Genomic DNA, 72089 nt, shown 5'->3' on the forward strand with positions numbered 1-72089 from the left:
GGGCAGCTAGGAAGTGGAGCATCTGATGAGTGTTGCTGTCCTGCCTCCTGGACATTTTTACGAGTAGTGTGAGCAGCTCAGCCCAGGAGCATCCCGGAATCAGATGGGATGACTGAGAGCTGCGATATCAATAAATATAGAAGGAAGGCCGTAGCTATTTCCCACAACTAATACAACTGGTCTTGGAGATAATTTGGTCTGTATCTTGCTGATTATTTAGAAAGAAAAATCAAAACTGACAAAAAATGTGGTTTTCTACATTTTGTCAAAGTGATTCACCTCCAATTTACTTTTAAATGATCCTTTGTCCTGTCCAAAATCTTAAAATGCTATGGGAGGAGGGGAACAGAAAATATGAATGTGGAACTTTATGTAGAATATAATAAAAAGCTTTCAAGATGAAAAATAATTAATTTATTTAGTAATGCACTTGTGATGAATTATGAAAAGAACTAAAGAGAAAATTTGCCATGGGGGAAAAATACACAACCTAATTAGAAGCATCCTTTTCACTCCCTCGGCCTTCTTTATGCCTTTCACACTTTAGAGTCCGCGTCTGGGTGTGGACAACAGAAATGTTTTAGATAACACAGCGCTCACAGCATCGCTCCTCTGAGCCCCATGCTCTCCTGTGTGGAGTGCAGGAGGAGCAGGTTGCGCCAGCAGCACACGCGGGTACAATTCTGGTACTAGAACGTCTCATACGCTCAGAGAGTATCCCCTGAGTGAATTCATGACAGAATATTTAAAGTGAGTAAATCATATCAGAGGCATTTTCTGAAAAGCAATTAATTACATTTAAGAATGGAATAAGATCATTTCTAAACTTATGAAGAAAGGAACGTGACAAGTTATATATTGATATTTATTGTATATAAATAATACAAAAGCCATCTATATGGTAAAAAAATTACTGCCATGCCCCTGTCCCCTAGACAGGGTGACTGATTGAATGGCTCTTGGTTATTCACTTCAGAGTCAGAACATATTCTTCCCAACTTAGGAAAACTCCAGGAACATAGAGAAAGTAAGAAAGATCCAGAGAATCTTTGCTTTAAATCCTGCATGAATGATGACTATGTTGAAATAATGCCCCTTCTATCTAGGATAGTCTAAAAAACTATTTATTTTGCAGATGAAAGAGTTTCTTTATCAGTTTTCTTTTATTGGCCTTACTAGATGATAAGAGGCTTGAGGGAATAACTGGTGTGTTTGTTTGTTGGTTGCCTCCTCTCATCTGTCTCCCAGCCCCTTTCTTAACTTGACTCTGAATTTGCTAGCGTGTGGTTGAGTCCAGATCGTGAGGTTCAGGAGTAGGCACATAGCACAAGCCAGGCCGGGAGACTCAATACTGTGATTTGGGATTGAGGTATCTGGGAAGTAGACATTCACATTTTCCACTGGAAATGATCAAGGAGATATTTAACATTAAGAGCTTCTAGACAATATTTTGTTCAAAAGCGATACCCAGCCTGAGAATGGAGCCACCACCAAGAAATGCAAGCCTATAAATGGGGAGAGAGAAACCAGATTTGTGATGTCATTGAGCTAACTGATCAAACCAAAGCTTGTACTTGTTTCCATAAGATAGGCCAGAGAATTCACTTTATTTTTAAAGACATTTTGACATGGCTGGAGTGTTAATTGCAACAGAAAGGATGGAAATTGATATATGGATATATTTTTTATTAGACAGTGCCTTACACACAGTAAGTTAAATAATGGAAAGTTCCTGAAGCATATTCTCTCAAACTTTAATATCGAATATTTTGAAAGTATGCCTTTCTTGTTTTATCATTGCTATTTTGGGATATCTGAGGTATTATTTTATCTAAGATCAATGAAAGTACTGAAAACCCTTCCAAACTGTTTGTTGAATAGATTTACACTTAACCTACGAACTACTTATTTCCTTGGAGATCTAGAAAGCAGATTATTTTCTTAAATGTTTCATTTGCAATCTGCGAGGTTTCCTCTGTCAGACTAACCTTTGCATTTACTCAACAAGTGAAATGAATTCCCTTTTACATATGTCTTGAACTGTTGTTTGTTTTGAGAAGAACTTCAACTACCATCATAGTCATTTCTCAGAATATTTTTAAAACTAGATGTATTCATTTAGGCATATTCATGCTACTATCTTCATGCCAATTTTTAAATCCTGCCAGGAAGTCCCAGACTTCCTCCTCCTCCTGCTGTGTCACAGGCTGGGCATGCGACAGAGTGCCCAGCCTGCAGCACAATGGCAGTGTCATTCCGACCAAAGTGTACCCCCAGCTGCTTAGGGACCTTTGGATTGACTACCAACTAATGAATCAATTAAATCATGCTATTATTTACGACTCTAGAGAGAAGTTATACTCCCCCCCAAAAGCTAATATTTTTTAACTTTAGCCCACCCTAAAACTTTGTGTTAAATAATTCTTTTTACTTTGAGTTGGCAAAAGGACTGAAGGAATACTGACAATTGTTGAATGCTTGCTCAGTGTCAGACGCTATCATGTACACTGTTACATTTCAGTCTTACAAAAACCATGTGAATTACAGATCATCTTTATTTTACAGATTAGGAGATAGACTTAGCTTAAGTAATATGTCATAGCTAATAAAGATAGGAATAATACTAAACTGATGATGATGATAATAATAATATAAGGACTGGATTATAATAATAATATAAGGACTGGATTCCTTTGCCACCGACTAGCCCCAGCTCACAGTTTAGTTTACCACTTTGCCTCTCTGGGCAATGGTTGTTTCTCATAATTTTATAAGGCTGATTCTAAGTGGGTTTTTTAGCTGTAACAGATTGTTTGTAAAAGTAAAACCTAAAAGCCCATGTATATCAGATAGTACTCCTTTAAATCATAAGTAATTTGCCATGTGTCAATGTTGTAAAAAAAAAAATTCATTGATACATAAATCTTTAAAACTATGAGAAGCATTGGGAATTGCTTGATCTAGCCTCTCATTTTCTCAGATGAAGCAGCAGAACATCTAGACCCACAGTCACAGAATCACATATCTGAAACCACTGGGACTGGGAGCATGTTGTCCTGGCTTGATATTTCATACTCGTATTTGACTCCAAAAATAAATTAATGTTACAATAAAATGAATTACAAGGGATTAGAGAAGGAAGAAGGGACTTATTGGGAGAAAGCCATAATAGTTAAATCTAAGTAAAAATTAAGTTACTCAGCTGATAATTTAATATGTTCATGGCTTAAGAAGAAATAAATTTTTTATTAATAAGGAGAAAAAATAGATTCAACATAGTGTTTGGTATTTATCATTTGCTACTCCTACATTCATTATTAAGAACTGCAATATGATATAGGCACTTCCTTCTGTTTTTAAAAAAATTTGGGAGAAAAGTAAAAAAAAAATAATAATAAAATAAAACTCTAGGGGCAAAGTGGAGATAGAGTGCCAGCAGAAAAAAAGAAGAGACAAAATGGATTATTAAAAATGGTAAATGAAGTAAAAGAATAAACTCAAAAGTAAATTATGATTGCTTCTATATATTATAACATTTTCTTAAACATTTGGTTGGCATTTTTTATGGACTAAACAAGAGGACATAGCCGGAAATCACTCCACATGTGAACATGACCCTCAGCTTCATCAGCAGTGCCATGGCCTGTAGCCACGCCCGGTGCACATCATGCAGCCCAGAAGCCATGGCTCACACACACAGCATGGGAACGGCAAGCCACAGAGCGGGTCATGCGTGACCTATCAGCTGTGCCTGGCTTCCCTGTCCAATGAAGCTACTGGCTAGCTGATCAGTATCACCAATGTTGTGTCCTATAGCAGTGAATGCGTACTTTCTTATTTTCCAAGATGTGATTTTGAGATACATTGTACTTTTCTTACAAAAATGTAAAAAAGATAGCCCTGGGAAAGGAATTTCCCTAAAGGTCCAAGCAAGAGTCCCACATGTCCTGAAGCTTGTTACCTGCTATGTTGACATACACAAAGTTCCAGATCTAGACAAATGGCGAGTAAGATTTATTCTGAGAGTACTGCGTCACATTAAACAAAGGGCACAAAATACTTTCTTGAAAGGTCACCCATTAAATATCTGACTGTCACACTGTGAGCCCTCACTCACTGGCGACCGGCACAGCCACTACACCTAAGTCAATAGAGAGGGAGGAGACCACCTGAAACGCTTGAGAGAAAGGGAGAGACTTGCAGTTCTGGCCTCAGCGCTGACCCCGGCGTGGCGTGTGGTCCTGAGAAAGCCATCTGACCTCTGGATGTCTCAGATTCCCTCAGAGAGTCAGATTTCAGGGGGTAAAGTGAGGATAGGGTTTTGGGATTATCTCTCTTAAGACCCAGGAATGCTATAAGAATGAATGAATATTTTCTAAATGCAGAATAAAATTAAGTTTTCGATGGGAAAGTATTTTGCCTAAGAGCTCTGTGTGGGTGGTGGGTAAGGGAGTAGAGGTGATTTTTAGATTTTGATGTCAAATTACTTTTAGCTTTTTCTTTCACAGAGGACAATGTAATATGTTTGTGGGTTAAGAAGAAACCCAATTTTTTTTAGTAAGGAGAAAAAGATGGATTCAACACAGTTTTCAGTATACAAACATTTGTACTTTCATACCCATTATGTGAACTGCAACAGGACACGGGTACATTGCTCTCTTATGTGGCAGATAGAAATGCACCAGCAAACAGAGTATGTCTCTACATGCAAAAAAGTCAGTTGGTATAAGACGAGTGAGACACATTTCTGGTATCTAAACAGCTTGAAGGTATTTTCAGCACTTCTGGGCCCAATTGTTAAAAATGATTCTGTATCTCTAATTATTACATAGAAATACAGATATTCTAACATATACAAACACCCTTGGACACTTTCATCTTTAGAGTCCTGTGCTGTGTCCTAGGAATAGTTTCAAAATATAGCTAACATTAAAAATAATTACTATTTATTGAGTAGCTAATATATATTCAGTCATTTAATATTTGAACTAATTCATTTAATTGCTTTACAAGAGGGAGAGGAAGAGAATGCACACCACAAGGCTAGTTGAGAAGCTACTTTATAAGCCCAGGCCAGAGACTGTGAGATAGAGGTCGTTGCAGTATCAGTTTTAGAAGTGAAGAGCCTGAGGCACAGATGGGTCAGGTCACTCGACAGACGCGAGTGCAGGCGAGGACGGCCTCAGGGCAGGCCTGTGGACTACACGCGAGACGGTCCCTCGTGGCTCCACCGTACGAGCAAAGGGCAGTGTTGAATCTCAGCAGACAAAACAAAGTTGGAGAGTCAGGGCTTTAAGAAATACATGACACAAAACGAATTTAGAACCCACTCTTGGAGCTAATCACCGGGCAGTCCACGTCAGGACACACCCATGGCGCCGTAGCATTCGCTCCAGCTGTGGCAATGCTGGGGAAGGAGAACTAGAGAGCCAGGCCCCGCCGCGTGGCTAGGCTGCGGCTGCGAGTGTCTGCCTCTCCCGGTTCGTGAGGTCTGCCCGACTGCAGGACTTACATTCAAATGAAACATTCATTGAAGGCCTTTTGTCTGCCGAGAACTGTGCTGTGTCCTGGGACACTAGCACGGCTGATACACAGCTCGGGTCTTCAGGGAGTGCCCAGCCTGGAAACGTAGCCTGTGCGCACAAAGGCTCGGACGCGGGGAGGCGCTCTAGGGGAGGCGCGCACAGAGGGCGCAGGCGCAGGTAGGCGGCCTGCGAGAGTCAGAAGACGCGCCAGTGCTGGTGAGGGGGGATAGGGGGGCGCAGGCGCAGGTAGGCGGCCTGCGAGAGTCAGAAGACGCGCCAGTGCTGGTGAGGGGGGATAGGGGGGCGCAGGCGCAGGTAGGCGGCCTGCGAGAGTCAGAAGACGCGCCAGTGCTGGTGAGGGGGGATAGGGGGGCGCAGGCGCAGGTAGGCGGCCTGCGAGAGTCAGAAGACGCACCAGTGCTGGTGAGGGGGGATGCGGCCAGAAGGAAGAGCCCAGGATGAGTGTGGATGTGATGAATTGTGTGGTCGATCCTGGATGTGGTGAGTGGCCAGGTATGATGATAAATCTAGAAGCAAAGGGGAGAATCATAGATGAAGTTAGGTGGGGGCTAGAATATGAAGAATCTTGAATGTCACACAAAGACCTCATATCTCTATACTGTAGATAATATAGAGCCATTAAAAGTTTTGTTTTTAACAAAAGATTAAATGGCATAATCGGATATAAATTTTACCAGATTAATTTTAGAACAGGATGGGAGATAGTGAAAGCAGGGCATCCAAGTAGGATGCAAATAAGAAAAACTGGAGAAAACAAGAGCAGAGGAATATATTGGAGGTGGAATTTACAGGATTCTACCTGTAACAATTATATGTTTGGCAGGAAGGACTAGTCATTATATGTGCGGCAAGAAGGACTGAGAGCAAGGGGAGTCCAAGTTGCTGACTAGCTTCTTGCTTGTGCAGGTGGGTTGATCCCTACGATAAGTGAGAGCAAGTATACAAATGGAGAAGCCCATTGGAGTACAGGACACAGTGCACAGACTGGGCATGTTGATTTGAGGACTCTGTGAAATATATGAGCAGAGGTGAGATGTTCAGTAGACAGCAGCAAACCTGGGGAAGGTTAGGAGGGGACGATTCGGCCTTTGATATAGAGTTGGGAGGGGTCGTTCATGTACAAGTAATAAATGAAGCACGGGAATAGGTGAATTCTCTTAATAAAAAACATGTAAAATAGAAGCAAAGTAGGTAAAAAGAATAGAACATGTCCATTGAAAGCTGTGGTTCTCAAAGTGTGGGCCTCAGACTAGCAGTGTCAGAATTAGCATGTGTTAGAATTGCAAATTCTCAGGCCCTATCCCAGACTTAATGAATCATAGACTTTGGGTTAAAATCCAGAAATCTATGTTCCAGGTACTTCTGATGCACTCTGAAGTAACTTACTATATTGGAAGAAAAATAGGAGCCATCAGACAGTCAGAGAAACACAAGTGAGTCCAAGAGAGTGTCATGTTGCAGAAGTTTCCATAAAGATAATCTTAGGCATGGTCAGGGCAGACACTGCAGAAATTTCAAGTATGAAGGGGGCTGAGTAGAGGTCACTGAATATACACATTAGAAGCTTTGCAAGAGTAATTTTATACTAAAAACTCAGAAGTAGATTATAGCCAGTGATGGTATAGATTTAAAGTCAAGATAACAGAATAGGAATGTAGGCTACTTACTCAAGAAGTTTGTGAAAGAAGTAAGATGTTGATGTATTACGAACACGTTAAGAATATGGCTCACAAAAAAAGATTTTTTAAAGTGAACACTTTTAGTATGATTTTTTGTTAAGGAAAAGTAAGACATTAGTAAGATACCAGAGCAAAGTTCTGAAGGAATACTTGGATGGAATGGGATAGGATGAAGATCACATTCTGAGATGTTAGAAAAATGGTAGAGGCAGTCCTGCCATGGAAAAAAGGAGGTAAGACCTAGAAAACATTAAGTTAATTTTGTAGTAGGAAAAGAGGGAACTTGAGAGAGCTCATGCCAGCAAAACTGTTCCCAGTGAAGCAGTCAGCAAGTGTACTTTTTTGAGTGAGAGCTGGCAAGACCAGGAAAACTTGAGAGTGGTCATGGTTTGGAAAAGCTCTGTGGGAATGGGGAGACTGCAGGAAGCCCAGTGCCCCGTCAACCCAAAAGAGCCTCAGTTTCCCCTTCTGGCTTAGTTCTTAGGTTTTTGTACATTTTTCAAGATGCAATGTCAGCACGTTCTTAATGCCCCACCTTGTGGTCTGGCAGAGAGTAAGATCTTCCTTTTCCTTGAGAGACTCATCCAACCCTGGAACAGTTTTGGTATCAAACTCAGGTCAGCTGAATAGAAAACAGAGGTGCTCTTTACTCATTTGGGTCAATTCACCCTAGACAACCCAGTTGAAAAGAAACTGAAGAGAATTGCTTATGGGCTTAAAAATAGAAGCTTAATTTTGAGGCTCCAAACATCCATGAGTGATGATAATGATGCACGAGTGTTAGGATCTGTATTTAACCTGCAGACCTCAGTTTGCTGGTGTTTGCATGGGGCCTGATGTGAATTAGGTAAATGCATTTTCCAGATCTTCCCATTACTCTCAAGCATATAATAGAATTTCAATTCATATAGTCTAGACTTGTTATCTCATACTGCTATTAAGCCATCCAACCCACAGAATTTCCCAAGCCACCGATTTCCCTTTTGGCCATTTTCACTTACCAGTTCTGTCCCAACAAAGCACACATTACTCATAGATTTGAGACGTAAGAGTTGAGAGTGAAGTTAATATTGTTGGATGACTATGCAAATATGAAAAAGAATCCTATTCTACTTATTCATTTCTTATAAGCAATCCAGGCTACCATTTGTTGATGCTCCAAATAGCTGAAGTCTTTGACTAGAGATAGCCTAAAGTTTGGAAACTTGCTCTTTCAGATCTATTTCAGACATAGAACTCTGCATGACCAAATCATTCCATTAGAAAATGAAACTTCTCAGAAAGGATAAGCTGCATCGTAACTCCTTACTTCCAGTCATCAACATGTCACCCCCAGCTTTGGAATTCATGAATAGAATCCAGGAAGAAGAAATATCAGATGGTTAAATTTGCCTATAGGTTAACCTCCTAAAGCCTAATCAAAACCTAAGATGGTCATGGGCATGAGTAAAAATTGGAAACCCACGGGAGTAGACAGGATATGTGGTTTGACTTTGTATCATTGAATTAAGGACTTTGCAAGAATGAATCATTGTCCCAGTTGACATACCTTTTTAAAGGCAATGTAAAATGAGGCATTCACTATCTGCATATGAGCTTCTAGTAAGAGTAAAAACAAGTCAAAGATTCTGCATTTAAGTTATTATTTTCAATTTTATGTTATAAGCTTTTTTCTTAATTCTGAATAATTTTCTATTTCAATTTTTAAATTTATTCTTGTTTCTACACTTTTGTGTAGAAATGGGGAATGGTGAAAATCTCTTTTCACTGGAGAATTACTATCTTCAAATTGTAAAACCTCTCAAACTATTACCAGTATTATAAAAATTCTCAAATGCCAACATTTACTTTATTCTCAGTCTTCTGCATGTAAATCCAATATATTTGACTGTATACAGAATGTTTCCCTCAAAATATTTTTATAATAATTTCTTTGGAATGGAAAGGTAGCTATAAAGTTCAACTCAAGTAATAACATTTTCAAAATGAAAAGTACCACCCAGTCTATCATTTTATAAAAATTTTATAAAAAAACACATAATATGTAATAGTCTTCTTACATCAAATTCAAACTACACAACAATACAGAAAGTTAATAGTGAAAGTTTTCCTTCACCTTTCCTCAAGCATACTTCCTGTCCAGAAATAATTATTGCATCAATGTATTTCCTTCTAGAACTTTCTTTATGCATTAGGTTTCTTTTGGTTTGACAGTACTATTCTACAGAGTTGTATTTACCTCTCTCTGTGACCAGAATATAGACACATATAAGGAAATGGATTTTTTCAGTGAAAAATTTGAAGATCAGAATGAGTTTCTGAACCACAATAAATAATTTGAAGCCACACATTTTATTACATAGCCTTATCGGTACCACTTTGACGCTACAGATATTTTGTACATTTGTGTCACTTATCACAAATGCCATATAAATGAGCAAACATATCCAATGTGTTCTTGGGATTTACATTCTATATGAACACTTAATATATAGTGTCTCCAAAATTCTAAGTTGAACAGTTGTTGAATGTTAATAACATTAAATGTTTAACGATAATTTTCTAAGGCTTTTAAAAACTATAGTCAGGAAATTGACAATTCAAAATTTCCAGGTGATGATAGAATTAAAATTTGTGAAACACTGCCCTCTAATGGATAAATAAGTATTTGGTATGTTCTAAGAAAAGGAAAAAATGGTGCTTGAAAGACACAAAAATCAAATTGCTTTCCTAATGCTACTGTCAAACACAGTGGCATTTATGTTAGCATCGGCTTTCAGTGAGGCAGAGTGATGTTTCTGAAGCCTCTATCATAACCTAAACTTTCAGATTTAAGATGCTGCAGGGTCGATTTGTGCACAGCAAAAACCTCTCAAGGATGAATCTTATATGTGGTTTCATGGGAATCATATTGTAAAACTTAGTAAAGATATCAGGCAACCTATATAATTATAGACAGCCATGCAGAGATGGCGTCATTTCAAACACTTCTGACTCTTTCTCACAGCTGACAGTAAAAATGGAAATAACCCGATTACTGACTGACATATAACAAACATTTCTGCTAAAGAAATACTTCATTAGAGTTCTCTGCACCTAAAATACACTTAGTGATCATCCTAATTGAGTCTTTTTTCATATTGACACAATTCCACTTTGTTCGTATTTTCCTTGCTCTTCGTTGCTCTGAGGAATATTGCTGCTGCTTGTTGTGCCCACCATACATACATAGCGTTTCACACAAATACTGCCAGTAGAAGGAAGAAAAGAATGTACATACAAATAAAGGTAAAGAATTGGAATGGCAGAGTGAGGCAACCATTTGGACATCAACATTTCACACATTATGTGATACCCAACCCCTCAAATGGCCCCTAGCTAAAGAAGAGACTTTCTATTCCTATCCTTATCCTTAACTTGCAGCTGAACCCATTTGTTCCTTGGCAAATGAAGTGAGAAAAATTCAATACGCCTTTGTGATGTTCTATTTAGAAAGTCACTGCACCTTCCTTCTTTTATCCTTTACCTTTACAAGTGGCACAATGATATTCACCCTCAGCTGTCCCCTCAAATAGGGTGGCAATGTCAGGTCCAGCCTCTTGGCGGACTGTTGTCCTGGTTTTTTGGCTCCTTGCTTGGAAAATTCACACGCAGGGCTGGTGTGACGGAGTGACCACAGACCGGAAGGAGTTCCACACAAACAGCTTTTATTGCAGAAAAGAGGGGAGCTATACAAAGCCAGAGTATGTTCTAGGGAAGAACGGTCTGCCTCCACGAGTGGAGAAGGACTTCGAGTATTCCGAGGTGGTTTCCTTTTGTTGGCCTGGTCCAGGGGAGGGTGTTACCAGATGATTGATACACGTGATCGACAGGTGTTCTTTTAACACAGGTGCAGCTCCACAGGTGTGTGTGCCTCTAACCTCAAGTTCCTGCTCTTTGAGGCTGTCAGCTGCATTTTCCTGCAGAACGCCCCACTCCACGCCTAGGAACCCCCGCCCTCCTGGTCTGTACCTGCCACCTGAAGATTTGGTCCCTGCCTAACAGCAAAAAGAAAGGTTCTACTGCTTTGACCACTAAACTATGGTCATGATCTCCTTGCGGGCAGGGACAGAGCGTCCCATCACTCTACCCCTGTCTTAGTTCAGTGTTTAGTGTGTGAGAAGCAATGTAAATGTTGAGTGAGTGAATGGAAATCTGCCGTGACATCTGTATCTGCTGGCTAGGGCTGCCTTAATAAACTACAGAAAACCAGGTGACTTCAACGACAGCACTTACTGTCTCACAGTTCTGGAGGCTAGAAGTCCGAAGACGTCAGTGGGCTTGGTTCCTCGTGGGTCTGTGACGAAGGATCTGTTCCAGGTTTCTCTTGTTGACTTGTAATGGCCATCTTCTCCTTATTACTCACATCACCTCCCTGCTGTACGTGTCTGTTTCTGTGTCTAAACGTCCCCTTTTATAAGGACGCCAGTCATAATGGACTAGAAGCCCATCCTACCCCAGTGTGACCTCATTTTAACTTAACCAATTACATCTTCAATGACCCTACTTCCAAATACGATCACATTCTGAGGTACGGGAGTCGGGGTGGGGGTTACGACATAAACATGTACATTTTTAGGGGACATAATTATAATAACTCATAACAGTGTCCTTTTTAAGGATAAACTAATTATCAGCAAGAAACCTAGGCTCTGAATAGGATCTGGTCTGAAATATAATGCTGTATATTTTTTGTAAGGTCTGAACTCCCCAAAGAAAGACATTTGACCCTATAAATATATGTTCATGTGTGCTTTCCCTTTCCTTCTCTCTCATTCTTATCACTATTTCTTTCTCTCTACTCTGTTCCCTTTTAATAGACTACGCCAGCAAATACAGGGATGTATGTATACAGGCCAGAACAACACTCTGGTTTTCACAGCATTGTTTTCGTCTGGCCCAATAAAATTTATTTTTTCTGCTCTGGTGTGGGCCACATACAAGGTCCTACAACAATACCAAACAGAAGCTAGGTAGAGGAACATATACATGTTTTTTTTTAATAAAAACTACACCAAATGAATAAATCATTTGAAAGTTCTCATCTGCCTCACCCCCAATCAATCAAACTCTAAGGAGATAGTCTCTAAAAGCTGAAGTAAAAGAAAAGAATGCAACATTTCTTTTGCTTTGAATCACATCTACCTCTTTGTTCAGGATGTAGACTGTGACCTTGAGCCATCTATTAAGTGTTTTTTGTTCCTGACTTTGATTATACATTTCAGATGTGAAATTGTTCACAGATGGCTCAGTGATGGTCTTTTGTTACCTACCTTGGAAAAAGTTATTTTGCATCTGTGCATGAATATCTAATAAGGAAAGAATACCTTTATATCAGGAAAGAACAATCATTAGTGCCCCATAAATCTACTGAGGTTGTACGTATAGCAAGCCTGGTGGTCCAAAATATTTGCTCCATGAGACCATAATATTTTGATTTCTTTTGCAGCCTGTTTTATACAACATCAAAGTCAAGATTATGAACATTTTCAAACTTTTTACAAGATAGATTAATAAATCAACAATCAGCTTCTTAAGTATGGAGGTCAATAGAGATGTGCATGGGTTCCTATTAATCAGAATACCAAATATATAAACTATGCAATCAAACACTTGAGGTAAAATTATCAAGTCTTCCGTCTGAACCTTTAATTTTTTGTGCATATGCATGTCCAAATTAGGAAATATTTCCTCTTTCTCTTTAGGTGTTCAGCATTCTTCTCTATTCATCAAATCTTACACTTAAAATGATCTAAACACTCATTTATATACATTTTTTGATAATAGTTTAAAGTGTTACACTTTCCAAGGAGAATTATAATTATTATTATTAATAGATATTGAATCTTCAACATAAGGCAACTAAAACTCCACAGTGGGATTTCAGGCATCTATAATACATTTGAGGGAACAATTTAAGGAGAGCAGAGATCATTTTCTGCGTCATCGAAGATATCCCATGTAAGCAAAACCCGTCTCTACCACCTAAGGCAGGCTTTTCAACTGAAAATTTGTGAACTACTAGGTTTTCATGAAACCGATTTAGTGGGCTGCAGCCACTATCTTTTAAATGAACTACATACAACAAAGCAGAGTTGAAGAGAATAGACCAGGAAGCTTCAGATCCTGTGTATATATATGTACATATCACTGAATCAAAAGCCCAACTTAAAATGCTCTTATTAAGTATTGAGTCTGTATATAAAGTGTAAATTTTACCAGATGTCATGGTGAAAACATCTGAAAGGCATTGATGTAGGTGGAGACGCAGCTCTGTTCAGAGAGCAGCGCTGCAGACATGCATAAGAACTGCCTGAGGACTCCAGCTAAGGGCTGCAAACTTGTATGTTTAGAAGGTTAACTCTCCTGTCAATTTCAAAAGAAAATTTTTCATATTTCTAATTTCATTCAATAAATATTTACTGGATGCTCACTTGGCCCATTCAGTGTTCCACATAAAAGATACAATTCAAGTATGACAGGGACTCTGTTCTTAAGAAATTCACATTTTTCAGGGGAGACAGACCACGGGAACACACGTACAACACAGTGTGCCGATCACAGAGGTCTCTAGGTGGCAGTGGAAGAGCTTCTAACCCAGACCAGGGAGGCTTCTCGTAGGAAGTGACCCAGACTTCAGTCTTTATGGAAAAGTAAAGTTAACTAACTCTATCAGTTAGGGTCCAGTCAGGGAAATTGAACCCAATTTCTGTGTAATTCAAGGTGAGGAATTTAAGACAGAAGTAGCTGCAAAAGTGCTGGAAGAGTTGATAGAACAAAGAGCAAAAGGTGAAGGAATTCAGAGATTCATGCCTCCAGGAAACTGCTCAGGCTTCCCTAGGGTTGGAGAGATTAAAAAAAAAAAAGAGTTGGTTTGTACCTGGAAGGAGAGGCAGTTGGTGCTGCGAGGTGGGGCAGCCACCAGAGAGAACAGCACATGCACCACCGCCAGGGAGGCAGCCTGCAGCAGAGGTGGGGAGTTCTCTGATCTCGGCCTTCCTCCTGCATGCCAGTTCTCACCCCGCCTCCCACTGCCCAGCCAGGGAGTCAGCTCCCTGTGACCCTGAACAGAGTTGGGCAAAGGCGGGAAATGAATGGAAGAGATAATGGGCAAATAACAGGCAGAAGACCATGCAGGGATATTGAGGGGCAAGAGAAATAGACAAGTCTGAAGGAGCCGTAAACTGGATCACAGGCAGACAATTGAAACTGGTGAAAGAGATTAGGCTCTTGTATAGAGCCTAGCTTTGGCCTAGATCAGAGATGGACCTGTGAGTACTGTAAGAAGTTTGAATTTTTTTTTGTCTGTCAAGATGATATGAGTCATTGAAGATTCTGGTGTGACCGTGTGCCTGTCTGTATTTATGCAGATGTTTTTGTTAAAATCAAAGTAAAACAGGTAAATCGTATTAAAAACAAGTCTAAAAGGCTGAAAATCGATGAAAACCAGCCTTCTGCCCACCACTCTTTCTCACTCCGTTTCTGCTTCTCAAAAGAATCACTTTTAGCCACTTCTATTTTAGTTCTTCTGGTAGTTTCATTAGCAAATTGAAATGTGATGCTATTCCATTTTCTTGATCTCACAAATTTAGACATGATGACTCCTCTGCTGTAGAAGGCAAGAACTTAGTTCACTCGTGTTAAACTCCCATTTCTCTATTTTGTTTCAATTTTTTTTATAAAGAAAAGGAATTTATATTTTTTTCTTATTTTGGCATATTATGGGGGTACAGATTTTAAGGTTTGAATAAATGCCCATTTCCCCCCCTCCCCCCAAAAGTCTGAATCTCCATCATGACCATCCCCCAGATGGTGCACATCTCACTCATTATGTATATATATACCCACCCCCCTTCCCCCTCCCCCCTGCCCAATACCCTATTACTGTAGTACCTATGTGTCCACTTAGGTGCTGCTCAGTTAATACCAGTTTGCTGGAGAATATATCTGGTGCTTGTTTTTCCATTCTTGGGATACTTCACTTAGTAGTATGGGTTCCAGCTCTAACCAGGAAAATATAAGATGTGCTATATCACCATTGTTTCTTAGAGCTGAATAGTACTCCATGGTATACATATACCACATTTTATTAATCCATTCTTGCATTGATGGGCATTTGGGCTGTTTCCACAGACTTGCAATTATGAATTGTGCTGCTATAAACATTCGAGTGCAGGTGTCTTTTTTGTAGAGTGTCATTGGATCATTTGGGTAGATGCCCAGCAATGAGATTGCTGCATCAAATGGTAGATTCACTTGTATCGCTTTAAGGTATCTCCATATTGCTTTCCACAGAGGTTGAACTAGTTTGCAGTCCCACCAGCAGTGTAGGAGTGTTCCTCTCTCTCCGCATCCACACCAGCATTTATTGTTTGGAGATTTTTTGATAAAGGCCATTCTCACTGGGGTTAAGTGATATCTCACTGTGGTTTTGATTTGATTTCCCTGATGATTAGAGATGTTGAGCATTTTTTCATATGTTTGTTGGCCATTCTTCTGTCTTCTTTAGAGAAGTTTTTGTTCAAGTCCTTTGCCAACTTTTTAATGGGGTTATTTGATTTTTTCTTCCTGATTTTCGTGAGTTCTAAGTATATTCTAGTTATCAGTCCCTTATCAGATGCATAGGATGCAAAAATTTTCTCCCATTGCGTAGGTTGTCTGTTTACTTTCATTACTATTTCTTTGGCTGTGCAGAAGCTTTGTAGTTTGATCATGTCCCATTTATTTATTTTTGTTGCTGCTTTGATTGCCTTTGGGGACTTCTTCATAAACTCTTTGCCCAGGCCAATGTCTAGGAGAGTGTTTCCAAATTTTTCCTCTAGAGTTCTAATAGTTTCATACCTTAGGTTTAAGTCTGTTATCCAGCGTGAGTTGGTTTTTGTGAGAGGTGAAAGGTGTGGGTCCTCTTTTAGCCTTCTACAGGTGGCTATCCAGTTTTCCCAGCACCATTTATTGAAAAGAGATTCTTTTCCCCAGCGTATTTTTTTTAAGTTTTAATTATTTTTTTTATTTTGGCATATTATGGGGGTACAGATTTTAAGGTTTCAATAAATGCCCATTTCCCCCCCTCCCCCCAAAAGTCTGAGTCTCCATCATGACCATCCCCCAGATGGTGCACATCTCACTCACTATGTATGTATATACCCGCCCCCCTCCCCCCTCCCACCTGCCCAATACCCTATTACTGTAGTACCTATGTGTCCACTTAGGTGCTACTCAGTTAATACCAGTTTGCTGGAGAATATATCTGGTGCTTGTTTTTCCATTCTTGGGACACTTCACTCAGTAGTATGGGTTCCAGCTCTAACCAGGATAATATAAGATGTGCTATATCACCATTGTTTCTTAGAGCTGAATAGTACTCCATGGTGTACATATACCACATTTTATTAATCCATTCTTGGATTGATGGGCACTTGGGCTGTTTCCACAGCCTTGCAATTATGAATTGTGCTGCTATAAACATTCGAGTGCAGGTGTCTTTTTTGCAGAGTGTCACTGGATCATTTGGGTAGATGCCCAGCAATGGGATTGCTGGATCAAATGGTAGATTCACTTGTATCGCTTTAAGGTATCTCCATATTGCTTTCCACAGAGGTTGAACTAGTTTGCAGTCCCACCAGCAGTGTAGGAGTGTTCCTCTCTCTCCGCAACCACGCCAGCATTTATTGTTTGGAGATTTTTTGATAAAGGCCATTCTCACTGGAGTTAAGTGATATCTCATTGAGGTTTTGATTTGCATTTCCCTGATGATTAGAGATGTTGAGCATTTCTTCATATGTTTGTTGGCCATTCTTCTGTCTTCTTTAGAAAAATTTCTGTTCAAGTCCTTTGCCCACTTTTTAATGGGGTTATTTGATTTTTTCTTCCTAATTTTCGTGAGTTCTAAGTATATTCTAGTTATCAGTCCCTTATCGGATGCATAGGATGCAAAAATTTTCTCCCATTCTGTAGGATATCTGTTTACTTTCATGACTATTTCTTTGGCTGTGCAGAAGCTTTGTAGTTTGATCATGTCCCATTTATTTATTTTTGTTGCTGCTGTGATTGCCTTTGGGGACTTCTTCATAAACTCTTTGCCCAGGCCAATGTCTAGGAGAGTGTTTCCAACTTTTTCCTCTAGAGTTCTAATAGTTTCATATCTTAGGTTTAAGTCTGTTATCCAGCGTGAGTTGGTTTTTGTGAGAGGTGAAAGGTGTTGGTCCTGTTTTAGCCTTCTACAGGTGGCTATCCAGTTTTCCCAGCACCATTTATTGAAGAGGGATTCTTTTCCCCAGCGTATGTTTTTGTCTGCTTTGTCAAAGATGAGATGGCTATATGAGGATGGTTTTATATCAGGATTCTCACATCTGTTCCACTGGTCAATATTCCTGTTTTTGTGCCAATACCATATTGATTTAATTACTACAGCTTTGTAGTATAGTTTGATATCTGGCATATTAATGCCTCCCATTTTGTTTTTGTTGCCTAGAATTGCTCTTGATATTCGGGGTCTTCTTTGGTTCCATACGAAGCGTAAAATTATTTTTTCTATATCTGTGAAGAATGCTGATGGGATTTTAATAGGTATTGCATTGAATCTGTAGATCAGTTTGGGTAGTATAGACATTTTGATGATATTGAGTCTGCCGATCCACGAGCATGGTATGGATTTCCATCTGTTTACATCCTCTGCCATTTCCTTCCTCAGTGTTTCATAGTTCTCCCTGTAGAGGTCTTTTACCTCTTTGGTTAAATATATTCCTAGGTACTTTAATTTCTTTGTTGCTATTGTGAAGGGAATTGAGTCTTTGATTTGTTTCTCAATTAGATTGTTGTTGGCGTATATGAATGCCTCTGATTTCTGTGTATTAATTTTATATCCTGAGACTTTACTAAATTCATTGATCAGTTCCAGGAGTTTCTTGGTTGAATCCTTGGGGTTTTCTAGATACAATATCATATCATCAGCAAACAGTGAAAGTTTGATCTCTTCTGCCCCTATTTGGATACCTTTGATTCCATTTTCCTGTCTGATTGCTGTAGCCAAGACTTCCAGCACTATGTTGAACAGAAGTGGAGATAGTGGGCAGCCTAGTCTGGTTCCAGTTCTAAGTGGGAATGATTTCAATCTTTCCCCATTCAGTATGATGTTGGCTATGGGTCTGTCATATATGGCTTGTATCATTTTTAGGTATGTCCCTTCTATGCCTATTTTCTTAAGTGTTCGTATCATGAAAGGGTGTTGAATTTTGTCAAAAGCTTTTTCTGCATCTATTGAAAGAATCATGTGGTCTTTGTTTTTGCTTCTGTTTATGTGGTGAATTGCATTTATAGATTTACGTATGTTGAACCATCCCTGCATCCTGGGATGAAGCTCACTTGGTCATGATGGATTATTTTTTTGATAAGTATCTGGATTTGGTTAGCTAAGATTTTGTTGAAAATTTTTGCATCTATATTCATTAGGGATATTGGTCTGTAGTTTTCTTTTTTTGTTGCATCCTTTCCTGTTTTTGGTATCAGAGTAGTATTCGCTTCATAAAAGGTGTCGGGGAGGTTTCCGTTCTTCTCAATGTTGTGGAATAGTTTCTGCAAGAGAGGTACTAGTTCTTCTTTGTAAGTATGGTAAAATTCAGGTGTGAAGCCATCTGGACCAGGACTTTTCTTTTTTGGGAGATTTTTAATTGCTGTTTCTATTTCAGCTGTTGAGATTGGTCTGTTCAGGGAATCTATTTCTTCCTGGTTGAGCCTAGGGAGGCTGTGTGTTTCTAGAAATTTGTCCATTTCCTCCACATTTTCTAGTTTGTGTGCATAAAGATTTTTGTAGTATTCATAAATTGTATCTTGTATCTCTTTGGGATCAGTTGTGATAGCTCCTTTTTTATTCCTGATGGAGCTTATTAGAGATTTCTCTTTTCTGCTTTTCGTTAGCTTAGCCAATGGTGTGTCAATTTTGTTTATTTTTTCAAAGAACCAACCTTTTGTTTTATTAATCTCCTGAGTAGCTTCCCTGTTTTCAATTTCATTTAGTTCTGATTTGATCTTGTTGATTTCACTTCTTCTGCTGGGTTTGGGGTTGGTCTGTTCTTTTTCTAGCTCTTTGAGTCATTTCATTAGATTGTCTATTTGTGATCATTTTATCTTTTGGTTATAGGTATTTATGGAGATAAACTTTCCTCTCAGAACTGCTTTAGCTGTGTCTCAGAGGAGTTGATAACTTGTCTCTCCATTGTCATTTTCTTCATAGAATTTTTTTTATTTCTGTCTTGATTTCTTCATTTATGAAGTAATCATTTAGTAGGAGGTTATTTAATTTCCATGTTTTTGTGTAGAAATGTGAGTTTCTGTTAGGGTTGATTTCTAGTTTTATTCCACTGTGATCTGAGAACGTACATGGTATGATTTCTATTTTTTTAAATTTCTTGAGGTTTACTTTGTGTCCTAGGATATGGTCAATCTTAGAGAATGTCCCGTGAGCTGATGAGAAGAACGTATATTCAGTGGATTTTGGGTAGAATGTTCTGTAAATGTCAGTCAGACCCAATTGTTCTAGAGTTTTGTTTAAGTCCATTATTTCTTTATTAATTTTCTGTTTGGAGGATCTGTCTTGTGCCGTCAGTGGGGTGTTGAAATCTCCGGCGATTATGGAGTTGCTATTAATCCATTTGCTTAGCTCCAGTAAGGTTTGCTTTATGAATCTGGGTGCACCTAAGTTGGGTGCATATATATTTAAAATTGTTATCTCTTCTTGTTGGACTGTGCCCTTCACCATTATATAATGACCCTCTTTGTCTTTTACTACTTTTGTTGCTTTAAAAACTAAATTGTCTGAAATTAGAACTGCCACACCAGCCTTCTTTTGGCTTCTATTTGCTTGGAATATTGATCTCCACCCTTTTATTTTTAGTCTATATGCATCCTTGCAGGTTAGATGTGTTTCCTGAAGAGAGCATATACTTGGCCTGTATTTTCTTATCCATTCAGCCAGCCTATGTCTCTTGAGTGGAGAATTTAAGCCATTCACATTTATTTAGAGAACTGATAGGTAAGGTAGATTACTGATCATTCTGTTGGGTTGGATGTTGTTGCTATGATTTCTGTCTTGAGCCATTGTAATATCTGGCCTTTAATATCTTTGGGTTTTGGTTGTTTTTATATTTGTGGGTTATTATTATTATGATGATGTTCCGTGCGTAACGCTTTTTTAAATACTTCTTGTAGGGCTGGTCTTGTCTTGGTGAATTCTCTGAGCCTTTGCTTGTCTGATAATGTTTTTATTTCTCCTTCATATACGAACCTTAGTTTTGCAGGGAATAATATTCTAGGCTGGGCATTGTTTTGTTTCAAAAGAGTGAGAATGGGGCCCTAGTCTCTCCTTGCTTGTAAAGTCTCATTAGAGAAGTCTGATGTTATTCGAATTGGCTTTCCCTTATATGTCACTTGCTTCTTTTGTCTTACAGCTCTTAGAAGGGCCTCTTTAGTTGATACTTTGGTCAGTCTGATGACTGCATGTCATGACATCTTCCTGTTTGCATTGAATCTCTCAGGGGTCCTCTGAGCTTCTTGAACTTGTATATCAAGATTTTGAGCAAGGCCTGGGAAATTTTCCTCTATTATATCTTCAAACAGCTTGTCCAACCCTTGAGTGTTGTCTTCTTCCCCTTCTGGTAACCCTATGACTCTCACATTAGGTTTCTTCACATAATCCCACAGCTCTTGTAGGCTTTGCTCTTTTCTCTTGTTTCTCTGCTCTATTTCTGTGATTGATTTATTTAATTGGAGGGTGTTATCTTCAAGCTCAGAGATTCTTTCTTCTGTTTGATCTACCCTGTTCTTGAGACTTTCCACTGTATTTTGTAGTTCCTTGAATTGATTCTTCATTTCCAGGAGTTCGGTTACACTTTTCTTCATTGTGTCTTTCTTTTTCCATATCCTGGAGGCTTTTTGTGGTTTCTTTGTTTTGGTTATTGAGTTGTTGTTTCAGCTCGGTGAGTGTTCTTATGATCCACATACGAAATTCCTCTTCTGTCATATTGGTGGCCTGATTTTGGTTGGTGTCCGTTTCTAGGGGGCTGGTGCTCCTCTTTGGGGGTGTGTTTTCCGTTTTGTTCTTCATATTTCCTGAGTTCTTGATTTCTTCCCATGTCGATCAGTTGTTGTTTCTTTCCTTAAGTTATTGTTTGGGTATTCACACACCTTGTTTAGTTTTTGAGGCGTTAGGTGGTGTCTGTGTGTGAAATTGGACCACTCCCTGTATATTGAGTCATTGGGTGCCGTGGAAAGGCTGTGCAAGATGCCGTCCCTGTCAGTAGGTGGTGTTTGCTTGGAGGAACAGGCTATGCTGTTGATTTTGTGTCCTGTTATCAACTCTTGTTCTGGGCGGAGCTGGGTTGGGTAAGCCTGCCCTCAGGCTGTTAGCAGGGGTCAAAGTTCTGTTCTCTGCTTCCAGGGAAAGCTGTCAGGGCGGGGCTGGAATGGTGCCGCTCAGCCAGAAAGTCTGGGTGTGGGGGTGGGGCTGTCTGAGACCCGTAGTCTGGAGTGGGCCTCACTTCTTTCCACCCTCCCAACTCCGCAGCTACTCCTGGCCCTCTGCCAGCAGGCCACACTACAAGCCACCAGGCCTCCTGGGACTGTGATGTTGGCAGGGAGGTTCCCTACACAGGAACGCCACTTGGGTTGGGCGCAGGGCCTCCTCCTGGGAGGAGGGTTGCCCTCTAGGACGCTGATCCGTCCCTGGAGGCACACACACCTCAGTAGGCTGTTCACGTATAACCCTTCTGTGCCCCGGGCAATGTGAGCCCCCAGTGCAGGGGATCTGGTCTGCAGGTCCGACCTCTTGGTCCCAGAGTATCCCCACCAGGGAGAGGATTTCCAGTCCCAATTCTCCCACAGGGAGCCCAAGCTGGGTCTATGTCTCTCAGCCTCTGAGTCGGCACCTTTCTCCTGGGAACACCGTGCCAGCAGCACCTTGGAGGGCGGGCGGGTAGGGAGCTCACAGTCTGAGTTTCCCTGAGTCAGGTGTAGGGTCCCAAACAGGAAGGTCTCGTTCCCTGGAGATGCCTCTGGCTGGTGGCTGTATTGTCTCTCTGGGCAGCCGCGGGTAGGGTCGGCGGAGGGGAGGAGGAGGCAATATGGCGCCTGTCACGCGGCTCGGGTCTGTGCACATGGAGGTGCCCGGAGGAAGTTGGGAACCTGGTGCCACGTCTGCTACAGGCTCACCGCTGGCTGGCGGCGGCGGTCTCTGGGCTGGTGTCCGCAGGTCTCTCCACCTGCTGGGGAGCCCACCAGCTGTCCCAAATGCAGGGGAGCGGAAACAGCAAATCCACCTACCCTTGCCGCTGGTCTCCGGGCTGCTCCGGTGGTCTCAGCCTCCAGTTCTCCTCCGTAGCCTCCTCCCGTGGAGTCTCTGGGAGTCTCAGGTACCCCTCCTTCCGGCCCTTGTCCGCTGTATGCTCGTCTTCTGCTACTTTCCTCTAATTTCTGCTAGAATCTGTCTTTTCTGCAGAGACACTCTGTCTGGCGGTGTTATTCGTCCGCCACCCCCCTGTTTCGTGTTGCTCCACCCCCCTGTTTCAATTTTTGATAAATATAATATTGTTTTAGCTATTCTATTTTTCTTTTACCGTTTGGAGCTTTAAATGATAATTCTTTTTGTTCTAACAATATTTAACAATATCTCTTGATAACCGCCCCCCATTGTGAAGTGAGAATATGAATGTTCCCATATTCCCCATACTCATTACCTGCTCCCATCTCCTGACTTTTGCCAGGTTTAAATTCACTTATTAGTCTGGCAAATAATTACATATAAATAAACTGACTTCTGAATGTGGCATATACATGCACACTGTGAAGTTAAGGCCTTCAAGTCTTTCTGACACTGGAGTCCACTCTCTACCCCACTCTTTTCCATCCATGATGGGGTGTAAATTATTCTTTTAGATGCAGTCCTATGTTGGAAACGTGATGTGATTACAAACCATATGCTCACTCATATCTGTATTATTAATATTATTTTCTAGAATTAAGTGTTAATTTAGGCAAAATTATTTTGACTAGCACTGCAATAATAGAAATTATTTTCTTACTCTAAAGAGTCAACTGAAGTGGGAAATTAACTGAAATCTAAGCTTAAGTTTGGATTTAACTAAATGATAAAATAACTTAAAACTGATCTGTCTTTGAAAAACAAACAGAACACTTCTCAAAAGAGAAAGGAGAACTGACAGTGTGTTTTTACCTTTCTGAATGCAAACTGATGAGGCCTTAAAAGTTGTCTGCTAGTCATATCCTTATAAACAAAATTCTATTGCAGGACCGTTAAAGGACCTTAGTATTCAAAAAATTCCACTATGAATCTTTTACACATTACGGAACTTTTTTATTGTGCAAATAATCATCTTCAGTTTATTTTTCAGTCAATCCAAATTTTCACATATTGAGTTTGCTTAACGCACGACGCAGCTGTGTTTATGGAGAAAAATGAACTCTCGCAGATGAGTAGCTGCATCATCATCCGTTTCTCCAGACTGTGAAGGGCAGGCCAAGATGGCAGCCAAGGGCGCGCCAGAGCGGGCGCCTACACCTGCAGGGGTGTTCCCTGAGCCACCCGCTTCAGTGCCCGCCAGGAACTCGCGTGGAGCCTGTCCAGGAAGGAAGGCCAGCCAAGACGGCCGCCCGCCCCGGCCGCGCCCGGGCGTGGGGCGGCGGGCGTGGGGCGGCAGCGGCGGCGTGCGTGGGGCGGCGGGCGTGTGGCGGCGGGCGTGGGGCGGCAGCGGCGGCGTGCGTGGGGCGGCGGGCGTGGGGCGGCGGCGGCGGCGGGCGTGGGGCGGCGGCGGCGGCGGGCGTGGGGCGGCGGCGGCGGCGGGCGTGGGGCGGCGGCGGCGGCGGGCGTGGGGCGGCGGCGGCGGGCGTGGGGCGGCGGCGGCGGGCGTGGGGCGTTTAGCCGGGCGAGCGTGCGGGCGCGGCTGCGCGCCCGAGCAGGACGTGGTGCTGGGAGTCGCGAGAGCTCTGGTGGCGGCTTAGATTAAACATTCCTATGGGGAAAGTTCCCAGTATTGCCATTTCTGTGAACTGAGTCTAAAAGACATTATTTTTTTTTAAAAAGGAGGCATAAGCTGGGTGGGTTTTTTGGTAACAGGATAAAAATGAAAGATTCAAAGTAGCGAACACTAGGAAAAATTACGAACCTCACGAGACACTAGGCAGCCGTCAAGAGGCCGGCACTGAAGACTGCAGGGCGCCTGGGAGAGCGCCCTGCGGGGCGCATGCGCACTGGCTGGGCGCCGCGAGCGGCTGCGGACCCGCCGGCCGGGAGAAGCCCCGCCGTCTCCTTAGGGAGGAGCAAGTGTGAGTGACATTGCCGTGGTTTCCTAGTGTTTTTAATGCTGTTCTCTGATCTTTATGATAAAAGAAGAAATACTTTAAGTAGGCCTCATAATCTTTTTTTTGTTTTGTTTTTGAAAAAAGGAAAACTAAAAAAGGAAAGAAAAGAATCCTGAGGTGTAGAGCTATCCAAAATAAATTACTTCAGTTCTTGGGCATCTATCCCTTGCTTGTGATTGCAAATATATTGGGGGGAATAAAGAGTTTTCCCACTGACGAATTTTTGCTTAAAAACCTTAGTCTGCCTCAGATAAGTCACATAAGAAATTTGAATTCAGAGCTGCTTTTCTCAACCTCTAGCATCTTACTAACTTGAGTCAGTCTTGTTTGTCCCTGAGACGTGCGCTTCCCTTTGGGGAGGGGAGAGTTCTGCTGCCCACACACTAAGGCACTAAAGCCTAGGGAGCAAACTGAAAGTAAGACCTTGGGAAGCTGAGGGTGCTCAGTCAGATAAAGGAATGATCCTAAAATAGCAGGAAAGAACAGGGGAGGATAAGAGACAGAGAGAGGCAGGAATTACTATATATGAAGTGTGTGCTCTTTGTTAGGTCTCGACACACTGGAAACACTTAGTGCCACTACAAAGAGATATTAAATGAATAACTATTTATTAGCTGTTATCATTTCTGCTTTTATTTTCACTATATGAGGCAGATATTTGTAAACTTTATAATCTGTTTCACAAATTCAGGCTAGAGATACGGTCATGTCACCTTACTTTCCTTACATGCCTCATCATTAAGAAGATAAGTATCTACTTTAAGGTCTTTCCTTTCTTGAATTGCCCTTTACCACAGGGACAAGGAGGGATGGTTAGACTGCCTTTCCTGGAATGGTGTGGTTTCTACATAGGGCAGTGTTTTTATGTTTTGTTTAGTGTTTTTCTGGAACTGAATGAAAATTATGGATGCAGGCTTCCCTAAGAACACACATGTTTGCATACAATAGTTTATGTCATTTCAGGAAGTGTGCCTCAGCCTCCATGCTAAGAACACCTGATCTAGGGTAGTGACAGCAGTTGTACAACTGGCACCTGGTGGCAGTGGGCTCCAATGATGAAGATAACAATGTCACTCACAATGTAAGACTTACCTTTTGTCCTAGCTATCCTCCAAGGATAGACTCTGAAAAGGTCAGAGAACACAGAAAATATGCTGAGGGAGGAAAAATCCTAGGTTAGAAAAGAGAAAGGGACCACTCCCAGCTGGAGCAGAGGAAAGGATTTGAATATAGATCAAGCACAGTTTTGATAACTTTCTTTGGGACTATATATATTAATATCATAATTGAAACTTGCTTGAATTTAAAGTGATCAAAGGATTTTTTTTAAATGAGGGAAGTCCATTTAGAAAGAGAGATTTTATCCAAGGATATATTACCCTCCTAAATAAATTTTAAAGAACAATGAGGTTCAATAATAAATTTGCATTTTAATACATATTATTTTATTCACTCACAGTAATCCAACAAGATGGCTACCATATTGTCTCTAATTTACCAAATTAGCAAACTGAATTATAGAGAAGTAAAGCCATTTACCTGAGGTCACATAGCTCCAAGGTGACATGATCATTTGTGATGTTACTTGTAAAAGAAAGTATGTATACATATACATTTTGAAGTGTTGAAAAGAAAACAGTACTTTGTATTCTTTATCCTATCACTTTTTGTAAGTGTTGAATATATTCCTGTTTATTTTTCTGTGTTGTTTTGTAGCCTTAAGAAGTATTTCAAACATATCTGAATGTATAAAATAAGAGTAAATGGTCTACATGGTGTGATGCTGCATTATGTATAAAACTGTGTGTATATGTTTAAAAAAATCTCAGATATGACATGAGCTATGTGACCTCAGATAAGTCACATATGACATTTGAATTTAGAGCTGCTTTCCTCAACCTCTAGAATATTACTACCTTCTAGAATTAATCTTCTTTGTTCTTGAGACGTCTGCCTCCCTTTTGGAGAGCGGATTAGTTATACTACCCACACCACTAAGTCATGTTCCTCATAGAAGGCAGAGTGGGCAAAATGAGAATGCCCATGGAACAGCCTTCTGGGCATTTTTACATAAGACCATTATCCATTTAGGCTCTTGGGCCCCACTACATCTCCGCAGAAAAGCACATTAGATCCAAATGGAAAGATAGTGTTTTGACCATTGTTTATTTATAGGATAAGCAATGTTCTATAAAACATTTATGGCTTCCTGGAACATTGGCAGAAATTTAGCTAAACAGAAAATGCTATACCTAGACCTGTATAGCAGTTTGAATATTTACCTAATTTGGATAGAAATATCTTAATGCTGGAATTTAAGCCATTCTGAAACATTCTAATTTGTTAGTCAATGTTGAAGTAAATGATTTCATATACTATATATTATGTGCTTACTTACACATGCAAAAACCAAGCTCTTCTCTTTAGAATATCAGGATAATGATCTACTATTTTTCTCAGCCTTCAGCCAAAATTCCTAAGCAGTAGGTAAAGCCTCATTCAATGTCCTGTTGTGTTTTTCTTGCTCACGTCCCTGGCTGGGCTGTAAGCTCCATGGGAACAAGTACCCAGTCAGTCTTGTTCTCTTCTGCATCTTGACTGTCTAGGAGAGTCCCCACATAGGATAGAGGCTCAGAAAATGCCATTTAATAAATAAATAAAGGAACTAGAATAAAAGTTACTGTGCTGTGATGGTTGCTTTTGTGTGTCAATTTGTCTAGGTTATGGGATCCAGATATTTGGTAAACAGCAGTCTAGTTGTTGCTGTGGATGTATTTTTGTTTTTTAGATGGACTAAGATTTAAATTCATAGAAATAATAAAGCAGATTAACTTTTATAATGTGGGTGGGCCTCAGCCAATCAGTTTAAGGTCTTAAATGAATAGCCTGAAATATCTCAACGAAGGAAGAAATTCTGCCCTCAGTCTGCTTTGGGCCTCAAGATTGCAACAACAACTCTTCCCTATATCTCTAGCCTGCCAGTCTGCTCTGCAAATTTTAGACTTGCCAGCTCCCACAGTCATGTGAATCAGTTCCTTAAAATATCTATTTATCTGTACACATTCATGTGCACATTTGTGCACATACAGACACACACACACAATTGGTTCTGTTTCTCTTGAGAACCCTGACTAATACATATGCATTTTATTTCCATTCATTTCCAGGTCATGAAAAAATATTGAAGAGTCTACTCAATATCATGCAAAATGATAGCTTTTGGCTTTTCAATAGATGTGACTACAGCATTTCCAGTTCAGCTGGGGATGTTTACATGGAATCAGAATCCAGGCTCTCTGTTCATCATGTTCTTATTTTCTTGCCCAAGACTTCATCTGAGTTGTAAAAGGAAGGGTTAAATGAGCATTCTTACCTCTTGGCAGCTTCTTCTGGCAACCAAACCACCAATTTGGATTCCAGATTACAAATCCAATCTGTTCCATATGAGTGATACTCTGGCTACACTGTCGTGTTCTCAAGCCAATCTTTCAATCATTTTATTCTCTAATCCAGTTTGTATGGCTGTACCTGGCTAATTCACATTCTAATTTCCATATCAGCAGCCAGATATTATGTGGATTGTCTCACTACAGCCAAAAAGATTTAAATCAACTTATGGTGTTAAAGCTAAGCAAAGCCAAATTAAATCATAATCAAGGCTTATTGGTTAAATTTCAACATTTTCAGAGTTGTTTAAAAAAAAAAGACACAGAAAGGTATAAATAAGACAATGACCAAAAAACGAAAGTGAGAGTGTGTTAATGATGTTTTCTTAAAAAAGGCTAAATTGTCTAAGAAATGTTTCTAAATTGTTTAAAATAGAAAATAATTCATCAACTCAATCAAGAGATTGGAAATGTTGCCAACTTCTTGTTATTTTCACTAAGAACTAGAGGATTACATTAAGAAGACCATATAAATAGTATGGCTTTATGGATGCTAAAAATAGCCTTGAGAGCAAAGACCATAAAATGTATTTGAACTCAGCTTGGATGGGACACCAGGCAGGTAACAGAAGTGCTGTGCGTGCAAAGCACACATTTGGGGTTGAGTTTGCTGGGATGGAACATTGATCAGAGAACTATGGGAACAGTGAGATGGGAGGGAGGATTTAGAGAGTAGGGGTGGGAACTTAGAGCATTATCAACAAGAGGTTGAAAAGGGATAAAAAGGACAGAGATATTGTATGTTTCCATATGCTGGGAATCTGATTGGGTATACCATACATTTTAATACATTCATTAGACTTTGCATTTAATATTTCTAATTGCTCCATATCACAACATAGTATTATCCAAAACAGGTAATATGGATCTTGCCCTTCAAATTCCCCCATTATACCCAATCAAGCCAGTTACAAAGGTATTTTTATTTGTATACTTCTTCCTACTGGAAAATTAAAACTGATTATATTTTGGTTAATATTTCATGTAACCTTTCTTCCAGATTCTCTATTCTAAGCAGGATGCTCTTCTCTCACTGACAAATTCTACTAAGCATCCTTCTTCTCAAATATATTTTTGCACATGCAAAATGTGTATATTTCACTATGTTCTTGGAGTTTACCCTCTAGACTACCCCCAGGATAACTAGTTAAGCTATAATGCTCAAAACCTAGGACCCCCCAGAGATGTCCTTAGAGCTCCTACAAAGGGAAATGAGATGTGTGGACCTGATCCTTGGGACTCTACCTCCTGTTTCACCCAGAGAGCTTGGCTTTAAGCCTGCTGATTTTAGATTCTAAATGAAAAAGACTTCAATACTCTCAAGAAAAAAAAAATAAGAAAAGAAAAGAAATGGAAGACTGATGCACTGGGCTATTTTCTTCCTCAAGTTCTGACCTATACCTTTGAAGTAGGGGATAATGTAAAGTTATGCATACACATTTAGAAGAACAGTTTTGTTTTCAGGGATGAAACATGGCAGATATTTATAAATTTGTGTAGTACTTGTACATTTTATAAGTGTGCTCCATAACACTGAATTTGAACACTCAATAGGTAAGAGTCTTCTCAGCTAAATTTGTGTCTTCAAAGCTGGACGGAGGTACATTCACTTCTGCTTCACTATCCGTCTGTCAGTTGTTCAGGGACTTGCAGGCTTATTTAGAAACTGGTCCTGACTTATGTGAGTTTGAAAAATCAGTATCCTTGTTTAAGTCCTTTCTCTACATGTTCTCCAATGTCCTTATTATATAGCAAATGAGGGTCTTGTGACAATGCGGTGAGTGAGTGAAAGAAAAGGCTCATAGAGATTTGATGTGGAATATGACCCTTATATATATTTATTTTACTATTCTCTCAAAGGTAACATCGGTGGTAGGAAGAATAACATGGCAGACAATAATGGCCCCACAGAGATGTATACATCTTAATCCTAGGAACCTACGGATATGTTACCTTATATGGCAAAGGGACTCTGCAGGTGTGATTAAATTAAGGATCTTGAGATGGGGAGATTATTCTGAATTAGAGTGAAAGCAAGATTTGTAAATGATACATCGCTAGCTTTGAAAATGGAAGAAGGGCCTGTGATCCAAGGAATAGAGGCAGCCTCCAGAAACTGGAAAAGGTAAAGACACAGATACTCCCCTAAGGCCCCCAGAAAGGAATGGATCCCTGCTGACACCTTTCTTTTAGCCCATGGAGACTGGTACTGAACTTCTGATCTTCGGAATTATAAGATAATAAATTTGAGTTATTTCAAGCCACTAAATTTCTGGTAATTTATTATTTCAGCAATGGAAAATAATACAACAGCCATCAGAACTGCAAAAATTAGACAAGTGGATAGCATCAAGTATTGGCAAAAATGTGAGGAGATGGGAAGCTTGTGTGCTGCATGTGAATATATAACCTGGCGTACTCATTCTGGAAAGCAATTTAGAAGTGCTTAGTGGAATTGAGTAGGCATTTGTTCTATGACCTAGGAGATACTACTGTTTTATACATATTCCAGAGAAATGTTCTCATACAGTTCTGTAATGATAAGGATGTTTGTACAGCATGATTAATGTTAGCAGGAAGTTGAAGGAAACCTAGGTGTTTATCTCTAAAAAGATAAGGAATAAGTAAACTGGTGAAATGCTGTGCATAAGTTAGAAACGTTGGGCCAAATAATTATATCTACATAGTTAGATCTTCCAAACAAAATGTTAAATGAAAAGGGCAAGAAACAGAGTTTTTTCTCTATTTATATAATGCAAAAGCAACAGCATAGATATATTTATTCATTTGTTCATTTATATTAGTATGGACTCATGGAGATATATTGTACTCTATGGGTTATAATTCAATACTATTTTCATTTATTTTCTTGCTCTAATTATTCTATTTTTACCATAGGGAGCTCTTTCAATGTCCCTGTAGTATATTTATTTTTAACTGAATTAAATTACTTACATCTTTACCATAATCTTTTCAGAATATTTATATAAAACTTGACCACATTACAAAAAGAAGAAAAGCAAAGCGTTTTGGCTTAGCCTTAGCATATTTTTAGAGAAGTAACAATGTGATGAATTAATAATCAATTGAAATCAAATGCTTACTCCTAGTAATATAATACCTCCCTCCTCATGTATCGAGTTTGGTTTTCAGTACCTTGAGGATACTTAGCGCATTAAGGCTCACCTGTTAGGCTAGGTGAGGTAGTAACAGACATCACTATGAAAGACAGAAGAAGGGTATCCTGTGGTGACCAAGGGCTTGCTCAAACGCACATGTGAGCCAAACCCTGGCCTTCCAGAGATAACTCTGGGTATTTGTGTGCACACTGTGCATGAACATGTGAGAATGGCTAAGGCCAAGGGTAAAGGTGGCTGAAGTTGTGTAGTATAGTCAGGAAGGAAGCAACATTAAGTAAAATAAAAATCATATGTTAATTTCTAAGTGTTAGCACTGTCTCACCTAGCTAACTTATGTTGACTCTGCATATGGTGAAAGGTCTGTCCTAGAAGATTTCTAACTCAGGGTCTGGAAATAGCTTTTTCTTTACTCACCCCCTCCACCCCAATTGCTCACTTCCTGCTTCTTGACCCACAGTTGCTTCCTCCCTCCTCCCTGGGTCTCAAGAACACTGCATATTCCACGTCTTGCTCCTGCTTCTCTGACCATTCGTTCTCAGTTTCTTTTGCTGTTTCCTTCCTATTGCCCAGCCTCTCACTGGCAGCATCTCAGGGCTCAGTCCTCGCACCTCATCTCTCCTTTGTCTACGGTCCCTTTATTGGTGATTGTGTTCCATCCTTGAGCTCTGGATTCCGCCTGTACACTGACAATGCCCGGATTTATATCCCCAACCCAGACCGTTTCCCTGAGCTCTACAACTGTGTATCCAATTGTCTACTCAGTATATTCTTTGGGACATGTAAGAGTGACATAAAAATTGACTAGTCCAAAGCTAAACTGCAGTCTTCCCTCTGCCACTCTGTCCCCTGAGTACCCAAGTCTCTTCCATCTCAGGAAATGGCAATGCCAGTTGCTCAAGTCAAAATCTGAATTATTCCCAACTCTTCCCTTTTCCCAAATCCAAGATACAATCCACTGGCAAGTCCTTAAGTTATATATTCAAATATATCTCAAATCTTTTCATTTCTTAGCACCTCAATTTCACCACCTTAGCTGAACTATTACAATAGCTCCCTAACTGGTCTCTGCTCCTCCTTCACACCCCTGGAGAATGTCCCTAACAAGGTGTTTCTTTACGCTTAGGTACGGTCATGTTCATACCTCTGTTCAGAATGCTCCGGTGGCTCCCAGAGTAAATTCCCATCCTCACAACAGCCCAGAGGCCTCCATGTTGTGCGATCAGCCACTCCCTTGTACTTCCCACTCCTCTCAGCCACACTGACCTGGCTTCCTTCTGGACCCCACAAGGGCATGCGTCCCTCCCAACGTTTGCATTTGCCAATTCCCCTGCCTGGAGGCCATTTCCTGAGATGGATGCGACTCCCTCCCCTCTTTTGGGTTTTGCTTATGAGCCATCTACTCAGTGGTATCTGCCACCTAACCAGTTTGCAGCCACTTTTTTCACCAGGGACTCACTCTGTCCTTCCCTTCTTTATTGTTCTTCCGTAGTACTTAAGACTATCCAGCATACTGTATATTTTACTTTTCTGTTTATTTTCCATCTTCTCCTACTAGAAAGTCAAGGATGTTTGTCTCTTTTGATTACTATTACTTCTACTGCACCTGGAAAGGTGTGTGGCATGCCATATATGTTCGGTCTGTTGCTGAAGATTGAATGAATTGAATGAATTAACAAATGGATTTCTTTGGCACTCTGGAATTCTCCAGTTACAAATGGAGCAGATATCATTACCTCTGGGTTGTAGAGCAGCTCAATGTTTGTCAAGGCTGAATGCATGTGCAAATGCCACTCTTTGGAAGGAATTGTCATCTCCCTGCCTTAATACTCACCTACAGCCCAGGAAGGAGGTCTGGACAATGCAGCCACAGGACAAGGTCCAGAAAAAGGCAAGAAACCGACGGGAAGAGGAAGCAGGCAAGCACCAAAGAAAACCCTTGCCTGCTCTTCCCACTCTGTGCAGACAGCGGTTCCAGAGGCTGCTGTGACAGTCTGCAAGCGATTTCCAACAGAGCTTTATTTCAGCTCAGTGGCCAAGTGTAATCTGAATAAAAGGAATAAGGCAGGTTATTCAGTTTCTAATTGCTACTTGCACAACTTTTTCCTAATTGCATTTTCCACAGACAATTTGTGCCAAAACGAACATTCCACTAATGATGCTGGCAAGACAGTTTGTCAAACACTGACACCTAGTGAATGTTACTATACAGACCTTGTTCTGGGCTCTGTTTCAGGTCCAAGAAATTCCACAGACATTGAATTTAGAAGGCAGCCAAATCTCATTCACCTACTTTCAGTATTGGACTTGGCAGAGCTTGACTCCGCAGTGGCGCTCCGCTCTCGGCGGGCCGGCGAGCCTTCGGCCTCGGAATGCTGGCGAAGACTCTCATCTGAGAGACAAACCGGGACAGAACGCCTGCGCGTTGCCAGGAGCCTCTCCGTCAAACAGAAATCTGCCATCCTGCCACGGCGGGCGCGGGCGCGGGCGTGGTCTGCTCCTGAGTGGCCGGGGCGCCAGGCGGCGGGGCGCGGGGCGGCGGGGCGCGGGGCGGCGGGGCGGCGGGCGGCGGGGCGGCGGGGCGGCGGGCGGCGGGGCGGCGGGGCGGCGGGCGGCGGGGCGCGGGGCGGCGGGGCGGCGGGCGGCGGGGCGGCGGGGCGGCGGGGCCGCGGGGTGCCGGGCGGCGGGGCGCGGGGCGGCGGGGCGCGGGGCGGCGGGGCGCGGGGCGGCGGGGCGGCGGGGCGGCGGGGCGGCGGGGCGGCGGGGCGGCGGGGCGCGGGGCGGCGGGGCGGCGGGGCCGCGGGCGGCGGGGCGGCGGGGCGGCCGGGCGGCGGGGCGGCGGGGCGGCGGGCGGCGGGGCGGCGGGGCGCGGGGTGCCGGGCGGCGGGGTGCCGGCCCCCAGCTTCCTGGAGTCTGAGAACTGGCACTGGCAGGCCCGCTGCCAGCGGTGTGATTTAATTGAGGAATTTTAGACTCACAAAGTTCCTGTCTCTCTGTGGGTCTAAAATTGGAATGGAATCTGAATGGAACTTGGGATCACACAAAACTGGGAAGGGGTGCGAGTGCCACCAGGGCGGCATCGCGCCGACTTGCTGAGCCTCCCTGCAGCTGAGCTTGCCACGCGATTAAAGCAGAGACCGCCAGGGCCTGCGGGTTTGAGGAGCAGCATAGGAGATGTGCATGGAAAGAGCTTCGTGCATGGCAGCGTCCGACTTTCTTCCCTGCTGCTTCAGGATCGAGCAGCAGAGCGCTGGGCAGGGCCTAAAACACAGTCCTGTCTTTGGGTTACATATTTTATTTCTCTCTATTCTCGCTCTGCTTGGTTGCAAGTGGAGAAACCATGGAGCAGAAAGGGTGCGCACCCGCCACCCCGCCGCCTCGCCTTCCACAGCCTGCCGCTCACTCACACAGCCACACTGCCTGCGGGCCGGGCTCCTGCCTCCCTGCCGCCTGGTGGGGTGTGCTCTCCCATCGCCTCTCTCAGGGGGCCCTGGTTTCTGCTCCGATCAGGAGACGCTCTGCACCGGACTGCTCAGCTCCAGACCCCTCTCCACCTCTTATGAGCTGCATGGCCTCAGCCAAATTTCTTAAACTCTCTCTGCATCAGTTATCCCATCTGTAAAATGGGGGTAAAAGCAGTACTTACCCCATATATAGAGATTGCTCAGCTAATAATAATGTTACTAGATTATAAAGAAAATCAATGTGTGGGTAGCGGGCAGCATGTTCCCTAGAGAAGGCACACAGAACGGATACCAGCACCAGATTCGTGGGTTTGTGCTGGTCTGGCGGAGTTTAGAGTAGGGTCCTGTCCAGTTCTCTGTGAAGTCTAGAAGGCCCATCTTATTCTTGGCCGTGTAGCAGCAATCTTATGTGGACTTCTAAGAGTGACTGACGCTGGCTCTCGTTCCTCCCTCCCCTGTGCTCCCCTCCTCGCCTCTCCACCCCCTTCCCTGCTCTCCCACTCCCTTTCCTTCTTCCCTTCCTCTATCCCTCTCCTCTCCTTTACCTCCCCTCTCTCGGTCTCAGCCTCTCCCCTACCCTGCACTACCTGAGGGAAGCTGGACGTGTCTCTCATGGCTCCCTATTCATCTTCATTCCCCGTCCCGGCCGCTCCCACTGTGGCCTGCAGTCAGTCTCTCCGTGTTCACAGGGAACAGCACAAGAGTGTTTGTGTGTGTCTGTCGTTTCGCTGGTGACATCAAATTAGAAATGCTTGCCAAACAAGGCCCTGCCTTCTGCATTCGAGATTTGTTCCAGATGGCAAGAATGTACACAGTGACCACCTGGGCTTCCTCAAAGTTACCGAACAGCAAACCGTAAGCCGGGCAGTGCCCTTCGTGCCAGTGAGGGAGCTGGAGTGCCTAGAGAGACAAGAGCAGAAAGTCCTTTTGGTCTTGGCCAAAGTCACTCCTTTGTGCTTCTTTTGTTATTTATTGATTCAGAGCTCACGGTGGGCAGTTTTCTTAGCACGTTACACACAGCATTATATAAATACGTCAGGGACATTTTTAGTCCTAGTGGCCAAGACCCTCATGGCACTAATTGGCTAGTGGGCTCTTCTAGGCGCCCTGGGACTGAGTCCTGGCGCCTGGTCTCCCTCACCATCTTCTGTTATTAGTAGGAAGCATTTTGGCCATGTCAAAAGGTTAGAAAGGTAATATCATATAACTACCATCTGTCAAAAACTATGACAAATACAGCTTCTTCTTGCCTTAATATCATTTAATAAAGCTGCAGGTACTTTTTAAAAGTTATGTGGGAGGTTTTCTTTTTTACCACTTAAACTTCAGTGATGTTGTTTTAAGTCTATTTCTTGAATAGATATATCTTGAATTTAGCTTAATTGCATGTACTTCTTTTACTATTATATTTTGTGTTTTCTATTTGGGTTGATTTTTCTATACTTATTATTTTCTCCTTTTTAAGTCTTGTTTGGATTGATCAATATTTTCTTATTCTTTATTGTGCTTTATTGGTTTAGAAGCTATCTATTTTTTCCATTTTTATAGTTATTTAAAAATGTTTATTTATTCATGGAAACTTAAGAAAGTAAAAAGCTAACCAATAACTTTATTTTTCTGAACAATAACTTAGAATATTTTAACTTTGAGGATTGTTCACATTAAGTTAGTTTTTGGACCAATTTACTCATTATTCTTCTCATAGTTTATACCAAGGGTCCTCAAACTTTTTAAACAGGGTGCCAGTTCACTGTCCCTCAGACCGTTGGAGGGCCTGACTATAGTTTTACAAAAACTATGAACAAATTCCTATGCACACTGCACATGTCTTATTTTGAAGTAAAAAAACAAACAGGCAAAAACACCCACATGTGGCCCACAGGCCATAGTTTGAGGACAGCTGGTTTATACAATAATTGCTATACTAATATAACCACAAATTTATAAATTCCACAAACAATCCACAAATTTACAAAATTACAAACTCATCATTGCTTCTTTTACCTCCATTCTCCTTTCTGGGAGCATTTAGAATTTCTCAGGTGAAGGTTTTTTGGTGAAAAGTTTCTCAATATTGTTCTTTTGAGTATGCCTTAATTGTATTCTTGTTTTTGAAAGGTAGTTTTTTTTATTGTTTTATTTTTTGGGCTAGAAAATCTAAGCTGACAATTATTTTCTTCCACATTTGTAGGCTATTATTTCTCTTACTTCTGCTTTTAAGGTTTTTTTTGGATTTTAGGCAATCTACCTTTTTCTCTAGAATTGCTATTAAGATTATTAATAGCAATTTCTTTTTCTCTAGAATTCCTATTAAGAGTATATCTATAGAATACTCTGATTTAATTATACTGTGTTTAAGCATGAATTTGGTCTTATCTTGCTTGTGATTTAGCATATTTGTGGCTCTGATAATTTTTATCTTCTATTACTCTGAAAAATTCTCAGCCATTGTCTTTCAATATTACCTTTCATTTATCAGCTCTGTTTCATCTTAAAACTCTAACCACAGGCATATTGGCCTTTGTTATTCTTTCCTCCATGTCTCTTATTTTTTTCCTGTTTTCTGCTTTCTATTTTATAGAAAATATATAGTACTGAATTAAGAGCAATTACTTTGAACTATAATTGAGTTAATTATATTTATTCTCTGCTATGTTTGATATTGTATATTAACTACGCCTTTAATCGTTTAATTTTAGTGACATTATTTTTTTATTTTGAAGAAATTCCATTTATGTTTTTTTCAAATCAGCCTGGTATATTTTGAAAGTATCACATTCCTTTATTTTATTTTTATTTCTTTAAACAGCACAACATTCTCATGTTATTAGCTATTGATGATTTCATAGTCTACTTTGGAGTAGAAATATGCTATTTGTTATATTTAATGGATTGACCCTGATAGCTGATATTCTCCTGTGTCTTATGCTTTGGGCTGTATGTTTATGCTAGGAGGGACAGAGAGCTTTATTTAACGACTTCAGTACGACTGTCCACTGTAGCCGACGGCCACAGATGAACGGGCATAGTGACTGTAGCCGACAGCCATGATATGACTTTTCTAATTATTCATTTATCAAAATAAAATTGTGAACATTTAAAAATAACGTAATGAAAACATATAAGTTACCTATTCTGATTTACATTACAGTAAAGCTGCCTGTAAAGTAAAGCAAGCTTTCAGTGCTTCAAGTTGTCCTCATCACACAAGAGCAAAACGGATGTGTTGTCAATGTGCAGCGCAGACCGCTGGGCACACTGTGAGTGCCGCTGTGGGCAAGCTGTCGCCGCCGGTGAGCGCCCAACCAAGGGGTTAAGAAGACCTTATGGGGACTGGATTGAGGGCGTGAACCTCTGGAGTGACTTTATGCTATCTACTGCCACGAGCATTCCTTGACCGGATGACTACTTTCATGCTAATATGCTAGCTTCTGCATTCCTAGACCACACGAGTGCACATTTGATTCAAAGTCTGCTTAAGGACACACCTCTTGTTACAAATTCTTAGAGGAGATCTTTTCACTTAGTGCCCAGGCCAAAAAGGACAAGTTTTCTCTACGCAACTCCATCAACTGATAGATGATTTCCCCACTAAACTTACTTTCCACCAGAGGTGTAGATCTCTGCCAGTCTGGCTCTACCAGGCATTTCAGTCAGCTCCTCGCCACGCAGTCTCCATGTCTGTTTCTTAGGCCCTGATGATATTAATAGTTAAAACCTAAACCCTTCTATAGTTTGCTACCCCAGCTTTCTCCTTTTTTGTGTGTCTTCTTAGGGAATTCTCGTATTTTCTTGAGTACTCAGATATGAAAGAGTATTTGTTGCATTTTTCCATTAGGATGACCATCACCAAAAAAACACAAATAACAAGTGTTAGATAAAGATGTGGAGGAACCCTTGGGCATTGCTGGTAGGAATGTAAAATGATGCAGCCACAATGGAAAACAATAAGATGGTTCCTCAAAAATTTAAACATAAAATTGCCATATGATCCACCAATTCCACTTCTGGGCATATAATCCAAATAACTGAAAGCAGGGATTTGAACAGATATGTGTTTATTAATGTTCATGCCAGCATTATTCACAATAGCCAAAAGGTAAAAGTAACCCAAGTGTCCACTGATGAATGAATGGATAAACAAAACGTGGCATGTACATACAATGGAATATTATTCAGCCTTAAAAAGGAAGGAAATTCTGACACATGCTACAACTTGGATGGACCTTGAGGACATTACGCTAAGTGAAATAAGCCAGTCACAAAAGGACAAAGTACCTAGAATTGTTAAATTCATAGAGACAGAAAGTTGAAGGGTGACTGTCAAGCACTGGGGAGAAGAAAGAGTAGAAAGCTATTGTTTAATGGGTGTGAAGTTTCAGTGTTAGGAGCTGAAAAAGTTTTGGAGCTGGTTGGTGGTGATGGTTTTATGACAATGCGAATATGTTTAATGCCATTGAACTACACACATATTAAGTGTTAATTTCATGCTATATATATGTTACTGCAATAAAAAATAAGTGTATTTGTTACATTTTATGTAGCATTTCTAGGTTTTCTTTATCAGAAAGTTTTCCAGGTTATTTGGACTGCATTTTTATCCAAAATAGGCATTTCTCTGCTTATTTTACTCTTAGGATTCTTAAGCTTTTATTCTACTTCAATGTATTGCTGAGATAAATAAGAAAATAGAGAAAATGAAACCCAAGACTTTATTAATATAGAATTTTTGCTTTCATTCAGTCTTTTTATTGCTATGGTGGTTATAGTGTGTGAATGTAACAGGATCACAGCGATCGCAGGTCTCTACAGATGGGAAGCAAAGTAGAGTCTGACCACACAAGAAATGGGACTGGTGTTACTGCAGACACATGGTCCTGCACTCAGAGTTTCCTTCTTCTCACTGGCTTTGCTGTTCTCTAACAATTATCCCTCTAGCTTTGCTTTTTCATGGTATTCATTCACTTCAGTTTGTTGTAACCCATTTGAATTGACCATGCCCTGTTTGCCTCACAAAAATTCTTCATGTAATATTTTGACGTCTGCCCTTCCTAATAACTGCTTCAGGCTCCTGGATTCCCACTTCCAAGTTTCTGCTTTGCTTATGGCTTTGAGTCTAATCATCTGGGCTATTATTCACTAAAAATAAATGCGCAAGGAAGATGCACTTCTGGTGGGACGATGAGAAGAGCTCCATGGACCTACTCCCTCGTGAAACTGGTGAAAAAAATTTTAAAATCTCGACCATTTAAAGTTTCTGGAAATGGTCCCAAGGGCATACAGCAAAAGAAAAAATTATTCCACAAAGCCTACTACGATTTGGTGAGAACAGTGAGAATGTGTGGTGATGACCTACAACTCGCTTCCTCTCCCACCAAGCCCAGGGCGGGGCTGTCGCGGACTCCAGATGAGTGTGGCCAAGCACACAGCTCTCTCTCCCCTCCGCTCCCAGTTGGGGGCCCGGTACCTTCCTAAGGCGGGAGTGTGCCAGCCTTTCTCCTGCTGCCCGCAGCCACATGCCATGAGGCTGAGTTCTGGGCAAGTACAGACAAGAGGTGGGGGCTCTCTTTTTCCAACTAGCCTCCACATGGGACAGAAGCTTTACCTTGGGACAGTAAATTCTGGAGCCCTGTCACCCTTGTCCTGGCCCTTACTGCAGAGGTCCCAGGCCAGGAGTGGCAAGCCGAGACCTGAGCCTACTGTGCTCAACCCCTACCCCATTTCTGAATGTCCAGATCCTAGAGCAGACATGTCATTCAGAAACAAGGTGTCACTTTCTCTGCCCTGAGCTTCAGGGGGGATCAGAGATTTTACTCAGGGAGAAAGAGAGGTCACAGAACAGCTGACGCTCCTTCTAAGGGAACTGACTTCATTTGCAATAGAATGTGGGAAAGTTCAAGCCCAAGAGCACGCTCAAAAAATAATGGACGTTGTGGTAAAACAAAATTAAAAAGAAATGTGTAGATTCATTAGAGATATCGGTTAAAACATAGGCCAGCTAGTTTACTAGAGAAAACTGGTGAAAGTTAAAAAAAAGTTAAGACAGTTAAAGAGAGCCCTCCTGGAGTTGCAACAAATCTGAAACACCTCAAAAACTGTCCCTACAAAGGGTTCTGAGTATACTGGCTCTGTCTGTGGCACAGTTTATGCCCAGGGCACTACTGAAAACAATAGAGCAATGGGCTAGCAACTAATGGTGCTCAACAGCTGGTTATGGCCAGGGAAAGAGACAGTCAAGGAGAACCCTGCCAGCCAGCTGCCATCCCAGAGTCTGCTCCAGGCTGCGCCCTGTAGCCCAGCATTGGAGGTTTCATGCTGTGGCTGGGGTGGGAAAGACTTCACTAAAGGAATCAAGCCGAAAACTAAACAAACAAACAAACAAACAAACAAAAAATAGCAAGGCCTAGAGTAGCAGGCTGGAGAACCAGTACCAGACTTGCTATCACATATTACCTAAATGTTTAACTTCCAAAAAATAATTGCATGACATGGCAAAAAAGGAAAGCCTGACTATATGTGGAGGAAAAAGTGGACAACAGAGACTGGCTGTGAGAGCAACCAGATGCTGGATTTAAGAAAGACTTCAAGTAGCCATTATAAATATGTTCAAAGAACCAAAGGAAACCAGGCTTAAAGAGATGAAAGAAGGTATGTTGACAACATCTCATTAGGTAGAGAATATCCATTGATAGAAATTACACACACACACACACACACACACACACACACACATAAATTCTTGAGTGGAGAAGTAAAATAGCTCCAGAATCGAGTGAAATGAAAACTCCACTGGAGGGACTCAACAGCAGAATTGCACTGGCAGAGTAAGAGAATGAGTACACTTAAATATAAAGCAATGGAAATTGTGCACCCTGAAGAATGGTGAGAGAAAGGAAAGAAGAAAAATAAACAGAGCCTCAGAGAAACGTGGGGTACCATCAGGCACACAACGTCAGCCAAACGGGAGCAGCAAGAGGAGGGGACAGAAATGAGCAGAAGAAATAGTGACTGAAAACTCCTCAAAATATGACAAAAATTGTTAATCTACACATCCAAGAAGCTCACTGAACTCTAAGCATCTGGTCTAAGAGTGAAGGATACACAGGCACAAAACAAGGCCATGCTCTCCCCCAGTGTTAGAAGGGAGTATAGAAAAGACAAAAAGCAATCAATATCATTTGTAGTATCACAAAGTAATCAACTCAAATTTTGTCTTAGCTGATAAAAATTTATTAGGTCACACATCAGCAAGAATTTTACATTGATGAGAATCTTGAGATCCTATAAAACCCTAAAGTATCTTCATAATCAGAAAATTTTAAAAATAATCAGTAATAATTTAATAAGTATACTTTATTTGTTTTATTCTATTATAAATACTATAATTTACTATTATAAATATTAGCTTTGTTGACTAAAATATTTGATTAATATAAAATATTAACACGTCACAAAACACAGCACCTCATGTATAAGACAGTTTCAGCTAACCCTTCTCCCCTTGGGGGTAAAGTGTGCCTTGCACGTAGACAGCTAAGGTTCGACAGGTTTCAGAGGCTCTCTTTCCCAAATGCCCTTATCCTAAGATTTATTCTTTCTAATTAAGGCTCCTCCACCTCCAAATGCAAATGAAAGAAGGATTCTATTTAAAGCTGGATTAGTCCTTTATACAAATATGAATGAGCTAATGCTGTACTTCGTGAGGACAAGGCAGAGAGACTAGAAAAACTCAGGATACCTAAGAGTGACCCAGATTGCAAGAGGACGGGACTCGGGCAGTGCCTGGGGGTATAAGACTCAACTTTGACCGTTTTTGACCTTATTTCTATCCTGCTCATGCAGGGGCTTTTGAAAAGTGAATTGCCTTTTGATGAGATAATTCAAATTTGCTAAACTCATTTATCTCTTTAGTCCACAAGTATTTTTGCATGACTACAATCTGAAGTAATGACAGAAAACCCTATAAAGAAAAAACAGGTGTTCTGTAGTTAGCCACATGCATTAAGCTATGTCATAATCATAAAACTAATACCAGCCCGAGGCTTTTTGTTTGATATAATAATAACAGTAGAGATAGGTATTTACAGAGAGTATTAAGCACTTGTAGCCTAATGAGTTAAATTATCTACATTCCTTTGTGGATTGTAAAATTGAGAAGGAAAGAATGACAAATTATAGAGAGATATACTCCTTATAAGCAAGTCTCTAATCAAGTGATCTCAGGAATGACCTGGTGTGAGGCAGGCCATGGCTCTCAATCCACCCCACATTGCCTAATAAAGTGTCATGGCGATAACAGCTTCACACCTTTGAGTTAGTCTCAGCATCCCTGGCCTGTAAAGCACAAAAGTATGGTCAAAAAAAAGGAATGCATATTATTTTTCATTGATTTATAATGTCTGTTGGAAAGTATGTTTTTAACAGAATAAAAATAAACTGTGTTAGTGAAAACGTAAGTCTGATTTTCTTTAATTTTTTTTTACTTAAGTACACAGAAGAGAGACACCCATCAAACCCCTGACGCTTGCCTTGTAGAACAAACAGAAGTGTGGGGTGGGGCGAGTAGTTCAAACAAACAAAGCCAAATGCACAAAAGCCAGTGGTCCAAGTGAGCATGCTGTATGTCCTTGTGCGGGGTGGGTAGGGTCAGTGCAGATGGTCAGCTTTCTTGAAGGGTAGGGCGTGAGGGGAGGCGAGAGTGCAAGTCCCAGCTATTAAGGCTGTGGCTGCAGAAGTCAGACAGACACCTCCCATACTCTAACAAGAGCTGGCAGTGGCCTCCGCTTAGGTGGAGCCAGTGGGAATGACAGTGATGAAAGAGTTCTACAAATATTAACAGGAGGTAGAGGCAAGAGAATGTGGTGTTTTTTTGAATATGAAGAGAAGACAGGAGTCAAGCATTTGTCCTAGTGTCTGATTTAAGCACTAGGGGCTGGCGCTGCCAGTCCCGGAGACGGTGCTGCCAAAGCAGGAGTGCCGCTGGCAGGTGTGATGGGGCAGATGAGGGTTGGAGGTAGAGGCCACCATGACTAGCAATTGTACAGATTTCAGTTTCGTCTTTACGTGACATAAATTTTGTGAGTCCTATTCCCTTTTCTGGTCTCTTTTGTTTGGAATTGAACACTTTTCTCTAAATTTTAACTGGAAACTCTAGTAAGAGAGCATCAGAAACACTTATAGCTGCTATCTGAAAGGCACCCACTCCATCCGATCAGGAAGCACCCACAGCTGAGGAACAGCCCAAGCATTCAGACCAAGACAAAGCTCTTTACCTGAATTATCCAGACAATCAAAACCAAATCAGTGAGAGACATTTTTCTGTTATTCAGACAATGGCCTGAACTCCTTCCTTTGTTTGATGCATGTAGTTGGAAAGAAGCTTAAACAATGTAATAGAGGAACAATGAATGTTTAAAATCAATCTCCTTTAACTTTACATAAATAGAATTTGTTTTCCTTAGTGACTGCAGTTAGAACATGTTTTAGATCTTCAGTCACGTCCAAGAATATCCAATAACACTAACTAGGATCCAGAATGTGTTTTTTACAGACCCTTGATGGTAAGTTAACTTGATCTTCATAAGAACTGCCTTGGCTATTGTCAGAGTGTGAGTTAAAATGTCTGAAGTTTGAGAGAAAACAGATTATCTTGAGAAATCACTTTGGATGACAAGGGAGCTATAATGTTAGCATTCAAACCACATCAATCATGGGGGTGGAGAGCTACTACTAAGTGCCATATGAAAACAGTTGAGTAGTTTCCAAAGGCAGGGAGAAATCTATGGCAAGCACTGTAATGTTTAGTTTTAGGGGTGGGGTTCTTTCTTTTAAAATATTTTAAATCATTTTTAAAAGATACATTTCCTTATATGTTGTACTGGCTGATTTTTTTTATACTGCCTAAGAATAGCACCTTTGCTAAAAAGCTGGGCTGTGTTTGGTTGCTAAAGGATACCTACATTATTTGAGTAACAGACATGTTCTAATATTTCTTGCTCCAAAAATTACTCTCTGACAATCAATTTTATATTATATAATGAAATTCCACTATTAGAAATTCTTTTTCCTGAGGAAGGATAACAATTTATGATTTTTACAAATCCTCTGAGAGTATCCTTTATGTGCAATAGCAGAGGAAAGAAGGTGAAATAAGCTTAAGACAGAGGAGGTGAAGGAAATGAAATTGGGTAGGATCACAGGAGATTTTGAGAGGCCATGAGAAAAGGATGAGAGTAGGGGCAGTGGTGGTTGAAAAAGTGAGTAGAAGAGCACAAAACAAATTTTCAGACTTCACAGTTTTCATGGAGCTGGGTCCACAGTCAACAGATAGTAAAGGAAGAGAAGAGAGTTGAGGAACTTGACTGTATGTCTGATTATTACTGACCTTCAAGATACATAGATACACACACACACTACCAATACATACATACGCATATATTTATTTACAAAAATATGATAATCTTTACATGTATCCGAGATAAAAGAATGTGTGGATATCAGCAAGTAATGATGTAACTATCTTTTCTGTATGTGGTGCCCCATATATTGTCTGATAAAGTTGTATTATTATTACGGGTCCTTGAACACACGATTGAGCAGACCTGTCTTCACTGGTCCCAGTAGCTTGAGATAGCTAGATCTGCTGTGCAGATCTGTCACTGGAGAGCAAGAGAGCAAAATGCCAGTGAAGGTGATGCAAAAAGGAAGTCCTGGGGCTCCAAAACATCAGGTACCACAGCCCACTTGACATGGAGCTATGTAATGCCATCCTAAATATTTACTGCTTTGAACATTGTATTTGGGCAAAACACAAAGGATAAAAATAGGAAGGGTCTTGACCTTTCAGAACTTTAAAATATTAATAGTAATCAAATAATCTCATAAAAGAATGGAATTTAATTATAAACCAAACAAGTGCTTTGAAGAAAAAGGAACATGACTTACAGGAGAATATAACAAAGATACCTGACATACGTACATAGAGACATGGAGGGGAAAGATGGACAAGAAATCCTTTTTTGAAAAAGAAAGTGTTGAGCAGAGATCTGCTGGGTGTGCAGCAATAGTTTCTCTATGTGAGCAGGGAGAGAAAAAGATATGTATGTGGAGATAGGATGAGAGAGAGAGTGAGAGCCAGGAACCAGGAACAAAATGACAGGAGGAAACAAGGTGCATGCTAAGAAATGAGAAATTTTAAGAGCGGCAGCTATACATAGAGGAGAAAAAGAGAGTCATTCAAAATGAAAGAGTAGGCAGGTAGCCAACTGTATAGTGCGTTAGCCCAGTTCAGGATTCCTTTTTTATCCTAAGGGGAACAAGAAGTTGATAAAGTATTTTAAGCAGATATGTTTTAATAAAATTTGTGCTAAGTGTAGTCTGTAGAATGGATTGGAGAGGAATAAACATGACCAATTAAGAATCTGTTGCAGGAAACCAAATACAAATGATGTGCTATATGATGGTTGACATGCTGTTCTTGGGAAGAGGACCCAGTGTAAAGAGAAATATATTTTGGTTTTAGATATGTTGAGTTTGAGGGTCCTTAAAATACCAAAGAAAGAATGTTAAGCGGCAGCGCAATATCCAGATTTGGAGCTCAGTGAATATGTCTGGAATGGCTGGAGCCACTTAACACTTCTTGATCCATTTGTAAGAAGAAAATGGCATACTGAGAGTAGGAGCTCCTCTGAGCCAGACCAACTTTGCCTTCTAACTATGCAGAGACCTTAATTAATGTGTCTATTGAATTCTGGTTTGCTTTTCTCAACTTTATCACTTGCAAGCCTAAATTTTATTGTATGGCACATATAATGACCATCCTAAGTGATTTCTCTTTTACTATAAAGGTAGAATTTAAAATTAAATTTACAGATTTTTCACAGTGTTGTTGACTGAAAAGAAAACAATTAGCTTCCACAGACAGATTCATAGAAAAATGCCCAGTTATTTTGACCATTCATTCAGTAAAATATTTATTGGATGTCTACTATGGGCAAGACTGTTTTCCAGGTACTAGAGATACACCAGTAAACGAAACAGGAGAAAAAAAAAAAAAAAACCTACTCTCACAGTAGTAAGCTGTTGGTATATGATACAATATATACATTAAGCAACATGAATAAAGCTAATATATAGCATAGTGTGTTAGATAATGTTAAATATAAAAAATAAAGCATCAAGTAGGGAAGGGAGTTAGGAAATGCATATGTGTTGAAAAGCCTCAAATTTTGAAAAGAGTGTCCAAGGAAGACCTCAGAAGCTGTATTTGGAAAAACATCATGAAGAACTATGAGGATATCTGAGAGAACAACATTCCAGACATAGAAGACAAATAGCAAAATGGCAGATATAAATTCTACCTTATAGTCAGTACACCAAATTCAAATGGATGAAATTCTTCAACTAAAGGGCAGAATTTGATAGATGAATATAAAAATGATTCAGACATATGCTATCTACAAAATACAGCATTATTTGAATAGCCAAAAAATGGAAACAACCCAAATTTCCATTGATAGATGAATAGATAAACAAAATGTGGCTTATCCATACAAGGGAGTTCATTCATCCATACAAAGTAATAAAATGCTGACACACACTATGCTATGAATAAATCTTGAAAATATCATGCTAACTGAAAGAAACCAGACACAAAAGGCTGCATGTTGTATGATCATATTATATGAAATATTTAGAGTGGGGAAACTCATAGAAAGAGAATGTAGATTAGGGGTTGGCAGGAGTTGGATGGAGGAGTAATTGGGAGTGACTGTTTATGGCAGAGGATTTTATATTCCAGCCAGGGGTGGGGTGTAATGAAAATGTTCCAGAAATAGATAATGTTGATGACTGCACAATCTTGTGCAATATACTAGGAATCACTGAATCATACACTTTAAAATGGTGAATTTTATAGTATGCAAATTATGTTTTGAAACAAATAATTACCATAGTTCAAGAAAGCAAATGACATAGCAGATTGGAAAATGGACTAAATAGAAATTCTAGAATTGGAAAAAAAATCATGAGAATTAAAACTATTGGGTAGTGAATAAATAACAGAATACAGACAGCTGAAAAGACAATTTGCATAGCGGAAGACAATGTAGAAAAAAATATCCACCATGAATGACAGAGAGAAAAATGATGGAATACGGGAAGATAGGATAAAAACATAAAGGATAGAGTTAAAAGTTCTGACACAAATTTATTTGGAGTTGCAGAAAGAGAAGAGAAAGAGAGAGAAAAAAGAAAAATAGTGGAAGCAATAGTTGAAGAGATTATGCCTAAACATTTTCCATAACTGAAACATATTCAAGCCATAGATTCATGACATCCAAACAAACTCCAAGCAAAGTAACAAAAACCCATCCAGATAAATAATGAAACTGCTTAAAAACCAAAGATATGAAGAAAAAAAATCTCAAGAACAGATCGTGAACAATATCAGATTACTATCAAAAGGGCAACTATTTGACTCAGGAGCATATTGCAGGAAATGTACGAAGTAAAGATCTTAAGACAGAACGAAAAGACAGATTATAAGTAAAACTGACTGAGAATGTCAACATTTAACATTTAGGGAATCTAGAAGAGAGTGAATTATGTCTTGAGGAATGTAAACGAATTATAACTGTTGATACAAGTTGTATTCCCAGGTACATTTTCTTTGAGAATAAAGTTGAAACAGACATTTCCAGAAAACCCTGAACTTATATTTTATTACCAATAGGCCTTAAGTAAAGAAATTTCTAAAGAGGAATGAGTATCTGAGATGTAGGATGAAATTATGTTCAAAGAAATTGTTAAACTTGTGGACAAATTTAAATTAGCATTGATTGTTTAAAACAATAATAGCAATGACTAATTGTGTGGTTAAAAGAAATAGATACATCTCCATCAGAGCTCTTACAAAAGAAAAAAAAAAAAAAAAGAAATAGAAAAAAGAACCAAAATAATAATATATAAGGCTGAAGGAGTGGGTGATTATAATTAAATACCTCCAAGAAGTCCTTCATTGTTTTGGAATAAGAGAGTGATATTAAATATTGTTAGATTTTAGGTAAAGAATGCATGTCAAAAATTTAAGTCAATAAAAAAAATAGAACTAGGATGTTTAATTTCCAAAGCAGCGGAGGGATAAAACTGAGCAAAAAATAATCAGTAAGACTAAGAAATGTATAATGTACATTAAGTTATAATGTACTTAAAGCTACAGATGAAGCCAGTAATATGTTCCTCTTTCATACTCAAAATCTGGTCTTCATTTTAATAACTCTAATCATTAATACATGGTGTTTTACAGTATATAATTTTTGAGCTTTTAAACTAATTTTACAATAGCATCCACACTGCCAGCTTCTCTTTGATCCTAATAATTGAATGAAAAATATTTGAATGATTATTGATATGAATTTAACTGATTTCTATTTGTAGAACTTGATAATATTGATGAATAAATAGCATTAATTAATTGTTTACAAAGTTTTTCTTCTGCAAATAGTGGATGCATTAAAAGCTATTGATTCACTTTCATATGTTCACAGGCAATCTTGGAACTGAAAATGAATATATTTAGTTTTAAAAAAACAGTCTTTTGATGTATATGAAAGTCATGCTTCATAGGCTATTATGTGAACACATTTTCTGCAACTGCATATACTAAATTGTTTTCTTCTGGCAGTCTTAAGATAATTAATTTTTGAGGTTGATCATGATGTTTCTTTGGCAGATTTGTATCTTCTGGGTTTCTTGTGTTAGTGATACAATACAAATCTCATGATGAGTAGGAAATGTCAAATATTTTGTGCAAAATACTTTTGTCACTTGCTTTCTTGGAAAATAAAAAATGCAGTATTTTATTTCACTTTCATTTTTAGCTTATTGCTACCAACATTTATTTCAAAATTTCAAAAATTGGGAAACAATAAATAAATATCATAGAGTTGCATGACATAATAATGACACTATCACTACATCAAGAGAACAGACTACTTACTCTCTATTCCTTCTCTAAAAGGACAGCTTTGGTTCTATTTCCTACACGTCTATGATATTCGTAACCTATAACTTTTCATGTTTTCCCCTGGGCCCTCTCACCCCATCCATTACAGAGAGGGTTTTCCATGCAGGACAGGTGGAGATTCGCTTACCTCACACACGAGGGCAGAGCTCCACATGGACTGCTCCATCCCAACACCACTGAGACCAGAAGTTGATGGCAGCCCCTTGCCACTGATATCCCCAGAACATATGAGCACCCTGCATGCCAACCCTGTAAGGGAAATGTTAGGTTTCTTAAGTCTGAGGATTGGGGGAAAAGAGAAAAGGTTATGTTAGTTGTCTTTAAATTTAAATTAGGTTTCAGGCTGAAACTTTAAGTCCCATCATTCTCACATTCTCCTAAATGAGACCATGGCAGAAAAGACCAAACCCACCAAAGTGAAATTTGTTAATCGCCTTTAGGTTAGACCTGAAACTAGCGCAGTGCCATTTCTGTAAAACTCCATTGGGTCACAGAAGTGAAGGCTGGCCCAGGCTCACAGGGAAGGGACAACATGTTCAGTGTTAATGGGAAAAATGCCCAAGAATCTGTAGCCGTCTTTATCAACTGTTCATCCTTACTCAAAGTTGGCAAGACTCATTTACACAGTGAGTTTCATCACAGTGTTTATCTCTTACCTATTAGTCAATTAGGCAAGTAACTATTAGCACCACCCACGTGCAAAACACTAGCACTGTGCTAATTGCTATAGGGTAAAAAATATGAACCAAAAGCCCCAACTCCTCAAGAGCCAAGAATCTATTGAGAAGTTGATCATGCTTAAATAAGCACCAAAAAGAAAGGACTGGTATTCTCAGGGAGGCTTACCATTCAGTGGCTATTCAAGAGTACGTGCAGATATGCTGTGATCACAGGGCACAGATTATTAGAACAATTTAAGATTCAGACATAAGTATCAAACCTACTGAACATTTCATTTCCTTCATTGCTAATATTCCAAGACATTCAGCTGTGGTAACATTATTTAATAATTGAACATCCAATTTTGGAACTAGTTAATGTTTTTATTTTAAAACATTTTATTTATTCTTAAAACTAAAGTCTTCTATGACTTTAGATGGAAGAAGATATAACTTGTAAAATGTGGCATTAATAAAGATGGACTTACAGATGTGAAAGAACAAATGATTTGTCTTAAGAGATAAAGCCACTTGTGTGCCAGACACATGGCGTTTTAGAGGTTTCTCACACAGTCCACTGCACACACACACGCACATGTATGTGCGCACATACACACAGAGAAAACTGTAGGTGTTCCCACTGAGACTTTGGCTTGTGATTATCCTTATATGCAAAAAATGACAGACCTCAAAAATAAGTGGTGGAAAAAGCACATGTTATCTGTACTGAAAAACAACTGGTGTACTCTATGTAGTTAACAGCCCCAGAGAAAGAAATCTCTGAAAAAGCATTAACTTTAAATATGTAAAGAGTTATGACATCCTCTGCCCCAAGAAATGCAGCTAAAATCTGAAACAGTGTAGGATGGGACTAGAAGAAAAAGGAAAAGGGATACTACTAAATGAATCATACTTCAGGTAAGTTAAGGTTGAAAGCCAGCATCTCAAATGTTAGCAAAAGGTGAACTGGCAATTCATTCTGGAATTTCTAATAATAGTACCACCAGAATAATAGCACCACCAGAATAATAGTACCACCAGAATAATAGCACCACCAGAATAATAGTACCACCAGAATAATAGCACCACCAGAAGTCCTCTCTGATAACATTCTCAAAGGTCATCCATGCTGACTGACTTGAAAGAATACTAAGTGAATGTGTTATGTAACTGTATGTACTATACTTGAGTGGATAGGACAGGGTAGAACTCAGCATCCAATACACTTAACATCAGAACTTGGGTTCAAAATATGTGTACATCAGGTAGGTGTGAGTGGAGACGGGGTGGACACAGAGAGGTGTCTTAGGTAGGGTTGCCTGGAAAAGAACTCAGAAATGAAAATGCGTGTGTGCAGGAATTTAATTAGGTGTGGGTGGGAGTGCTGCTCCTCTCCTCCCACCTGTAAGGAAGTGGGGAGAGCAGGATTGGGCAGACAGGGAAGTGGAATTGAGAGGCTATTGCGGCAGAGTTCTCAGTCGAGCCAAAGGACAAGTTAGAGGTGGGGTGGTCCTTCAGAGCTGTCCCACAAAGGGGCCAGGTTTTGAAAAGTAATAACATGTTTTTTATTTTGGAGGGGATGTTTCGATATGCCTCATACTATCGGGCTCCTAAAATCTTAACTTAGATGTAGTGTACCCTCGAATTTTTGTATGGTTTATTTCCCACTTTATACAGTATGTCTAGAGTCCTCCAATGTACATGCTACTCCTTGAAATGGAATATTTAAAAAAATGTAGAGAGCACTAGCTGTCTTCTATAAAGGGTCCCTAGGAGTCACTCAACACTTTTGCTTCCTTCTCATGGGCTAGAACATAGTCATATGGACACATCTACAAGGCTGAGACATGCACTCTTCATTCTAGGAAACCAAACGTGCAGGTGGAGACGGGACCGTCGTTACTTTCGGCAGATAAGGTAGAGGGTAGATACAGGAGGACACCTGCCATCTCTGCCATCAACATTGAATCCACCTAAACGTGAACCCATGCTTCAACAGCTGGGTTGTTACCGTCATTGAACGAAAGGTAAATGTACTACATTTTGACAACATGAAACTGCTGTCTAGTAGATGAGGTGAGACAGGTCTGTGAGACTCGCCCAGCAGCGACCATGGTAAGATGAAAGTGACAGATCTGGGGTCAGGTGTGAGCAGGGCACGAGGCCCCGTGTGGAGGGCAGCCTCAACTGCATGTCGTGCTGTATCCGTGGAGCTAAGGGTGAAAAATGTGACCCTAAAGGAAGGACTCTGCAAGACATGTCAAGTAAACAAGGAGTCCTGCAGGCCTTTGACCTCATTATCGCCTCCACCCCTGGTGGGCTGAAGAAACCAGAACTTTTTAGTTTTGTGAACTGACTTTTCTTTCAAATGGAGACAAAGGTTAAACTTGTGACTCAGTGTTGCAGTAATGCGGTCTCTCAAAGACTTTTGCTCTCAAGACAAATTTGTCACAGTGACACATCACTGGTGATATTCCATGTTCTTTAACTCTCCAGGAGACAAGGGAGTTATTCTTTAGGACAGATTAAATCACCTGCTTAGACAGCTTCCCCACAGGATTTTGATTCTCCCAAGCACGGCACTAATAATTATCCAGGCAGCCAGTCTGTTGAAGTCACTTACAGCTGGAAAGCACAAAAGTCACAGACTGGGGAAGAATGAAAATTACCCTTGTGTAGGCTGTCTAACACATGTAGAAACAAATGGATTGAAAGATAACACCTGCCTAAGTACATAAAGATGTTGATTTGGGGATTGCAGAATACTGAGATTAATCTCAAAGTTATGTATTGTGCATTGTGAAAAAAATTAGATATTGTGAAGTGATTTTAAAATGCAATTAATTATTTTTTTAGTCATGCTGGTAAAGTCTCATGCTTTAAATTTCATTTTTTCAGTTGCTTTATATAATGCTAACTAAATTCAAAGTTATCCATCTCAAAGACCAGTCATTAACCACTTCGGTGCGAGCGTGGGCTGTAGCCGACGGCCACAGAGGGGCGCGCACAGCGACCGTAGCCGGCAGCCGTGATGTGACTTTTCTAATTTTTCATTTATCAAAATAAAATTGTGAACGTTTAAAAATAACGCAATGAAAACATATATGTGTGTGTTACCTGTTCTGACTTACATGACAAGGAAAGCTGCCTGCGGAGTGAAACGAGTTCTCAGTGCTTCCAGCTGTCGTCGTCACACGAGAGCAAACGCCGCGGGCCGTGCGCAGCGCAGACTCCGTGCGCGTGCGTGCGTGCCGGGTGGGCGGGGCGTCGCGCCGTGCGTGCCGGGTGGGCGGGGCGTCGCGCCGTGCGTGCCGGGTGGGCGGGGCGTCGCGCCGGAAGCGCCGCACTGAAGGGGGTTAATATGAAGCTTGCTTTTCTCCTCCAATGCACACATTTAGTCAACTCAAAAAACTTGCGTTGTATTACCGTAGTCACTAACATAGCCATTCTATAACATTTTCCAGTTCGCCAGGAGGTGGCAGCAAGTGCAGGGCGCTTATTCACAGTCTCGTGTGAGTGTGTAGTTGCTTTCGTTCTTGGACACATAAAGGATGACTCAAAGGCTAAACTTCTGCCTTCTAGGATGTAAGCAGTTTACATTATTGCTTATTTTGTTGCTCGTGCTTTTAAGTTCAAGACTGAAATATAATTTTCACCTCATATCAGATCTAAATTTGTTCTTTTATAAATTAAGCTACCTGGTGAACAAAACAATTTAGTTTTAGGCCAGTGGGAGAAAACATCCTTAGTCATAAATCTTATTTGATATTTCTTCTACTTTACTGACTCCCAAGAGAAATGATTTCAAATTGCTATTTGCTCTAAGTTCTTCTCCCAAGTCCACACTGCTCTGTCCTTTCCATAGGTCTCTGATCCACTCATTTCAACGACGCCTTCCATGATTACTCTGTAAAAAATAATTACACCCCTTTGTACCTCTGATAATTTCCCCCCTGATTCTGATTTATTATTGGTAATGTACCCTACTTGTTTATTCGTCTGTCGTCGTTTGCCTCTAATAATATGTAAGTGCCCCCGCAAGACAGGACTGTGTCATGTTCCTGCACTAGGTAGGTGTTCGCTAAACATGTGTTGAGTATTTTGCCATGAAGGCAGGAACAAATAATTATAGCAAGGTTCTGGGTGTATTTAAACAGGACAAATGTAAATGCAAGACCCCTAACCTAATAATGGAAAGGTAGAAGCTCACATTCCTGTTCTGCCCCACTAGTGAGGGCCCTGATGCTGTTACTAAAGTTTGCCAATATGCAAGGGCGTGGAGACAACCCAAGTGCCCGTCAATTCAAGAGCAGATGATTAAAATTTGGTATATGTACACAATGGAATATTACTCAATTATAAGAAATGACAGTGATCTAGCACCCCTTATATTTTCCTGGATTGAGCTTAAACCCATTATCCGAAGTGAGGTATTGCAAGATCAGAAGAATGGGCTCCACATGTACTGACCATCAAACTGGCACTGACTGATCAACACTATGGTGCTCACACGGTAGTAATATTCTCCAGGGATTGGGGGGTTGGGTGGGCTAAACTCACAACTAAAGGACATGGTGAGCACTGTAGTGGGGAAGGGCACCTCGGTAGGGTGAAGCAAAGACATAAAATATAACCAAAATGTTTGTACCCACATAATACCCTGAAATAAAGAAAAAGTTTGTCAATACTAGTCAATATTTAGTCAATATTGAGACTAAAATCAGTTTTACTCATATCCCAACATAGATATGAAGCTCTGGTTAGAAATTAGGAAATTATGGACTAACAAAATTCTCTTTCTAATCTGTAATGAGCTGAGATCACGTGGAAGGAAGCTAGCCCCTTCCCTTCCGTAGCAGCCATGACATTCTAACCTCTAATCGACATTCCTAACCCCTCATCAAGGGCTCACAGAAACTTCCCAAGGACTCTCTTTTCTTTCCTAACCAAATATAACATTTCTTGCTTGAGGTTCTTCTGTAAGGTATTTTCTTGAGACTTACTGGGTTTTATTAGATATACTGGTGAAGCAGAGCAAATGTACAACACACAGAAAAAGAGATTAACACAGGGACGAACTCCTAACCCACATTTCTCTTCATCAAGAACTTATATAAATGTGATGGGAAAATATTTTAGGAAATTAATCCATATGTTATGTCCCACTTTATGATATCACTGCCTACCGACTCCAAACTTGGAAGTGCAAAGGCAGAATGCCAATTGTTTCGGAAGTAGTCTGCAGTAAAAGACAACCATGCCACATTTTTTTAGCTATTATGATCAAGGAACACCACCATCTATGAAATTAAAAAAAATTAATGAAGACATGGCATGGTTAGAAAGAACAAGCTTATATTTCTGTCCATAGGCTAGATAAAATAATTCTGAACTGGAACAGAAGAGAAAGAATTATTCATAGAGAATTTACTAGCCAAATCTCAAATAGAATATATCATCATTGAATTACATCACACTCTTCTCTCATTCTAACTCTTTAGCACTTCAAAGCATTCACAGATCATCTTTTCACTATTAAATGTCTTGACTAATGCAGAATCAATTAGATTCAAAGCGATTTGTAGATTAAGTGCACGAACATCCATGTCCTCTTGGATAACTCATTTTATGATAGTTTCAGTTTTCTTATATGGAAATTAAGTAGACTTATCCTTAGGCCAAACGTGTATATATCACTGTAAGAAAATATGCGTATATACTAGACTTATCTCCAATATTCTATGTTTTGTCATTTCTACTTCTGCTTCTTTATTCTTCATTAGTCTGTGATGTGCTGTAGATGCCGTGTTTCACCCATGCACACTGTCATCTCCATCTTGGCGTGTCCAAATCCTGACCGCTTGTCTCCACTACTGTCACCTAGGTTCAAGATACTCTCAACCCCAGAGCAGATCAGCGCAATGGCTTCCTAACTGCTTCCCCAACTTTGTCCTTGTCCTATTAGTCTATTTTGAGTCCAACATCCCAAATGGCCTTGTTAAAATGCAAGTGTGATATTATCACTCTTCTGCCTCCAAATACCAATGGTTTCTCATGTCACTCAAAAAATGGTGAAAGCCCTAAAAGTGGCCTCAGTACCCTATGCCACATGTGCCTGCATCTTACTTCTCTGATCTCATGTCATATTAATTCCCCCACCGCCCCCCCGCCACACCTGGCCACGTCCCCGTCTCCTCTGTCTTGGTTCTTCTGTCTCACAGAGTGAGCTTGCAGCTCCGTAAGCATCCCCTCTGGCTGCAGGATTTGCACCTGCCTGCATCGCCTGCGCTCTAGACACCTGCTCTGTCTAGATCCTCATCTTCTTCAGGTTGATGCCAAATTTTTACCTTTTCACAGAGGTAGGCCTTCTCTGACCACCATATTTGAAATATTAATCATGCCCAACACAACTATGCCCATTTTCTGCTTCCTTTTTCTATAAGCCCTGTCCATGCTAACATGTGAGGTATTTTGCTTGTTAATTTTGCTTATTGTCTTTCTTCCTGGACTAGAATATAATAAGCTCCATAAAGGTAAATTGTGACTTTTGCTTTCTTTATTAAAAAAATAATGTGCCGGGCGCTGTGGCTCACGCCTGTAATCCTAGCTCTTGGGAGGCCGAGGCGGGCGGATTGCTCAAGGTCAGGAGTTCAAAACCAGCCTGAGCAAGAGCGAGACCCCGTCTCTACTATAAATAGAAAGAAATTAATTGGCCAACTGATATATATATATAAAAAAAATTAGCCGGGCATGGTGGCGCATGCCTGTAGTCCCAGCTACCCGGGAGGCTGAGGCAGAAGGATCACTTGAGCCCAGGAGTTTGAGGTTGCTGTGAGCTAGGCTGACGCCACGGCACTCACTCTAGCCTGGGCAACAAAGCGAGACTCTGTCTCAAAAAAAAAAAAAAAATAATGTAAATCTTATTCAAAGGAGTAAAAATCACTTACATATCATATTCATTCATCGTTATATCATTTCAGTGAGACTAGACAGGTATTGGCTTTTTCCATAGATATTGTATTTGATCTTCTTTATAATAATTAGAATAAAAAGAATATCCCCAGGAATGAGGATAAGTAAATATATTATAAAATGTGTGCTTTTGCTTAATATTAATGCTTGTATATGTATATGCATATTTATATACAAATATAAAAATGTTTACTTGCAAATATATTTAAGGGGCCTCAACAAGTAAAATCATAGCATGAGAAATATGCAGCAAAGTACAAAGAATACACTATAAAGAACAGACAAATAATATTGTCTGTGTTATTGTACCAGCCTCCTGACTTACATCCTTTCTGCCAGTTTCTACCTTTGCAATTAATTCTGCACATTTCTTCTAGACTAAGTTCTCTAATATGATCACTTTACTGTCCTGCTTAAACCACTTCAATGAAGTTTTGCTTTTCTATTAGCTTTTAGAAATATTTAAACATTTTAGGGAGACAGTTTTGCTTGCTTTTTTTAAATTTCAGAATATGACAGGGGCACACACATTTTGATGATGTGACTTGCTTTTGTGCAATTTGAGCCAAAGTTATATGTGTGCCCATCACCAAGAGAGCGTGCACTGTGCCCACCAGGTATGAATTTACACATCCCCTCCTCCACCTCCCACCTGCTTGGTTTCCCTTGAATTTTACTACTATATGTGCACATGGGTGTTGTGTTGGAACTAATTGATAAACACCCATGTGTACATATAGTAGTAAAATTCACTTTTGCTTTCTTAACAGACCACTTGTCATCATAAAAAAGATGCTGATACTCCTCTACTTCTCTCATGTTCAAAGGATATTCACAAATGAAACATTATACATCCCCATGTATAATGGCACTTATAACATTTTATTATAAATAATTATATATGTATATGTTTTCCTGACTAGTTGTGAGCTACTTGAGGCATTTTATCTTATTTCATTTCTATCTCTATCCCTATCATGTGTCTAAGGGTGACAGAGATTTCGTAAATGTTTTAACTAAGGAACCATATAAAAACACCTACATTCACAATACATGCCAGAATGGAGAAGTGATGCTAACAAACACATCAGAACTTATACATGTAAGGTTTGTTTTTTAATATTGAAAGAAATATCTCTTGGAAGCCAGAAATAGTCTCATAATTTGCCTTATTGTTTTTTTCTTTAATTCCTTCTTTGTTATTGCCTCAATGCCTGACCAATTAAAAAATATCGTCAATAATGTTAAATCATCCTTTCAACCTAAATTGGTTTTGGGGAAAATTCAATTTGAAGCTAAGTTTAGTGAATAAAGTGGGTTTATTTATTTGGAGTTCAAAAGGAATTGTGATAATAATGTAAGATTTATTTTCTCTTGTGTAACTTGTAAACTGGCTTTGATTATAAGTTTCAAAAAGACATTTTAATAATGATGACTGAGTAATAATAATCTTTCAAAGAAACCATGTGCCAAGAAACACCTATTTGGAAGTATGGAATCTATTATTGTTTTTTAAAAGTTAGTAGCAGTATTTTAGGCACATTTTAAAACGGTCTTATTTTTTTCCAAAAAGGCAAAGTGAAATAGCTATTAGATATCCTACAATATCAAGAGAAGACATACCAAAAATAATACACACTGGAAAAAGTAGTCTTGTCAAAACTTTACTGAGGTACTGGAGATGTGTCTTGAACACATATCCAAGTCATTTCCTGCTAGTACGCATTGCCTGATGTTGCCACAGATGAGAAATCAGTGATTATTGCATCTAGTATATTTCTTGAACGTAGGTAACGAAGAGACCCAACATAACTTTTGATTTTGCTTGTATTACTGTACTGAACTTGCTCTTTCAACACTCATTCATTTAACAGATAAAACACTTTGCTAGCTGGGAAACAGTAAGATCTTATATACAGTACCAATCATCACCTAAAAACCTAATTATAGAAAATTGATTAAACTTTGAAATAATAATTAACAAGATACAGAAGTATATAATTAGATGCTAAAAAAAGCAGACAAGAAAATAAGTGCTACAAGAATTCAGATACATAAGTGCTTAAGTAATATTGAGAGATTTTAAAAAGAAATTGGACTCTAAATAGCTGACAGTTTTGGAAGGTGATGGTGGCATGAAAAACATGAGTCAAGCCTTGAAGTTGAAATCTGCAGTCTACGGCAAGGAGCAGTATTAAAATTGATGACAGGAATGACTGAATAGTTGGGAGGGTGGTGTAGATCAGAGAGCAGGATGTAGCCAGGATGGGAGGGTTGGGCATTTTTGAGAAATGGAATGATCTAGAATTGGTGTTTAAAAAATATTAATATGGCTACAGAGTGGGAAATGGATTAAAGCCAAGAGAAATTATAAAAACAGAATTCCAGACAAGAGTTTATTGCTGAAATTATCAAATGCCTTTTTTGACTCAACCAGCTTTTATAGTCTCCACAATATGACTATGCATGGTTAGGCTTAGTTTCATCCTCAGTTGAAAAATAACGCAGATATTTCCCAGGTCTATATGAGATGTCCCCAGCACAGGCAGGTTTTAAAACTGTGTGGTAGACTGGGCAGCATCTGGGGCTACATCGGAGGGTGGATTCTATGCTGACAGCTGACTGCCTGCTATTTACCTAGACTATTAAAAATATATAAAATGAAAAGACCAGGGGCTGGGTGCAGTGGCTCACTCCTGTAATTCTAGCACTTTGAGAGGCCAAGGTGGGAGGATTGCTTGAGACCAGCAGTTCAAGATCAGCCTGAGCAAGAACAAGACCCAGTCTCTACAAAAAAATTTTAAAAATTAGCGGGGCAGGTGGTACACGCCTATAGTCCCAGCTTTTGGGGAGGCTGAAGCAGGAAGATTGAGCTCAGGAGTTGAGTTGCAGTGAACTATAATGAGGTCACTCCACTCCAGCCTGGACATCACAGTGAGACCCTGTCTCAAAAAGTAAATAAATTTAAAAAGTTAAAAAAGAAGTAAAAAGATTCATCTTCATTCATCAATTTATGTAAAAACCTTATAGTGACATACATCCAATGAAATTAATATACTCATTTTTAATAGGAATATTTTCTAAAGTCCTTGGACTTATTACCTTCTAGGTGTCAAATATCTTCATTAAACTTGATAGTTATTATATAACTTGAGATTTGATTTAAATAAAAATGATAATTTTTGATAGGAAATAAAAAAGGATGTGAGATACAGCAATGCTATTAGAAAAATTGTCAAACAACCATTTTTCTGAGAATCTGATTTTTCAGATTCTCAGAATTATTCTCATTGCTTTGAAAAATATTACAGTAATAATTATAACTGGACCTGATCAGAAATGATTTTCTTCTAGGGTTCCTTTGTTAAAAGCAAGTTGTATTTTTCAGATTCATCCAAATAACAGAGTGATCCAGAGGTGATATTGGGATTAAACCCTTTTGTTGTCAGGGCTCCCTTCAAGCACTTGGAAGTTGATATCATCTTCATAAATCCATAAAAGTTCCAGTTAATAAAATTTAAAAATTCTACATTTCTTTCAATATTGCTTTTCTAACCTAGTCAAGATTTTGTTAGCCCCTGTTCTTATCAAACCGAGAACTGCAGAAGTTAGGTTTTCTGACATCGAATAAATAGACCCCTAGCCTGCCTGCCAATGCGAGGTCCAAGGCTGAGGAAAATCACTTTAGGAGGCAGTTGGGGCTGAGTTATTGGACACTCTTTAGAAGACAGGAGATTAAGTGTGATGTGAAAGCATCCTGGGACCCATCTCGGCCTCTTGAAACCCCTGATGGACCAGCTGAGCCGTGGGGCGAGACCCCGGACAGGCGAGCCGGGCTGCGCGCCAAGCGAGGCGCCGCCGGAACAGGGCGCCGTGGGGCGGGGACAGACAGGCTCGCGGGCGCTCTGTGCCGGGTTGCTGGCCCTGAGGGTGTGGAGAGCAGGGTGGCTCTGGGCTTCCAGGCATTCAGCACGCACATTCACAGCTCTGGGCCACCTCACTTCCCTGGAGAGGTTAACCAGTTTGAGAATTCTGCTTATCCTAAAGTGCACAGAAACGTTTCCTACACTCAGACGTATATGGTAGTTGAAATACAGCACATTTTATATTTTGTGGCTTCAGGGTTAATGAAAATGTCTACAGTTCCTTTTCCAACTATTTGCTGCTCTAAAATTAGACCTTCTTTTAAACACGAGGTTTTATATTTTAGTAAAAGGGCGTCTCCACTGCACTCCAGGCGACAACGGGCCCCACCTGGGTGCCACAGGCACAGTCTTCAGTGAACATCCGTGTGCATGTTCCTGATATGCCTCTAAGAGAAATTTGGAGGGGGTTGGCTAAGGCCAACTGTATACCTCAGAAAACTTAAGAGAGTCTGGAAGTTGCTGTGAATCTCTTCAGTGATGGGGCAGGCGATACTTTTCCCTAGGCATTGAGGTGAAAAGCAAGATCAGAACTTACCAACTTTCCTCCAAACTACCCTTTCTCTTCAGCCCCCAGCTGCTGCTGATGTCCCACTCACTCCTCACACCAACTCCAGACCGACTTCTGTCTCCCCAGGCAAACTCTTGATTCTGTCATTTCTCTAGGCTTTATTCAGAAGAAGAGAGTTAGGACCCATTTATCAAAACAAAGAAGGTTCTTTGGAAGTGGTTCCCCTTTCTTTACCATGGCTCGATTTAGGAGCAACTCAAGCTCAATACATTTTCTTTTAGCCCAGTGTTACTCAAATGTTCGCTCCTTGGAAAAACATTATAAAGGAGAGAAACAAGGGTGCTCTTTGTTTAAGCTCTTCACAAAAGCACACATGCATTCCCAGTAAAGCTGTAAGTCAGGTGTTTAGGATTTAAACTGAGAGGGAAAAAAAGAAACCAATATCAGCAAAAGCCACAGAGAGAACTATAGTCTTCTAGGTAATGAAAAACAAAGATTAAGAGGCAAATCTTATCAGCTAGTGGAGAAAATTGTGCCTAAGGACAGAAAGATAAAGAACAAAGAGGATAGTTTCTTTGAAAAACTCTTGGGAGGAAACTCCTACCTTGCTAGTGCCTGTAAATTCTTACCTCATCCAGCTCTTGAGATGGTAAAGACCTCTTACCATTGCCACCTGCCCTTTGGCACCTAAGGTGAACAGATGATAATTATTATTGTTGCTTGGCAATTAATATGGTTTGAAACTCATTTAAAAATTATTAACTGAATGAAATACTTCTTTAAATTTTGTGTATTAGGCATTTCATAGTTTATCACTTCTACAACTAGATAAACTAAAAATATTATTCTGACAATTAGTATTAAGTGCATCTGTACTTATGGTGGTGTTAAATCTCATATAGTATTACCCAAGCAAAAATGTTGCCATTGAGTCAATGCACTGAAGTTTTAAGAAAAACGTGCTCATACTTTTGCAAAATTTATTATCAGAGTAGCAAATACAGAAAGTTGGCATTGAATACCTTCTGTGAAGTTACAAACATAAAGAAACAACTTCGAATTCCTCATCTGAAGGAATTCTAATTCCTAGCCACTCTACTACTTTCTCCTTTGGAGGTCTTTAAATTTGCATCCCTCTGGTAAATTTATGTGGGTTTAAAGAAATAATCAAATTCTGAAACTGAGGCTACATCTTATCTTTTAGTCTCACTCTATACAATTGGTCTCTGTGGACACATTTATCTCGCCAGATGACCTCAGAAACTTCCAAGGTTGGGCTACATTCCCTTCCCATTTAAATTGAATATGTAGTGCACAGAAAATAAGTTCCTTTTTTTTCCAAAAGATGCAAGCTTTTCTTTCAAACAAGTTAATTTTGTTTGCATATACTTACATACTACATATTAAAGTTTTTAAATTATTAATTTCCAGGAAGTAAAAACAAATATAACCTTAACCAAACTTTCTTTTAGCCTGGTATTATTCAAATGTCCTCATTTCTGTCCTTGGGAAAGATATCATAAAGAGGAGAAACAAAAGTGCTTTTTATTTAAGTGCTTAAAAAATACACACAGGTATTTTCAATAAAGGTGTGTGATTCAGGTGTTTAAGATTTAAACTGAGGGGATGAGGTGGAGAAGAAACCAATATTAACAAAATCCAGGAAGAGAACCAGGTTCTTCTGGATACTGAAAAGCAAAGATTAAAAGGCAAATCTTATCAGCCAGTAGAGAAAATTATGTTTTAGAACAGAAAGATAAAGAGAAAATAAGATAGCTTCCACTTCAAAAGTACCCTGGAAGTCCTTACAACATTTGAATTCCAGTTCGAAAACATAAAAATACATAACCAAGTTGGCTATTTTCTTTGCTTCTTTTTAAAAAATACATCTTATTCAAACTATTAAGAGTCTGTACCAATTCATTATAAGAATAATGTCTATTATGGGTGGTTACTAATGAGAATTCCTGATTGCAACTTATCTCAAAGGAAAGATACTAAAGTACAAAAGGACTTCATTATATAATGATTACAATAAAAAGGCAACCATTTGGCTGAGATCTCAGATCTCTGGTACATGGAAAGATTATGGTTTAATCTCAGCTTTAGGCATAATATATCAATAACATTTTCAAAGAGAACATGAAGCCATTATTTCTTTAAGGTATTTCTGAGCATTTCTTCAGTGACTATACTTTTGGAGAAATATATTTCTGAATGTATTCCCCACTTGGTTCCTGAAGTACATAAACCCATGTTGGACCATCAAGAACAAGGCCCCCGAATTCTAACATTGATATCCTCTCACAAAATCAGGATGCTATGGGGCTGTTAAGAAGGCTTCACTCCCCACACACTCTCGGGAAAGTTCTTTCTGTGCCTTGACCAGTCTTCACGTCGCCTTTTCCTCTCTGGGTCTCTTATAAAGACACTTGTCCTTGGATTTGGAGTCCTCCCAAATAATCCAGGATGATCTCCTCATCTCAAAATTCTTAAATTAATTATGTTGCAAATCTTTTTTCCCCCCAAATAAGGTAACATTCACAGGTTCAAGGTTACTATATTTTTTAGCTTTCTGTGACTTCGTCGTTGCCATGGTGATACTATACTAATATTTATTTCACCACAGGTGAGCAACAATGGTGTGCTGGGAAGATCTAATTTGGCCTTGATATGCCATACAACATCATCTAGAATTGGTTTATTCTTTTTGACACTGAATATCAAGAAGTTAGATAGACAATAGTCTATCTATTACTAACTGAAGCAAAAACACATTTGTGAAGATCATAGTTATTTTGGAAAATACTGAAGGAAGCCTGGTTTAAACTGGCAGGTCTCTCCAGGCAGGGCTCAGGCAGCCTGTCCGCTGGACAGCGCTGTGACATGGCCCTCGGAGGAGACACTGCGGCACACGGCCTCAGTGGCCTTTGTGTAGATAAAGGCAAATGCATTTCCCTCTGGAGATCTAGAAACATCAAGTGCTTTAATTAGACCAGAATGTTTGAGAAATTTCCTCTAAATCTTAAGCTTTCTTTTTGACCACTACATGCATTTTATGAAATGACCATACATTTTACATTTTTTTCAACAGCATAACGCAGAGATAACATCAATAATTCCAATACCTACGTTGTTAATGAATCACTTTTTCCTCAAACAGTATGTAAACAAAGGGTAATTATGGGATAATCTTGCTGGTGTATTCTTTTTTTTTATTATTATTACTTCATATTATGTAGGTACAAATATTGTTAGGGTTACATATCTTGCTCCTGCCCCCCCCACCCCGCTATTCCAGAGCTTCTAGCATGTCCCACCTCTTAAGCTTTTCCAACTCCAGACCTACTTGGTGCTCACTCTGTCCTTCTGAAAATGTTATGTTTGAGAGGACACTAGTGAGTTCCAAATACTAGAAGTTCAGTTTGTGTTGAAGACTTCATAAAAACTGCAAAATGTACTTCCATTTTCATCACTGGCTTATAGAAGAAATGAGCCTCACAGTATTACACAGACTTTTTTTTACTTGCTTCCAGAATCTTATGATAAGATTTACAATGATTCTATTGAAGAAAAAAAGTACAAATCTTTCTCAGGATGAATTTTTACTTACACTGTATGTAGCTATGATAAATATAATTCTTTATTTCTTGTTAGTTACTTTCCTGCGGAGAGCTCTGTCCCTGGGAGATAACAGAAGACAATTTAAGGATTGTCTCAGAACACTGTGGTTCTGTGTGTCCTCACGTTACTCTCAGACTTTGAAACAACAATCTGAGGGGTGAGGGCAAATGGTCTCAAGGTAAGAAGTGCCATTCATTCTTCAATGTTCCCCAGCCAGCACTGGGAGATCGACCAAACTCACTCTTCCACAATTAGCAAGGAGGCACGTGTGAAGCTGTTATAGTGACACTCATTGCATTTATTTTGTAAAAGCTTTTATTTGTAACAATTGTACAAACATCTAGTTGACCAGTAAAAGTGGGAATACAGCATAATACTATTTTTATGGCCCACCATTTTAACAAAATGCCAGTTTTATAGTGATGGAATTCGGTGTCCCTCAGTTCCAAATGTGCTTGGCATGAGCTGGGAAGAGCCCTTCTCTCTCAGTGCCTCTGGAAATTCCATCTGTGTTGTTTCTCTAGGTTGGTTTTCTGCCTTGAGCTTCCTTTTTAACAAAGCACTAGAAACATTCTCATATCTAACTTGTTCTTTTGCTTTTACCTTTTCCCCTGCTTGTAATGGTATTTATTTTCCCATAAGTAGTCAGATTTTGGTTCATGGTGTAAATAAAAATATTTGTGATTTATTTTTTTAAAAAATGTCAGTTTCTATATTTTTACATATAAAAATTATTGTGAGTAATGACATTGAATGTATGGCACCAAGATAAGTGATTTCTGCAAATGTGCTATTATGTATAATTAGAAATTTTTTGGATATGTAGAACTAGGCATTAGTGAGAAAGAAGGACCATTATACAACTGGAAGAAATCATAATATCCACATAAATCAGAAGGTACTAAATGTCATTCATTACACGTATTGGAAATACCTTTGTTCACAGGAGAAAGTTTATGTTGTTATTTAACATCTGTAAATTTCTAGCCAGTAATTAAATACAAATAGAAGTTTTCTCCTAAATGTTGGGTTAAATATCTACTTGTCTTATAGCAAAACCAAGGTTATAACACGTAGTAAATTGAAAGATACTCTTCACATAGTGATAGCAGAGAGGGCTTAAGGATAATAATATTAATAATTATATAATAATATAATATATTACAATATTCATAATATAATAGAAATATACATTATTAATTAAATATTTATTAATCACATTTATTTGATAATAAATAATTTTAAATTTTAAATAACAAATATTTGTTTAATAATTATATTATATTTATTAATTAATAATTATATTATTTATTACTATATTAATTCTTAAATATTATTAATCACTGTATTAATTATTAAAATAATATAATAATTGACATGTTCAATTATTTTTATGGTAACCATTTTATTTTATATAACTCAATTCTCTAGGCTTTTTTTAATTTTAAATTTTCCTTTCTCTTGTTCATAATAATTGTGCACATTAATGCATTAGGTGATCATGTGAAATACATCTTCTGTGGTATCACAGATCAGCTGAAGGCCTCCAATGACAGTCTTCTTCCTAAATCAATGTTAAAATGTTGAAGCCAAGGAATCACTTTGAATTCAGGTTAGTTGAAAAGTGTTCAAGTAAAGATTAGAAAACTGATACATGTTCTTACCTTTATAATTTTAGATAATAATTTACCTTTAATATTTAGTTGATAGAATGCTTGATTTTATTTGTGCTATGTTTCAAACATCATACATGTTTAGATTCTTAATGAATTTGAACCTTATGCTAACAGCTTATTCTGACCATCATATAATCTCGTAGTTTACTCAGACTCTATTTTTGTACCAAACTACAATCAAAAACTGTTTATAATTTGTCTCAGCTCCACATCTCCTCCATCCTGAACTTACTCGTTTCAAGAGACAGAACTCTAAAATTTTATTCTTTGTCTCTATCATCTTTTAAGAAAAAAAGAAAGAAATCCATTTCTGAGATAACCTAGGTTATGCTTAAAAGTAAATAAATATGTCACCCTCATTAACCACACAAATCATTCACTAGCAACTTTTACTGCATGGTCCATAGAGCAGATATATTTCCATTTTTATGGACATTTAAAGTATGATAAAACCATATACAACATCTGGGACTTGTGGGAGAAAAATTCTGTGAGATCCATGCTACGTAGAGCATTATCCTGTGTGAATCTATAACTTGTTAGTTAGAGATGAAATGAAAACTTACCCAAGGTGTTGAATCATCTTCTGCAGTTGTTCCTCAGTATACAATGGGGATTGGTGTTAGGACCCTCCTGCCCCACATATCAAAGTCTGCATAGACTCAAGTTCTGCAGCCACCCTGGGGAACCTGCCTACAGGAAAAATTGGTTCCTTCATATAGGTGGGTTTCACATCCCACAAATACTGTATTTTTGATCCACATTTGGTTGAAAAAAATCTGCAAGTAAGTGTACCTGTGCTTTTCAAACTTCTGTTGTCCAAGGGTTAATTGCATTACAGATAATTTCTTTAAATGCGTAAAAATTCTAAAGCATATGCTAATTTAGTATAGTTTGATCTAAAAACAGAGAATTTAATGAATCATTCAAGTTCATTTAGCAGAGAAAATTGAAGAAGAAGTATTAATTCTAGATTCATATCTAGATCCTGTAATCCTGTTGTTTACAAGCTGCTGTAAATGCTAGATTATAGCATTCATAAACATTGAAGTGATGAAATGTTATTGGAAACTCCCAGAAAAAAAATTCCTTTGGTAAGAATCCCTAAACTACTGATTATAAAACCAATCAATCATTTATATAACTAAATGTCTATTGACTATCTATAGTAAGAATTAAAATCCATTGGTCAGGTTAAAAAAAATTCTAATCTAAATAGAAGTTGAGGGTAAGTTGGTTATATATGAATATATGCAAATATATATTTGTGATATATCATGTTTAATATATAAAAGAACCCTGCTTAAAATATCTTTTTAATCCCATACAGTACTTAGCACAGTGTACTATATATATCAGACAACTAATAAATTTTATTAAAATGCAAAAAAAATCCTTCATATTTTTATGCATTCTCTTAGAATGATCACTTAAAATGACAAATTTACAATGGCAATGACTTAGAGAGTAAGGGCCATCTCCCCTGCCTCATTAGATTATAATTAAATCCCCATGTTTATCTTCAATGCTCTAAGTCACACACTGTGACACAACATGTAAATCATTAGTCATATAATGTGCCATAAACCAGCAGAGAGTCAGTGGAATATAACAGAACAAGCATGGGCTTAGGGAGTCAGTCTGGAAGTGGGTCCATATACAGGCTTGGTAACTTTCTAGTTCTATAAATTTGGGTAAATTATTTCAATTACTTTGAAGAATAAAAATACCTAACTTGCATAAGGGATAGCTGAGGTTGTATATATAGTTATTAAGTAAGAAATATCCAATTTCCTTAAGTACTGAATTTGACAGTTGATATCTCTGACATTTTACTTTGACACTTCTTGTTTTATTTTTATCGTGAAGTTACTTCCTCAGTCTTTCAAATGCACAGTTTGGCTTGTGATTAGTTTTCAAATTTTTTAGAGCAATTTTGTGAAACTATGGATAAGTCAAAAATTTGTGTTATTTTCAAATGTGAGTTTTGTCATGGAACCAATGCTGTGCAGACAGCTTGAAATTTCAACGAAGTGTTTGGGAAGGATATAGCTAATGAACGCACAATATGTCAATGGTTTGAGAAGTTCTGGTGATTTTAATCTTGAAAATGAGCCACAGGGGCGACCTGAGACCAAGGTGGATAACAATGAGCTTGAAGCTGCAGTGGAAGCGAATCCATCTCAGTCTACGTGTGAACTAGCAGCAAGGTTTGACATTATTATTCCAACAATATTGAACCATTTGAAACAAATGGCAAGGTAAAGAAGCCGTACAGATGGGTTCCTAATGAATTAAACGTGTCAGAAGAGATATTATCTCCAAGCTTGCCTCTGTTTGCTGTCGTGGTATAAAGGTGAACCATTTCTACACTATATTGTTACCTGTGATGAAAAATGGATTCTTTTTGACAATCACAAGCATTTAGCACAATGGTGAGATAAAGATGAAGTACCCAAACACAGTTCAAAACCGAATATTAATAAAAAAAAAAAAAAAAGCTAATGGTATCTGTTTGGTGGTCCAGTACTAGTTTTATCCATTACAGCTTCATGAAACCTGGTCAATGATTACAGCAAATGTCCACTGCAGCTAATTGGAGAAAATGATGAGGATGCTTGCAATTAAGCAGCCAAGATTGGTCAACACAGACAGGGGAATCCTCTTGCAAGACAACGCTCGACCACGTCGCACAAACGACACTGCTCAAACTGCGGAAGCTGGACTTGGAAACACTCTATCATCCACTGTATTCACCAGACCTTGCACAAACTGACTCCCACTTCCTTCCAAGCTTTGGGCCCCTTCTTGTAAGTAAAAATATTCAATTCTCAACAAGCTGAGGAAAATGCCTTTTGCAATTCATTACCACTTGCTCTCCAGGCTTCTACGCTGCTGGCATAAACAAGCTGCTGTTAAGATGGCAAAACTGTGTCAATAGTTTAGACACATACTTTAATTAATTGTACTGCTTCTGGTTTGAGATATAATAAACTAAACTTTTGATTCAAACTCAGACAGTTCATATTTAATGACTGTGTGTGTGTGTGTGTGTGTGTGTGTGTAGTTGAAAGAGAAAATGACTGAATGTCAAGCCCTAGCATGCTGCCTAGGAGTACATAGATAATAACTTTCATCAGAAGCAGGAGAAGACAGAAAATTTGGGTAGAGCAGTTTCTTTTCTCTGCATGAGACTCTCAACTTGGGCACTATTAACATTTTGAGCTGGATAATTCTTGGTTGTGGGACACTGTCCTGTGCATTATAGCATGTTTAATGACATGCCTGGCCTCTACTCACTAGATGCTAGTAGTACACCTCCCTCTCAACTCCTCCCAGCCCTCCCCACTCCCCCACCTAGCACCTTAGTTGTGACAATCAAGAATTCAGGCAAAGATTGCCAAACATGCACTGGGGAAACTGTTCCTAACTGAGAACCACTGGTCTGCCTGAAGAGCAGAAACCACTGTCCAGTAATCTGGGATCAGCCCCGAGGCCCTGTCCTTCAAGTTCACCCTTGGTTAGTCACACAGTTAATGGCAGAACTCCTCCAGTGTCTAGGAATGCAGTCACTGTACATTTTGGATAGTCATTCCAGATCTTACTGGAGGAAAATTTCCTCATCATGCAAGCTGTTTCTAAATTAGAATAAAATATCAGGAACACAGAGAAATGAAGTCAGATATGTCATTTAATTACTTAGTGCTCAGTAAATTCCATGTGAATTTGCAAAGAAAATACTATTTTGGGCAAATAATTCATATATAATAATTACCCTTGTTTGATGTAAATGTCCAAGACATTTGTTCAATTTTTAAAATTCAAGGATACTCAGAAGGAAGTAAAATAGGTCTTCAGCACAGCAACATACTCTGCCTTGTGCATTAACAATTCTATTTTCTTATGTGAGCTTTAATACATGCTGTGTGGAAGGATTAAAAAAACCTGTTTTTATATAATATAATTGCTTTCACAGATAAATTATTACTTTTATTATCTTTTTTTTAAGTAAATAAAACTTAAAGTTGACCATAAACAGACTGTTAACAGTTTTAAGGAATATAATCCATCAAGCCTGTTGTAGTAAACTATGAAATGAAGACAATTTTTCAAATATGCTATTTATAATTTAGTATGTATCAAATGTATACATTGGAACAGATTATATTTATAACTTTTTTATCTTAATGAGAATGGAAAAATGATTTAAAAGTAGGGGGAAGAAAAAATTGTGATGTGATTATGAGGAAGGTCAAAATATTCTCATCTATGTAAGCAACGTGTAAACTAGCTCAGTATTGTAGGGGCTGAGGTTGGCCCCTGGAGTTTTGCCGAAAATCAGTGACATGAGGCAGATTGATTAATAAAAAAAGGCATACATATTTATTTAATATGTATACACCTTCAGAATGAAGACCCAAGAATACAGGGAAAACTGTCTATTTTCATGTTCAGGTAAAACAAAATATGGACAACCATATAGAAATGTGATGATACCCAGACAGTAGGTCTAATGCTCATAGCCCAAGTGGAGAAACCCAGCAAGTCCTGGCCGTCTAGATTCTTTTTGGCCTCTCTGAGCTTGCATTCCTTCCTTCTGGGTGTGGGCAGAGCCCTCTCCAAAATGGGGGTCTTCTGGCCTGCAGTCAAACAAGGTAGGTCAGATAATTTTTTTATGGCTCTGTTTTTACAAAGAATATTTTTAGGTTTTATGGCTAGCTTTAGGGAAAAAGGGTTCTGGTTTCTATGACCTGCCTTGAGGAAAAGGGCTTCTAGTTTTTATGGCCTACCTTGGGAGAGAGGAATTCTAGTTTCTATAGCCAGCCTTGGGGAAGAAGGGGAGTGTGAGGCAGGAGGACAGGAGAAGGCCAGAGAATAACTTTTTGCTTCTGAGGTGCTTCATTTTGGGGTGCTGTTTTTTGAAGCCCCACAATACAGTGCCTGGATTATTTATCTCCTTATTTATGCTCAGCTTTGACTCCAAATAAGTTAACCACCATAAACTATTGCAAGATTATTCA

The 72089-nt window shown here is 39.4% G+C and overlaps 1 long non-coding RNA gene across 1 annotated transcript; it reads right to left on the minus strand.

Moving 5' to 3' along the window:
- Positions 1 to 26195: 26195 nt before the first annotated feature.
- Positions 26196 to 53590, minus strand: LOC105857756 (uncharacterized). Its single transcript, XR_012921656.1, has 4 exons — positions 53494 to 53590; positions 49831 to 49952; positions 33049 to 33260; positions 26196 to 27966 (listed from the first exon to the last, which is right to left on the minus strand). It is a non-coding gene; the product is annotated as an uncharacterized LOC105857756 (long non-coding RNA).
- Positions 53591 to 72089: the final 18499 nt, after the last annotated feature.

Source organism: Microcebus murinus, chromosome 11, assembly GCF_040939455.1.
Source record: "Microcebus murinus isolate Inina chromosome 11, M.murinus_Inina_mat1.0, whole genome shotgun sequence".
NCBI lineage: Eukaryota > Metazoa > Chordata > Mammalia > Primates > Cheirogaleidae > Microcebus > Microcebus murinus.